At 39.7% G+C, this 72,089-nt stretch overlaps 3 protein-coding genes and 1 long non-coding RNA gene across 5 annotated transcripts in view; 3 read left to right on the top strand and 1 right to left on the bottom strand.

Moving 5' to 3' along the window:
* LOC148123440 (uncharacterized) overlaps positions 1 to 859 on the top strand; it is an 8,608-nt gene extending 7,749 nt beyond the window's left edge. The window contains exon 4 of the long non-coding RNA XR_015738591.1: positions 468 to 859. This is a non-coding gene — a long non-coding RNA (uncharacterized LOC148123440). The remainder of the gene's footprint in view (positions 1 to 467) is intronic.
* A 296-nt stretch (positions 860 to 1,155) lies between these two features.
* Positions 1,156 to 2,153, top strand: LOC148123439 (vomeronasal type-1 receptor 2-like). Its single transcript, XM_087909104.1, has one exon. The coding sequence runs from the start codon at positions 1,156 to 1,158 to the stop codon at positions 2,086 to 2,088; it is 933 nt and encodes a 310-aa protein (XP_087765230.1). The 3' UTR covers positions 2,089 to 2,153.
* A 26,428-nt stretch (positions 2,154 to 28,581) lies between these two features.
* Positions 28,582 to 29,516, top strand: LOC125395490 (vomeronasal type-1 receptor 2-like). The gene has a single exon (XM_048426920.3). It carries the CDS (start codon positions 28,620 to 28,622, stop codon positions 29,514 to 29,516), a length of 897 nt encoding a protein of 298 aa, XP_048282877.3. The 5' UTR covers positions 28,582 to 28,619.
* A 15,746-nt stretch (positions 29,517 to 45,262) lies between these two features.
* On the bottom strand, positions 45,263 to 68,459 carry C1H19orf18 (chromosome 1 C19orf18 homolog). Of its 2 annotated transcripts, none has more exons than XM_048426970.3 (6): positions 68,247 to 68,459; positions 68,054 to 68,140; positions 60,353 to 60,448; positions 51,072 to 51,174; positions 47,112 to 47,272; positions 45,263 to 45,729 (listed from the first exon to the last, which is right to left on the bottom strand). In XM_048426970.3, the coding sequence occupies exons 1-6, from the start codon at positions 68,365 to 68,367 to the stop codon at positions 45,575 to 45,577; spliced, it is 723 nt and encodes a 240-aa protein (XP_048282927.3). In that variant the 5' UTR covers positions 68,368 to 68,459; the 3' UTR covers positions 45,263 to 45,574. The 2 variants fall into 2 exon arrangements, with proteins under 2 accessions (XP_048282927.3, XP_048282928.3); XM_048426971.3 differs by having other exon boundaries at positions 51,072 to 51,171.
* Positions 68,460 to 72,089: the final 3,630 nt, after the last annotated feature.

Here is a 72,089-nt window from a genome sequence, read left to right as displayed (position 1 = left end):
CAAAATAAATTTATGAAGAAGTCTCTTTGGAAGTATGTCAGGTAGACAACTTGCATTCAATTTCTGGGCTGGGTCTTTTATCAAATTTCCTCCATGTTGTTGAAGACATTTTGTACAAAGCCATCTGTCTACTGATGAACTTTTTGTTTTAGAGTTTTCATTTTCTCTTTATGTATTCCATTTCCCATTCTTTTGAATGAATTGTTTTTTATAGTCAGGTGAAATGACTAAACACAGATATGGTATTTATCACAAAATCTGACTCATTAGATTTATTTTGTTTGAATATGGTGTCTGTTACCTTATTGGATTTTCCCACATTATTCAATAGCCTTATAGTAGTTGCCTTGTGGAGCAATATATTTTGTCTTTTTCCCTTCTCATTGTCTAATTTCATGCTATTGTACTGTGTTAAGTCTCTTGTTCTAAACAATGTATTTGATTGCCCTCTTGTCACCCCATAACAGCTCTTTACCACAGAGATCTATTAAGGAAGTGTGTGGTTTAGAATAAACTTCTGTCGTGACAAGAAGAAAGAAGAATCATCACTAGGAATGTCTTCTGAAACCAGCAACAGGAACATCTGCCTATACCAAAATCGTCTTCATTTGCATGTATTCATGGCATTATAATGAGGAGATGTAATAAAAGCTAGACAGGGACAAGACTTCTCAGAGGGGGACACCAGATTCCCTGGAATTGGAGTTCCAGGAAGCTATAAAGCATCATGTGGTTTCTGGGGACCAAGCTGGAGTCCTCTGCAGGAGCAGCAAATGCTCTTAACAGCCGAGCCTTCTCTCCAGGCCTGATGGACCACATTTTTAATATCCATTGATCTAATGATCAGCATCTAGGCTAAGACAATCTTATTGATATTGTAATAAATGTACACTATCTCTTCAGATAATAATCTTCAATGATGAGATATGTAAATACACTATAATGAAATATACATATGTGATACAGTTTTATTTATGGAGAAATCGGAAAACCTGAGGTACCTTAATGGCATCTGTCTTAAATTTTGCTATTATTCCATCAAAAGTGTGACTGATCACATTATAAATATGTATCAATGTGTGAGAATGAGAAAGTGATACAATTTAAACGTTTAAATGTAATACATATATAAATGTCCTCTTTCTGAATGTATTGATGAAGTTAAATTTGTTTGTGTTGGGTGAAGAGAATATGATTCCAGGGAATTTGCCAATGGGGATTTTGTTCTTTTCTCAGACAGCTGTGGGGATTTTAGGTAATTGGTCGATGCTTCTTTCTTATGGAAAGAGTCTGATGCCGAAAGACCAGATTTTAAGGCATCTGACTTTAGCCAATTCCTTGGTTATCATCTCAAGAGTAATTCCTCACATAATGGTACAGCTGGGCTTGCAATTTCTCCTGGATGACCTGTTATGTAAACTTACTCTCTACAGTAATCGGGTGTCCCGGGGCATTTCCCTGCACTGCACCTGCCTCTTGAGCTGTTTCCAAGCAATCACAATCAGCCCCAGCAACTCCAGGTGGATGAAGCTGAAACACTCAATCTCCAAGTACATGGTTCAATCCTGCTCACTCAGCTGGCTTGTTCATCTGCTTCTAAACACTAAAACAGCTATAGATGTGATTGGATCTGGTACTAACAAAAACTTCACCAAGAAAATCAAGTTGGGGTACTGCTCAGCATTTGTTACTGGCAATACTGTAACTGTACTATCTCTGTCCTTGCATTGTTTCAATGATGGTCTATGTTTGGGTCTCATGGTCTGGGCCAGTGTCTTCATGGTGAGAACCCTCCAAAGGCACAAGAGTCAGCTACAGCACATCCATAGTGCCAAGCATTCCCTCAGAGTTTCCCCTGAAGGCAGAGCCACAAAAACCATTTTAACCCTTGTGTGCACCTTTGTCCTCTCCTATTCAATATCCTTCATATTAGTTATCTATACTGTGATAGTTGACAACCCAAGGCTGTGGATAATCAACATATTTACATTTCTAGACACGTGTTTCCCCACGTTTTGCCCCTTCATCCTTGTCCCTAAAAACAAGTCTGCTCCCAAGAATCTTTTTCACTGCTGTAGTAGAAGGTAATTTAACATGGTGACTTGTGTGTTATGATCAACTCAAATATTCTCTTATCCACTATTAGATTTAGACTCACCCATGACTAGGTCTTATTAAGCAAGTCAGTGACAGTTGACATCGACAGTTGTTACAACTATTGTAAAGCTGTCTAAACAGGTCCATGAGATTAAGATACCCTTTTATTTTCATTACAAAAGCTATGAAATTAGGGATCACCATGTACTGAAGAGTATCTTAATCTTACAGATATCCAATCAGCTCTTGAGATATGGATTTTTCAGCAGGAATAGCCTGGACTCTTGTCCCACTGCTGCAACTTAATGAATGAACAGATTGGCAAAGAAAAATCTAAGATCTCTGTCATACTGAGAATAAGAGGTTTGTGTGACCAACGACACAGTATTTATTTGTGTTTTGACTTCACTGCTGTTTTTCATCTGACCTTATGGTCTGGGCTTTTGACTCCACTTTCAGGTTCCTCTTTGTGAAGAAAAATTAAGTGATGCCTATTTACTCTGTCCTTTGTTTCCTCAGTTGTCACTGGAAGCCAGAGACATCCTTAGCCATCCCAAACTTATCATGTACCATTGTCACCTCCTATTCAGTTGCTTCTACTCCGGTATTCTGTATGACAGGCTATGACAACCAAAGCCTATGGAGATTAACCCCAATATTCTACAAACATGTCTCCAAATGCTGTCTCATTGTACTCTTCAGTATTGATTGAAGAGCATATAGGTTGTTTCTAGGTTATGACTATTACCAATAATGCTGTTATAAACATAGTTGAACAAATATCCTCGGAGTATGACTTAGCATCCAATGGGTATACGACTAAGAATGGCATTTCTGGATCTTGAGGTAGATTGATTCCCAGTTTTCTGAGAAACCAACATACTGATTTCCAGAGTGGTTGTTCATGTCTGCATTCTCACTAGTAATAGAAATGTCGCCCTTACCCTGCATGCTCTTCAGCATAAGCTATCATTGATGTTTTGATCTTAGTCATTCTGACAGGTGTAAAATGGAATGTCAGAGTAATTTTGATTTGCATTTCTTTGATGGTTAAGGATATTCAACAATTCTTTAAGATTCTTTTGGCCATTTGTGAGTCTTCTGTTAGAAATTCTCTGTTTAGTTCTGTACCTCATTTTTCTTATTTATTTATTTATTTATTTAAAATTTCCACCTCCACCTCTTTTCCCATTTCCCTCCCACTGCTCCCACACCCCCTCCCTCTCTCTCTCCAGACCTAAGAACAGTCAGGGTTCCCTGCCCTGTGGGAAGTCCAGGGTCCTCCCCCTCCATCCAGGTCTAGGAAGGTGTGCATCCAAACAGACTAGGCTCCCACAAAGCCAGTCCTTGCAGTAGAATCAAAATCCAGTGCCATTGTTCTTGGCTTCTCAGTCAGCCTTCATTGTCAGCCTCATTCAGAGAGTCCGGTTTGATCATATGATTCTTCAGTCCCAGTCCAGCTGGCCTTGGTGAGCTCTCATTAGATCAGTCCCACCGTTTCAGTGGGTAGATGCACCCCTCGTGGTCCTGACTTCCTTGTTCTTGTTCTCTCTCCTTCTGCTCTTCGTCTGGGCCTTGGGAGCTCAGTCCCATGCTGCAGTGTAGGTCTCTGTCTCTATCTCCATCCATCGCAAGATGAAGGTTCTATGGCGATATGCAGGATATTCCTCCGTTTGGCTATGGGATAAGGGCAGTTCAGGCACCCTCTCCTCTGCTGCCAAAGGAACAAGCTGGGGACATCTTTGGACACCTGGGAATCCCTCTAGGGTCAAGTCTCTTGTAAACCCTAAAATGGTTCCCTTAATTAAGATATCTACTTCCCTGTTCCCATATCCACCCTTCCTCCATCTCAACCATCCCATTCCGGCAAGCTCTCCCCAATCTTCCCCTTCTCCCTTCTCTCTCCCCATCTACCCTTACCACCACCACACCCCAACCACCGTGCTCCAACTTTGGTCTGGCAATCTTGTCTACTTCCAATATCCAGGAGGCTAACTTTATGTTTTTCTTTGGGTTCACCTTATTATTTAGCTTCTCTCGGATACCTTCTTATTTAGCTTCTCTCGGATCATGAATTATAGGCTCAATGTCCATTATTTATTGCTAGAATCCACTTATGAGTGAGTGCATACCATATTCATCTTTTTGGGTCTGGATAATCTCACTCAGTAAAGTGTTTTTTATTTTCATCCATTGCATGCAAAATTCAAGATGTCATTGTTTTTTTTACCACTAAGTAAAACTCTAAAGTGTATACGTGCCAGATCTTCTTTATTCATTCTTCCATTGAGGGGCATCTAGGTTGTTTCCAGGTTCTGGCTATTACAAATAGTGCTGCTATGAACATAGTTGAACAAATGCTTTTTTTATTTTTTAAAATTTTTTATTTAAATTATATGTATATATGTTTTGGGAGTATAGGTTTTGCCACATTAATGTAGTTCAATACCTGCAGACACAAAAGATAAAGTAAGATACCCTCAAATTGTACTTGCAGAAAGCCACATGATATGAGTGGCTTTGGTCTTTATCAAGTACAGTAGTAAATATAAATTAATACTATACCCAGACCTCAAGAATATATTGATAACACATAAATACTATCTAGATAGCTACTTTAGCCTTTCTTTAGAAAATCAAAAGATCAACAGGAATGAATATTTTATACCATCAATACTATAATAACTAACATAAATGACATAAAATGTATTCCAAGTTTATTTTAATTCAGAGAAGATAAAATCAAATAAGATTGAGTAAATGCATGATTATTGAATGTTGGCTTAATTTTCCTGAGAAATTACCTGAAATAAGAGATATGTGTGAGGTAAGTAATCTCATTACATGATTTCATCATGAATCAGAACTAAAACTCCACTTTGAAAGATAAAAAGGATGAAAAATGACAAAAGTACTTTTGTATTAAATTTATTCTGAGAGATAATTTCATTGGATTTTATTATTATACTTGTGTCTGCCTATGCCATAGTTCTGTCTATGTCTCAAATATTAACAGGGAATGATAACAATGATAGCAGAAGATGATAGTTAACACTGAGACTCACACTAGACAATGGGAACAAATATAGAGAACCACAAAAAGATATTATGCAGGGAGTGAGATGAGAAATCTTGGAATACTCAGTCCTATACAAGATGTCTCCATGAAATTCCTTCCTCAGGGATGAGGAAACTTTGCAGGAGAGGAAGTGTAAAAAAAAAAGTCAATGAGGTTGGAGGACATCACAAACACAAGGTCTTCTAGACTCAACAGAAACAATGGACATACAAATTCACAAAAATTATTGCACCATGTGCAGGGATTACACAGATCTAAATTAGACAGAATCCCAGTGCTGAGTGGATAAGACATCCAACTCCTTCTGTAACCCAATAGCTATCTCCAATTGATAACCCCTCACAAAGAAAACACTAGTTTTCTATAGTGGAGTCTCACTAGCTGTACAAACCACATTTAACAGCAGGCCCCACACACAGCAGTACATGACCAACTCTAACGGTATTCTGGGAGATTTCTTGTATCATAATGTTTGTCTGGGCATGTGTTTTATTTTATTGATCTTTTGCTTGGTTATTATAGTTTCTGATTTTGTGTTTTTGCTGTGTCTGTGTTTCTTAAGATTTTCCTTTCTTTTTCCAAAAAAAATATAGTGATATTTATTTATTTATTGCCTGCTTGTTTTTTAAGTAGCATGAGAAAGAAGGCATGGAGTTGATGAGTGGAGAGGAGAGGAAGATCTGGAAGGACATGTGTGAGGGAAATGTGTGATCAGAATGAATCCTATGAAAAATGCTTTCAATTTAAAAAGTTGAAAAATGTTTTCAGTTATTCTTGAAAAATCTACAATACTTTTGACCATGTTCATTCCACTCCTCCAACTCCTACATTATCAGCTACTACCCCCATAAAGACAAAATTCTGTTTTAAAATTAGTCATACCTGTTCATGTTGAACAACTACTTGTGGGTATGTGATCTCAAATAGAATGGGATGCATATATTAAGTATCACTCCAGTGAAAAGAAATGAGTCACCTTCTCTCTGCAGTTATCAGTTACTAAAAATGACTGGTTTAGGCACAGAACTTCATGCCCATGTCTCTTTCTCTATGCTGGGATTATTTTCTTCCTTGAGTTTGTGCAAGTCTTAGGCAAACTGTCACATATGTTGTGGAGTTACATGTGATTTTGCTCTGTTGTGTAGGTAAAATACTCTTTCCTTGGAGTTATCTACCATCTCTGCCTCTTACAATCTTTAGCCCTCTGTTCCCAATAGATCCTTGAACCTTGACCAAAAAAAGGTTATATAAAATCATCCCATTTAAGGTTAAGTGCACAAAAGGGGCTTTTACTTTCTGCGCATTGTCTAGTTGTGAGTCTCAGTGTTAACAAATGCTTTTGTAGTATGATAGGGCATCTCTTGCGTATATTCCCAAGAGTGGAATTGCTGGGTCCTGAGGTAGGTTGACTCCCAGTTTCCTGAGAAACCGCCGCATTGATTTCCAAAGTGGTTGCACAAGCTTGCATTCCCACCAAAAATGAATGGGTGCTCCCCTTTGTTGACTGTATTCTCTACTTTATAGAAGCTTCTCAGTTTCAGAAGGTCCCATTTATTTATTGTTTCTTCAGCGGCTGTGCTACTGGTGTTATATTTAGAAAGTGGTCTGCTGTGCCCATGCATTGTAAGCTACTTTCCACTATAAAAATGGCAATCCCACCAAAAGCATTCTACAGATTCAATGCAATCCTCACCAAAATCCTAACACAATTCTTCATAGGCCTTGAAAGAACAATATTCAACTTCATATGGAAAAATAAAAAACCCAGGGTAGCCAAAACAATTCTGTACAATAAAGATGCTTTTGGAAGCATCACCATATCTGTTATCAAGCTTTATTACAGAGCTACAGTTATGAAAACAGCTTATTATTGAAATAAAAACAGACAGGTTGACTAATGGAATTGAATCGAATACATTGATATCAATCCACACACCTATGAATACCTGGTTTTGACTAATAAACTAAAAATATACAATGGAAAAAAGAAAACATCTTTAACAAATGGTACTGGCATAACTGGATGTCAACATGTAGAAGAATGCAAACATATCCATATCTATCCTCATGAATAAAACTCAAGTCCTAATGGATTAACTATCTCAATATAAATCTGACAAACTGAACCTAATGTTTTTTGGAGTTTTTGTTGTTTTTCCATATAAAGTTGAGAATTGTTCTTTCAAAGTCTGTGAAGAATTGGGTTGACATTTTGGTGGGGATTGCTTTGAATATATAGAATGCTTTTTAGCAAGATTCACATTTTTACTATGTTGATCCTACTTATAGAAGAGCATTGTAGATCTTTTCATTTTCTTATAGCTTCTTAAAAGTCTTTCTTGAAAGAATTGTTCTTATCAAACAGGTCTTTGGTTTCTTTGGTTGGACTTACCTCAAGATATTTTATGTTATTTTTGGCTAATATAAAGGTTGATATTTATATTAATTTTTTTATCATTTGTATATAGGAGAGCTACAGATATTTTAATTAATCTTGTAATCAGCCACATTACCAAAGGTGTTTATCAGCTGTTGGAATTTCCGGGAAGAATTTTTGGGGTCACTTATATATACTATCATATGATCTAAAAATAGTGAAAGTGTGACTTCTTTCTTTCTAATTTGTGTTCATTTGATCTTCTTTTGTTGTATTATTGCTCTACGTAGAACATAAAGAACTATGTTGAATAGATATGGAAAGAGTGGACAGCCTTGCCTTGTTCCTGACTTTAGTGGGATCACTTGAGTTTCTTCTTTTCTTGTTTGATATTGGATGTTGGCTTGTTGTATATGATCTTTATTATGCTAAACAAAGTTTTTAACAATGACTCAAGGTTAGGTTAGGATGGGTTTTTTGATGAAGTTGAGGTACAACATCTTGGGGAACAATTTAAAATTTAGAAAGCGCACTTTTAATAGTTCAGCAAGGGTCTCATTGAGTTCAGGAAGCAAAAACGATGGCAATCTGGCTATTGCTGGCTGATGTCACTTTCTTGGTGATGTGTAGATGATCAAAGGTGATGGTTAATTCCTTGTATTTATTTCTGCCCCCAGCTTCCTCACACAATTTAACAAAAAAACTGTTGATGAATGTTTATGCTCTCTGAGGACTTAAAGTAGAAATGACTGATTGTTTTTCATTTCTAAAACAACTTAGAAATGAAAGCTAAGATTTTTTTATTTCTTTATAAGAATACTTTTTGAGATAAATAATAAAATGACAAGTCATTTTTTGCAATAAAAGAATGCAACCTACTAGTGAAAGAATTGGCTGAGAAAAATACCTTGCTTATTTACACTTAGTTAATCTATAACAAATTGCTTGTGCATGAATATATGTGTCTTCTTGGGGATAATTCATTTTTTACCCATAATACATAAAATGTTTAATCATGTACAGAAATGAGAAACACGTTGCTTTCACCTGTATTCATTGCAATTATTCACTTGAAAGATAGAGTATAACCACTACTACATTGTGTGTGTAGCAGTCGCCACCTTGGGTGTCACTTCTGAGAAGTTAACATGAGTTTCAACATATTGCCATTTGTAAAGTACTTAAAAGATTTTGCTGGAATAAACAAGCAGTAAAAGAAAAAGTAAAGATAGAGAGATGGTTGAGAGACCCTAAATGTGTGTGTGTGTGTGTGTGTGTGTGTGTGTTTCCCCTTTTCACCAGCCCCAGAGAATTAAGCATCCTCTCTCTGCTACCCAGATCCAGAGAGTCTGTTGAGTGATTAGTCTGCAAATTTTGTGGCTTTGACACTGTGACCCTGAATTCTATGCCTTTACTTTTTGTACCCAAGCCACCGATATTTCAAGCTGAATATTATCATTGTAACTCTCTCCTTATATAAGATTATAAGCATTTTTCTTTTATCAAACAAATTAATTTTGTATATGGACATTTGTATGTCCTGCATCTGTCTCTGTGTCTATCTGGTGTCCCAGTATCTGGAGACCCTGCCTTCCCCAAGACTGCAATATTGTCTGCGAGGTCCTTGGACCAGGAACAGTTCCTGCGCCTGCATGGAGGAGATCCACCCAGAGAGTCAGTCACAGCAAAGATTGGATCAAGATGCCACGATTCTCCTGCCTGCATTTGAAGGAAAAGGTGGGCAGGTGCCAATGCAAAAATTCCTCCCAAAACCTGAAAGGTAACATGATATCACCAGAGTTGAGGGATCACGCAACAAGAACTTGAACACCCTATTCCAGAAGAAGTAGAAGAAACCGACTTTAAGCGGATCATTATGGAAATAATAGAGGACCTTAAACGGTGTGAAAAACTGCTTTAAAGAAACGGAGAAGACAAACAAAAAGGTAGAAGAAATGAATATATCTCTCAAAAATACCCAAGAAAACTAAGAAAAAGCAATCAAACAGGTAATGGAAACAGTTCAAGACTTGAAAAAGGAAATGGAGGTAATGAAGAAAACACAAACTGAGGGAAAGTTGGATATAAAAAATCTGGGTAAAAGAACAGGAACTACAGAGACAAGTAAAATGAACAGAATACAAGAGATAGAAGAAAGAATCTCAGATGCTGAAGATACTGTAGAGGAAATAAACTCATTGAGATTAAAGAAAATAACAAAAACAAAAAAAAATCTTAACACAAAGCATCCAGGAAATTTGGGACACCATGAAAAGACCAAACCAAAGAATAATAGGCATAAAAGAAGGGGAAGAATTATAGCTCAAAGGCCCAGAAAATATATTCAACAAAATTAAAGAAGAAAACTTTCCAAACCTAAAGAAGGATATTCCTTTGAAGGTAAAAGAAGCATAGAGCGCACCAAACAGACTGGATTAAAAAAAAAACACATCCCCAAACATCCCCTCATTATATAATAATCAAAATACAAAACATACAGAATAAATAAAGAATATTAAGAGCTGCAAAGGAAAAAGATCAAGTGACATATAAAGGTAAACCTTTCAGAATTACACCTGACTTTTCAATGGAAACCATGAAAGCCAGAAGGTCTTGGATAGATGTGCTATAGACACCAAGAGACCATGGATGTAGCCCTGAATACTATACCCAGCAAAGCTTGCATTCACCATGAATGAAGATAACAAGATATTCCAAAACAAAAACAGATTTAAACAATATGTAGCCACAAACCCAGCCTTACAGATAATGCTAGAAGGAAAACCACAAACCAAAGAAGCCAACAACACCCATAATAACACAGGCATCTGACAACCCTCTACCAGCACAACTCAAAGAAGAGGGGCACACAAACACTACCACCAAAAAAAAATGATAACTGGAGTTAACAACCACTGGTCATTAATATCACTTAATATCAATGGACTCAATTCACCTATAAAAAGGCACATGTTAAAAGAATGGATAAGAAAGCAGAATCCAACATTCTGCTGTTTACAAGAAACACACCTCAATGACAAAGACAGACACCTACTCAGAGTAAAGGGTTTGTAAAAGGTTTTCCATCAAATGAACCAAAGAAACAAGTGGGTATGGCTATACTAATATCTAAGAAAATTGATTTCAAACTAAAATCAATCAGAAGAGATGGAGAAGGACACTTGATACTGATAACAGGAACAATTCATTAGGAGGAAGTCTCAATCCTGAATATCTATGCCACTAACATAGAAGCACCCACATATGTAAAAGAAACATTACTAGAACTCAAAGCATACATCAATCCCCACACTCTAATAGCAGGAGATTTTGACACACCTCTCTCACCAATGAACAGGTCAACCAGACAGAAACTTTACAGAGTAATAGAGAACTAACAGATGTAATGAACCAAATGGACTTAACAGACATATATAAAACTTTCCACTCAAACAGAAAAGAATATGCCTTCTACTCAGCATCTCAAGGAACCTTCCCAAAAATTGATCACATATTCAGTAACAAAGCAAACATCTACAGATACAAAAAAACCTGTGTACTACGAGATCACCATGGAATAAAGTTAGAATTCAAAACAACAATTCTACCACAGAAAGCCTATAAACTCATGGAAACTGAACAGTCAACTACTGAACCATTCCTGGGTCAAGAAAGAAATAAGAAAGAAATTAAAGTCTTCCTTGATTTCAACAAAAATAAAGACACAACATACCCAAACCTGTGGGACACTATGAAAGCAGTGATAAGAGGAAAATTCATAGCACTAAATGCTCACATAAAGGAAACAGAGAAATTTCACATTAGAGACTTAACAGCACGCCTAAAAGCTCTAGAAAAAAAAGAAGCAGACTCACCCAGGAGGAGTAGAATACTGGAAATAATCAAACTGAGGGCTGAAATCAACAAAATAGAAACACAGAAAACAATCCAAAGAATTAATGAAACAAAAAGCTGGTTATTGGAGAAAATCAACACAATTGACAAACCCCGATTCAAACTAATCAAACAGCAGAGAGAGAACACACAAATTCACAAAATCAGAAATGAAAAGAGGGACATAACCACAGACACAGAGGAAAATCAGAAAATCATCAGATCTTACTACAAAAGCTTATAAGCCACAAAATTGTAAAATGTGAAGGAAATGGACAATTCTTTTGTTAGATAGGTACTATATACCAAAATTAAATCAAGACAAGGTGAACAATTTAAATAGACCTGTAAGTCGTGAAGAATTAGAAGCTGTCAACAAAAACCTCCCAACCAAAGAAAGCCCAGTACCACATGGTTTTAATGCAGAATTCTACCAGAACGTCCAAAAGGAGTTAATACCTATACTTCTAAATGTGTTTCATAAAATATAAACAAAAGGGTCATTACCAAACTCCTTTTATGAAGCTATAGTTACCCTGATACAAAAACCACACAAAGACTCAACCAAGAAAGAGAATTACAGACCAATCTCACTCATGAACATCAACACAAAAATTTTCAATAAAATACTGGCAAACCAAATCCAAGAACACATCAAAAAAATTATCCATTTTGACCAAGAAGCCTTCATCCAAGAGATTCAGGGCTGGTTAAACATGTGAAAATCTGTCTATGTAATCCATCATATAAATAAACTGAAAGACAAAAACCATATGATCATTTCATTAGATGCTGTAAAAGCATTTGAGAAAATTCAGTACCCCTTTATGATAAAGGTCTTGGAGAGACTAGGGATACAAGCTTCATACCTAAATATAATAAAAGCAATATACAACAAGCAAACAGCTAACATCAAATTAAATGGAGAGAAACTGAAAGCCATTCCACTAAAATCAGGAACAAGACAAGACTGTCCACTCTCTCCATATCTCTTCAGTAGAGTGCTTGAAGTTGTAGCAATAGCAATAAGACAGCATAAAGAGATCAAAGTGATTCGAATTGGAAAGGAAGAAGTCAAATTTTCGTTATTTGCAGATGATATGATAGTGTGCATAAGTGACCCCAAAGACTCTACCAGAGAACTCCAACAGCTTATCAACACCTTTAGTACTATGGAAGGATACAAGATCAACTCCAAAAAAATCAGTTGCCCTCCTATACACAAAGAACATAGAAGAAGAGAGGGGAATCAGAGAAACATCACCTTTCACGATAGCCACAAATAGCATAAAGTATCTTGGGGTAACTCTAACCAAGGAAGTGAAAGATCTATTTGACAAGAACTTTAAGGCTTTGAAGAAAGAAATTGAAGAGGATACCAGAAAGTGGAAGGATCTCCCATGCTTGTGGATTGGTAGGGTCAACATAGGAAAAATGGCAATTCTACCAAAAGCAATCTATAGATTCAATGCAATCCCCATCAAAATCCCAACAAAATTATTCACAGACCTAGAGAGACCAATAATCAACTTTATGGAAAAATAAAAAACCCAGCATAGCCCAAACAATCCTATACAATAAAAGTACTTCCAGAGGCATTACCATCTCTGACTTCAAGCTCTATTACACAGCTACAGTAATGAAAACAGCCTGGTATTGGCATAAAAACAGAGATGCTGTCCAATGGAATCAAATTAAAGACTCGGATATTAATCCACAAACCTATGAACACATGATTTTCGACAAAGGAGCTAAAATTACACAATGAAAAAAAGAAAACATCTTTAACAAATGGTGCTGGCATGACTGGATGTCAACCTGTAGAGAATGAAAAGAGATACATATCTATCACCAAGCCCAAAACTCAAGTCCAAATGGGTTTAAGACCTCAGTATAAATCTGACCACACTGAACCTGATAGAAGAGAAAGTGGGAAGTAGTCTAAAACACGTGGGTACATGAGACCACTTCCTGAGTAGAACCCTAGTAGCACAGACAGTAAGAGTAACAATGAATAAATGGGACCTGCTGAAACTAAAGGTTTCTGTAAAGCAAAGGCCACTGTCATAAAGACAAAAGGCATCCTACTGAATGGGAGATCTTCACCAACCCTGCATCAGACAAAGGTCTGATCACCAAAATATATAAAGAACTCAAGAAACTAGACATTAAAACTCTAATTAACACAATTAAATATAGGGTACTGAACTGAACAGAGAATTCTCAACAGAAGAATTTCAAATGGCCAAAAGACACTTAAAGTCATGTTCAACCTCCTTAGCAATCAGGGAAACGTAAATCAAAAGAATGTAGAGATACCATCTTAAACCTGCCAGAATGTCTAAATCAAAAACACCAATGATAACCTATGCTGGAGAGGATGTGGAGTAAGAGGAACACTCATCCATTGTTGGGGGGAATACAAACTTGTGAACCCACTTTGGAAATCAGTATGGCAGTTTCTCAGGAACCTGAGAGTCAACCTACCTCAGGATCCAGCAATTCCATTCTTGGGAATAAACCCAAGAGATGCCCAATCATACTCCCATAGCATTTGTTCAACTATGTTTATAGCAGCACTATTTGTAATAACCAGAACCTGTAAACAACCTAGGTGCCCCTCAATAGAAGAATGGATAATGAAAGTGTGGAATACATACATACACATTAGAGTTCTATTCAGCAGTAAGAAACAATGACATCTTTAATTTTGCATGCAAATGGATGGAAATAGATAGGACTTTACTGAATGAGATAACCTAGATCCAAAAAGATCAATATGGTATGTACTCACTCATAAGTGGATTCTAGCCATAAAGAAAGGACATTGAGCCTATAATTCATGATCCTTGAGAAGCTGAATAAAAAGGTGAATCGAAAGGAAAACATATGTTTATCCTCCTGGATATTGGAAGTAGACAAGATCGTTGGACAAAAGTGGGGAGTATGGGGGTGGGGTGGGGGGAGGGGAGAGGGATAGAGAGAAAGGAGAAGGGATGGATTGGAGACAACTTGGGAGAATGGGACGGTTGAGACGGAGGAAGGGTGGATATTGGAGCAGGGAAGAAGATATCTTAATTGAGGGAGCCATTTTAGGGTTGACAAGAGACTTGGCTCTAGAGCATTTCTCAGGTGTCCAAGGAGATGTCCCCAGCTAGTTCCTAGGGCAGCAGAGAAGAGGGTGCCTGATCTGGCCTTCTACCATAGCCACACTGCTGATGGATGGAGATTGAGACAGAGAACCATATTGTAGCACTGGACTGAGCTCCCAAGGTTTAGATGAAGACCAGAAGGAGGGAGAACATGAGAAAGGAAGTCAGGACCGCAAAGGGTATGACCACCCACTAAAACAGTACAACTGATCTAATGGGAGCTCACCAAGGCCAGCTGTACAGGGACTGAACGAGCATGTGATCATACCAGACTCTCTGAATGTGGCTGACAATGAGGGCTGATTGAAAAACCAATGATAATAGCACTGGGTTTTGATTTTACTGCATGTAATGGCTATTTGGGAATCTTGTCTATTTGGATGCAAACCTTCCTAGACCTGGATGGAGGGGGGAGGGTCTTGGACTTTCCACAGGCAGGGCACCCTGACTTGTCTTAGGAGTAGAGAGGGAGGAGAGGGTGAGGGGGAAGAGTGAAAGGGAAATGAGAGGAGGGAAGGAGAAGGAAATTTCTAATAAATAAATAGTTTTTTTAAAAAAGAACAGAGTTAGGCCTGGATTTTGGTAGCAGCATTTTCTCAGGTAGGCTCTGTTTGCTAGAAGCAAACAGAGTCACAATTCTTTTAAGAGAAGGCTTCCTGACTCAGTAGTAGCAAAAAACAAACAAACAGCAACAAAAAAAACACACACAGTTTTGAAATGGTGGTTTCCTGGTTTGTGTTGCCAGCATGACCTCTGTTCTTTTAGGAAGCTGAGCATTTAAATGGGGTTTGTGAGCAGAGTGCTGCTAAAAGTTGCTTAATGGCAACACAAAACTACTGCATCATGACCCTGGATCGGGGGCACAGAGAATGACTTTCAGAGGCAGTAAGCATGCCTCTGCCATTTCATACTGGGTGGATCCAACAGGCAGTGCCTCAGAGCTGGTCCTATCCATGACCACTAGCCATTAATAAATAAGGTGCTTCTGGTCAGAAAATACTTACAATATATACTGAAGACAGAATCATTTTTTAAAAAAGACCTCTAAATGGGTTACAGTGTTGGATAAATGTACGTAGGCTTGAAAAAGAGAAGAAAAGGATTATAGAGTGTTATGAAAAGAAGAAAATCATTAAAGAAAATAAAATGAAGTCTTTAGAGACAGAGTACAGTCAATAATATATTAAAGGAGTAAAAGAAAATAAGCCACGAAATGATGGGATATATACAGAGAGTCTGGATTATGTATACTATTGTGTTATCTTTAAATTATTTAACTGTGAAGGAGCTAAGTACAGACAAATGTTTGGTTGTATGGGCTGCTAAGCTAAACCAACATATATATTTATTAAAAATTATTTTGACTTCAAAATTTTTGTCTAACAGAGGAAATCCAGAGAATCATTAGATATTACTAGAAAAGCCTGTATGCCACAAAATTGGAAAATGTAAAAGAAGTGGACTTTTTTATTTATTTTTTCTCAAAGTTTATTAAAATACAAAAGTCTCCATTTCCGTCCCTCCTCCCAACACCCTCCCACTCCCCCCACTCCCTCCCCTCCTCCCTCTCCATCCCCAAGAGCAGTCAGGGTCTCCCTCCCTGTGGGTAGTTCAAACTCCTCCCCCCTCCCTCCATGTCCAGGAAGGTGAGTATCCAAACAGACCGGATCCCAAAAATCCAGTATATGCAGAGGAAACAAGTCCCAGTGTCCTTGTCAAAGGCTTTTCAGAAAGACTCCGGGCCAGCCACATTCAGAGAATCCGGCCTCATTCAGAGAATCTGGCTGGATCACGTGCTTGCTCAGTCCCAGTCAACTGGCCTTGGTGAACTCTCATTAGATCAGATCCCTTGTATCAGTGGATGATCGCACCCCTCGCGGTCCTGATTTCCTTTTTCATGTTCTTCCTCCTTCTGCTCCTCATTTGGACCTTTGTGGACTCAGTCCGGTGCTCCAATATGGGTCTCCGTCTGTATTGCCATCCATTGTCGGATGAAGGTTCCCTCTGATCTTGCCTTCCTTACTCATGTTCTCTTTCCTTCTGCTTCTCATTTGGACCTAGGGAATTAAGTCCAGTGTTCCAATGTGGGTCTCCGTCTCCATCTCCATCCATCGCCAGAAGAAGGATCTATGGTGATAAGCTAAATATTCATCAGTATGGTTATGGGCCAAGGCCAGTTCAGGCACCCTCTCCTCTGTCCAGAGAACAATCTGGGGATCTCTCCTTGGACCTGGGATCCCATTTATAATCAAGTCTCTAGTAAACCCTAAACTGACTCCCTTAGTTGAGATATATTCTTCCTGATCCCATATCTATCCTTCCTCCCTCCCCCCTCCCAGTCCCCCGAGCATTCCCCATTCCTCCCCTGCTCCCTTCTCTCTAACCCTCTCCCCTTCCAATAATCCTCCTACAACGCTTTACTGAGTGAGGTAACCCAGACCCAAAAAGAGGAATATGGTATGTACTCACTCATAAGTGGATTCTAGCCATAGTTAAAGGTCTTTGAGTCTATAATTTGGGATCCTATAGAAGCTAAATAAGAAGGTGAACCTGAAGAAAATCATATAGTTATCCACCTGGATAATGGAACTAGGCACGATTGCCAGGCAAACTTGGGTGCATGAGGGGTGGGGGAGTGGAAGTAAGGGAAGATGGTTAGGGAGAGGGGACAGGGGGAGGATTGGGGATGGCTTGGGGGAATGGGAGGGGGGAGGGAGGAAGGATGGTTGGGGGAGCAGGAGGTTTATATCTCAGTTAAGGGAGCCATTTTAGGGTTTGCAAGAGACTTGATTCTGGAGGGGTTCCCAGTAAAAATTAAATAAAAAAAATAAAAATAAATAAAAAAGTAAAAAAATAATTAAAAAAATAATTAAAAAAAGAAAAGAAAACGCTTTACTGAGTAAGGTAAGCCACACCCAAAAAGAGGAATATGGTATGTTTTCACTCATAAATGGATTCTAGCCATAATTAAAGGTCTTTGAGCCTATTATTCGTGATCCTAGAGAAGCTGGATAGGAGGGTGAACCTGAAGAAAATTCAGGTAGTTTTCCTCCTGGAGATTGGAAATAGACAAGAGTCCCAGGTAACCTCGGGTGCATGGGGGGGTAGGAGGGTTGTTGGACTTTTTTTAGATAAGTAACATATACCAAAGTTGATCCAAAAATAGGTGAACAATCTAAATAGACCTGTTAGTCGCAAAGAATTAAAAATTGTTATCAAAAATCTCCCTACCAAAAAAAAGCCCAGGACCAGATGTTTTCAATGCAGAATTCTACCAGAACTTCCAGGAAGAACTAATACCTATACTCCTTAATGTATTCCACAATATAGAAACAGAAGAGTCATTGCCAAACTCCTTTTATGAAGCTTCAGTTACTCTGATACCAAAACCACACAAAGACACAACCAAGAAAGAGAACAGGCCAATCTCACTCATGAACATCGATGGGAAAATTCTCGATAAAATACTGGCAAACCGAATCCAAGAACACATTAGAAAAACTATCCATTATGATCAAGTAGGCTTCATTCTAGAGATGCAGGGCTGGTTCAACATACGCAAATCTATCAATGTAATCCATCATATAAATAAACTGAAAGAAAAAAACCATATGATCATTTCATTGGGTGCTGAAAAAGCATTTGACAAAATTCAACATCCCTTTATGATAAAGGTGTTGGAGCGATTGGGGATACAAGGATCATACCTAAATATAATAAAAGCTATTTACAGCAAGCCGACAGCTAACATCGAATTAAATGGAGAGAAACTCAAAGCCATTCCACTAAAATCAGGAACACGACAAGGCTATCCACTCTCTCCATACCTCTTCAATATAGTGCTTGAAGTTCTAGCAATAGCAATAAGACAACATAAGGGAATCAAAGGGATTCGAATTGAAAAGGATGAAGTTAAACTTTCGTTGTTTGCAGATGATATGATAGTGTACATAAGCGACCCCAAAAACTCTACCAAAGAACTCCTACAGCTGATAAACACCTTTAGTAATGTGTCAGGATACAAGATCAACTCCAAAAAATCGGTTGCCCTCCTATACACAGAGGATAAAGAAGCAGAGAGGGAAATCAGAGAAACATCACCATCAAAATCCCACCAAACTTCTTCACAGACCTTGAGAGAACAATAATCAACTTTATATGGCAAAACAAAAAACCCAGGATAGCCAAAACAATCTTATACAATAAAGGAACTTCTGGAGGCATTACCATCCCTGACTTCAAACTCTATTACAGAACTACAGTATTGAAAACAGCTTGGTATTGGCATAAGAACAGAGAAGTCGACCTATGAAATCGAATAGAAGACCCAGATATTAACTCACAAACCTATGAACACCTGATTTTTGACAAGGGAACTAAAGGTATACAATGGAAGAAGGAAAGCATCTTTAACAAATGGTGCTGTCATAACTGGATGTCAACCTGTAGAAGAATGAAGGTAGATCCATATCTATCACCAAGCCCAAAACTCAAGTCCAAATAGATTAAAGACATAAACATTGATCTGACCACTTTGAACCTGATAGAAGAGAAGGTGGGAAGTAGTCTACAAGACATAGGCACAGGAGACCACTTCCTAAGTAGAACCCCAGTAGCACAGACAATAAGAGAATCGATGAATAAATGGGACCTCCTGAAACTGAGAAGTTTCTGTAAAGCAAAGGACACTGTCAGTAAGACAAAAAGACTACCTTCTGACTGGGAGAAGATCTTTACCAACCCTTCATCAGACAGAGGTCTGATCTCCAAAATATACAAAGAACTCAAAAAACTAGACACTCAAAACTCTAATTAACCCAATTAAAAAATGGGGTACTGTTACTTTTACATATGGGATTGAATAAAAAAAAATGGGGTACTGATCTGAACAGATATTCACAACAGATGAACTTCGAACGGCCAAAAGACACTTAAGGTCATGCTCAACCTCCTTAGCGATCAGGGAAATGTAAATCAAAACCACTTTGAGATACCATCTTACACCTAGCTAAACTCAAAAACACCAATGATAGCCTATGCTGGAGAGGATGTGGAGTGAGGGGAACACTCATCTATTGTTGGTTGGAATGCAAACTTGTGCAGCCACTGTGGAAATCAGTGTGGCAGTTTCTCAGGAAACTGGGAGTAATCCTCCCGCAGGACCAGCAATTCCACTCTTGGGAATATACCCAAGAGATGCCCTATCATACTCCAAAAGCATTTGTTCAACTATGTTCATAGCTGCACTATTTGTAATAGCCAGAGCCTGGAAACAACCTAGGTGCCCCTCAATAGAAGAATTATTAAAGAAGGTGTGGAACATATACACATTAGAGTTTTACTCAGCGGTAAAAAATAATGACATCTTGAATTTTGCATGCAAATTGATGGAAATAGAAAACACTTTACTGAGTGAGGTAACCCAGACCCAAAAAGAGGAATATGGTATGAACTCACTCATAAGTGGATTCTAGCCATAATTAAAGGTCTTTGAGCCTATAATTCGTGATTCTAGAGAAGCTAAATAAGTAGGTGAACGTGAAGAAAATCATATAGTTATCCTCCTGGATATTGGAAGTAGACAAGATTACCAGGCAAACTTGGGTGCGGGGGGGGGGGAGGGGTGGAAGTAAGGGGAGAGGGCTAAAGATAAGCGAGGGGTGGAGGATTGGGGATAGCTTGGGGGAATGGGATGGGGGAGGGAGGAAGGATGATTATGGGAGCAGAGGGCTATATATCTCAACTAAGGGAGCCATTTTCGAGTTTGCAAGAGACTTGATTCTGGAGGGGTTCCCAGGCCCAAGGAGAGGTCCCCACATTGTTCCCTGAGCAGCAGAGAAGAGGGTGCCTGAACTGGCCTTGGTCCATAACCATACTGATGAATATTTTGCTTATCACCATAGAACCTTCATCTAGAGATGGATGGAGATAGAGACAGAGACTCACATTGGAACACTGGACTTAACTCCCTAGGTCCAAATGAGAAGCAAATGGAGGGAGAATGTGAGCAAGGAAGGCAGGATCAGAGGGAACCCTTATCCGGTGATGGATGGAGATAGAGACAGAGACCCACATTGGAGCACTGGACTGAGCCCCCAAGGTCCAAACCGGATTCTCTGAATGTGGCTGACATGGGGCTGACTGAGGCATTGGGTCTTGTTTCGTCTGCATACACTAGCTTTTTGGGATCCTAGACTGTTTAAATGCTCACCATCCTAGACATGGAGAGAGGGGGGAGGAACTTGAACTTCCCACAAGGCAGGAAACCCTGACTGCTCTTAGGACTGGAGAGGGAAGAGGAGAGGGAGTGGGGAAAATGGGAGGGTATTGGGAAGAGGGGAGAAAGTGGAAATTTTTATAAATAATTAAATAAGTAAAAAAAATTGTCTAAGGAGAAGTTGCTTTGTAAAAGAAGTTCTGCTTTTGTTTCCACAGAGAATAAGAACCTGTGGATTCCTTCCAGACTAGTGTGGTTCGATAGACCACGATCCACTGAAAGGTCACCATGAACCCCTAAAATTACTTCACCCAACGAAAAGCAGTAAGTAGTTTGGAGAACACTATGCTCAATTTCCCTAAAAGATTGTTTATAAATGTTTGTTTCCATTTAAGAGAGGATATGCTATAGCAAAGAATACATTGCATTGATATGGATATTTGGTTATTGATACAAATTTAAGGTCAATCTTGATATACATATATATATATATATGTTTAAGGTATTGTAATTGTGCAACTCATTTAAAAGTGTAATATATAATTAAGAAATATAGGCTAATAGATAATCATCTATAATAGTCAAGCTTGTAGACATGTTAGGTTTTCTAGATATATAGAGATTATATTTCAGTTAGATAGGTATTCCTTAAATCTTTCTGAGACCTTCAGAATGTGGCATATAAAATGTTTTAAGAACTTAGGATTTTTCATGACAAGGAGACACATCTGCTCTTGGCAGCTCTGGTAACTTCAAGAGGAAGATGAACATTGAAGAGGCTCCTTATGGTTGGAGTTGATGAGCCATTTGAGCACGAAACTGCAAAAAATCCAGTATACTTAAAACAATCCTTAGCAATAAGATGTCTGTTAGAGGTCCCACCATTCTCAATTACAAGTCACAATACAATATTATAGCTATGAAAGAAAGAATGACATTACCAAAAAAAACCCTGGAAATGTTGATTATTAATGCAATGGAATTAGAGAACCAGACAGAAGTCTACACAGTATGACCACATGAATTTTGATAAAGAATCCAGAAATACACTGGAAAAAAGATGGCACCTTCAACATGTGGTTCTGGTCAAACTGAATGTCTATACAAAAAGGAATAAAAATAGATCCATACCTATCACCCACTGTAAAAGTCAGTTCTAAATGGATTAAAGACCATAAGATAAAGCAAGACACATTGAACCTGATAGAAGAGAAAGTGAGGAATAGCCTAGAACACAGTGGTGCAAAGGAAGACTTTCTGAACACAGCAGTGTTAGCACAGGCATTAAAATCAACAATTAATAAATGAGACCTAATGAATCTGAAAAGGACACCATCATTCAGACAAAGCGGCAGCCTGAAGAATGGGCAAAGGTTTTTTACCAACTCCACATATGAAAGAAGGCTAATATCAAAATATAGAGAGAGAACATAAGAAACTAGATGTCAAAACACAAATACCCAATTAAAATATGGGGCACACATCTAAACAGAAAATTCTCAGTAAAAGAAATTCAAATGGCTAAGAAACATTCAACATCTTTTGCTATTAGAAAATGAAAAATCAAAGCTAATTTGAAATTTCATCCTACGCATGAAAAAAAGCTAAGATCAATAACAAGGGACAGCTCATGCTGACGATGATGTGGAATAGGGAAACATTTCTCCATTTTTGATGGGAGTGAAAATATGTACATTCACTATGGAAATCAATTGGAGAGTTCCTCAGAAGCATGAAAATTTATGTACCTCAAAAACCAGTTATTTCACACTTGTGTATATACCCAAAGGACACTCCATCCAGCACAAGGACACTTTCTCAACTATGTTTGTTGAGACTTTATTCATAATAGACAGAAATTAGAAAAAAAAATAGAAGTCCCTCAACTGAAAAATAGAAAAAGAATATGTGGTACATCTATACAATGGAGTATTACACAGGAATTATAAACAGTAATGAAATTTGCAGGCAAATGGATGGAACTAGAAAAAAAGAGTGATCTGGAATGAGGCAATGAGACACAGAAAAACAATTATGGCGTGCATTAACTTATAGTGGATATTAGCCATTAAGTCAATTATAGCCAAGCTACAATCTGTAGACTCATAGAGGTTAGGTAAAGAGGAGATTCTTAATGGGGGAAAGGAGATACATGGATCTCTCTGCAAGTGGGAGATAGAATAGATTTTTCAGGCAGAGTGGGAAAGGGTGGAACAAAAGTAAGAGGTACCAGACTGGAGGCAGCATTAAATGTAGGCAGAGAGTGTGGATAGAGACTGCTGGAATGAGGAGTATTTGGGGAGTGGTGGAAACCTAGTGCAGTGAAACTTTCTAGAATCTATGAAGGTGATCCTAATAAGGACGCCTATTAATAGATGATAAGGAGTCTCAACAGGCCATCTCTCGCAGCAAGGGAGGCTTCAGGTGGCAAAACTGAGATAAATTCAGCTGAGTTGCTGACAAAAGTGGTTCCATCTAAATACCCAAATAACCCAAGCTGTTGTTAAGATAAAAAGTTGTAGTTCTTGGTCTAGTACAGCCCTCACAGAACCCATCCCTTACCTGAACTGACTGGATTGTCATTAACCAGTTATGGTGTAAGCTAGGTGTCCAGTGTGACGTGCAATTGCTGGAGTCTGGAGGAAGCTTAGTGCAGCCTGGAAAGTCCCTGAAACTCTCCTGTGCAGCCTCTGGATTCACCTTCAGTAATTATTACATGAACTGGGTTCGCCAGGCTCCAGGGAAGGGGCTGGAGTGGGTCACACAGATTAATAAAGATGGTAGTACACCTGGTATACTGATGCTGTGAAGGGCCGGTTCACAATCTCCAGAGACAATGCCAAGAACAGTCTGTATCTGGACTTGAACAGTCTGAAGTCTGAAGACACAGCCATGTATTACTGTGCAAGAAGCACAGTGAGTGAAAGTTACTGTGAGCTCAGACAAAAATACCAATGTGGGGAACACAAGACCATCAAGGGGCACAGAGAGCACTTAGAGATCTTAGTCACAGAAGCTATTGCTTAGAGAAGCATGGAAGAATTGACTACTCCGTGTCTGCACTGCCTCTCTATATCACACTTGGGAATTTTCTCTACAGCTATAGTGTGCAGTAATCCTTGAATGTCCAAATTATTATTTAAATTTCTGGTTCCAAAAAAAAAAGTTGTAGTTCTTCAAACACTGACAGTGGGGCCCCATTGCCAAGGACAACACCCACACAACTCATTGAACATGGAGAGGCATTCTGGTGCCTACATGGAGTTTTCAGCCCTACATTATAGTCTCTTTTGGTGAGGAGGTACTCTGCAGGAAACCAAAACAGAACCATGGATGCCAAATAAGCCAATAAATCTTTGACTTGCAATCCGTGATGCCTGCAAAATAAGCTAGGGAAAAGGTGGCACAGACCTTCTGGGAATAGCCAATCAATGTCAGATTTGACCAAAGGCCCACTTCATCAGAAGGAACTCATACCGGACCCTGCATGAGAAACCAAGAACCAAAGACTTGATAGATCAGAGTCCTAAGATAAAACCAAACACTATGGGTCTTAAAAACTCAATAAAATGATTATTCATAATATTCTGTTACGTTCATAGATTAGTGCCTTATCCAGTCATCATCACAGAGGCTGCCTTCGTTAGTAGATGGAAAAGATGGAGAAACTCACACTCAAACATTATGTTGAGAGAGAGTCTAAATGGAGGTCTCCATCAAATCCCTCCCCGTTCAGAGTTCAAGGAACCCTGTGGAAGAGGAGACAAGAATATTGTAAGATACAGAGATGATGGATGACTCCAGGAGAACAAGACCCTCTGAATCAGCTAAGTAAGAGACATTGGAACTTAGAGACTAAAGCAACAAACACAGTGTCTGCTGGGTGTACACCCTCTGTGTTTATGTTGTAACTATTACCATAGTACTTTTGTGAGACTCCTGAATATGTAAATGAGTGGGTGTGATTCTTGTACCTTCTTCTCTTGGAGCTCTTTTAGTTATCTACTACTTTGGTTGTCTTACTTTGATAGGATGATTTTCATTTTATCTTTTATATTTTATCTAGTTATGTTTTTTTTTGTCTTAGAATCCTGTTCTTTTCTAATGAAAGACAGAAAATTTATCTGTAAATGATGCAACTGGGAGGTTTAGAGAAAGGGGAACTATAATCAGAATATATTGTATGAGAAAAGAATCTATTTTTTTAAAAAAATACTTTAAAAAGTGAGATACAAAAGACCTGTGAAATCTCCAATTTTACTGCCCTTGAATGCTAGTTGCTAACTTTGGAAATCTCCCAAGATAATAGGTGTTAAAGAAAAGTTGCCATGTCTATCTGAACTTAGACAGAACCATATAACAGCCTTGTGCCCCATCCATTCCATACCCCAGCATGGGACTTGTGTGGCTCTCTTTGTAAAGCCCTGTGTACTCTAAGGACTCACAGAAAAGTTTTTCCCAACTCTTTAATTGCTTCTGTGGATTTGCTGTCTTAATCTGGGTTGTTTTCATTTACAGCTAAGTGGAGCATAGTTGTTGAGAAGGTATTCTTATTCCCCCATGTAGATGCTGCAATGTATCTAGAACTGAAAGTTACAGGTCCTGTGGGGAAGAAGACCAAGGAATTATAAACCTGCAAGTGGAGGACCTGAGTGTCATCTCATCAAGACAGACTCAGTCGCTCACTACAATACTCTTCTGCAATGTCACAGAAAACACTGTAAGTACATTTTCCCTTTTTACCAAGTTGCAAGTGACCAGAGTATCTATAGTTAAAAGGGAATCAGGGAAAGTCACGATTGCTAAGTATTATTGCTAAGTTAGATCCTCAAAATGTTTTCACATGAAATGGGAACTATTTCCTGCTGGCAAAGGAGGGACTGTTCTCTGCCTTTCCCACTCTGTGCAAACTGATGTCTCCAAGGGGCCCCTTCCTATCTTGTGATAGCAACACCACTCACTTCTATATAAAATATAAATATACATGCAAATGAAAACGTCCAGATAGAAAGATATACACATACATATATGATGGATAAATGGATAGAGGATGGATGGATCTGTGCGTGGGTGAATGGATGATGGGTAGATACTTGATAGGTAAAGAGAGATACATATATACATGATAGATATATAGATGTATGATAGATAGATGATAGATAGATAGATAGATAGATAGATAGATAGATAGATAGATAGATGATAGGTAGAGAAATTTATAGATATATACATGATGCTTGCATTCTACATCTTCTATAGATAAATATGTAGATTCTTGGTGAATAGATAGATAGATAGATAGATGATAGATGTGTAGATAGATACACAGATACATAAATAGAAACAAACATACACATATACAATAGATAGAAAGACAGACACACACACACAGACATGTAGATATTGAAATAGATAATATAATTTTTATGTTTGTGGTATATGTTCATATGTATGCATGCTGGTCAGAAGAGTAGTTGGATGTTCTTCTGTATCCGTCTCTGCCTGGTTTCTTTAAACAAGATCTCTGTCTGAATCAAGAGTTTGTGGTTTTTTCCTAAGCCGGTGGGCAACAATCTAGCAATGTCATGCTAGCTCTGTGATGTGAACTCTGGTTCTCCTGACTCATGTGATAAACATTTTTATTCATTGTCCCATCTACCCTGCCCCCATATCATCCATATTGAATTGTGCCCTTTTTCTTCTCTTCTTCTGTTAAAGGGTATGAACACTTCTTTTAAAATTTATTTTTATTACTTCTCATTATATGTATACAAGGAGAGAAATGTGCACAGGTGTGCAGGGGAGTCAGAAGAGACCATAGCAACTTGAATTTTCTAGTATCTTGAGTTTCTGGTAGTTGTGAGTCTCGCAGTGCAGGTGCTACACTTTAAGATCAGCAAGTGCTCTTAACTACTGACCCTGTCTCCTGCCCCCAAAGCTACTCATCTTAAAATCCCAAGAGTGTATGTCAATACTGCCTGACTAAAATCCTTTAGGTAACCCTAAGGGATATCCTTTCATGAGTAAAGAAATTGCACTAAAACAAAAGATTTTGTGTGACTGGATGTACAGTGTGCATATTGAACAGCATGCCTCACACACACTGCAGACTGAAAGAGAAATTCTGTGTAAAGTAACACAGTAACCGGGAATTCTTCCAGTTAGTTTTAAAAAAACTTTGAGACAAGAAATACCCTTGGCATCAGTTTAAGGGATCCAGAGAAAACACTGTTTCTATTGTCCTCAGCTCCTCATAGTGAAAACTGTGTAAACTAGACTTGATAGGAAACTGATAAAAGGCAAAGCTAACTTTTGACTGGTGTGTATCTGGTGTCATCTGAAACTCAGGGGACTTGTAGGACATAAATTCAAGGTTCATGTAAAATGGTGATAGAGAGTCCAGTCACTGCTAGAATCCCAAAAAGAGCATCCTGGGCTGGACCGTGCTCAAGTGATGAGCACTGCAAGTGGAACAGGGCAGGAAGGCATTCTGGGAACTGTTGCTTCTGAGTTCTTCCCTCTGTATCTGAATACACTATAATTGCTGACACAGCTACTTCAACTACCTCGATGCCCTAGCTGAAAGACACTTTTCTGGTTTGGCAAAATAAATTTATGAAGAAGTCTCCTTGGAAGTATGTCAGGTAGACAACTCGCATTTAATTTCTGCACTGTGTCCTCTATCAAACATCCTCGATGTTGTTGAAGACATTTTGTACGAAACCATCTGTCTATTAATGAACTATTTGTTTTAGTGTTTTCCTTTTCTCTTTATATATTCTGTTTTCCATTCTTTTGAATGAATTGTTTATTATAGAAAGGTGAAATGACTAAACACAGATATGGTATTTATCATAAAATCTGACTCATTAGAATTGTTTTGTTTGAATATGGTGTCTATTACCTTATTTGATTTTCCCACATTATTCAATAGCCTTACAGTCGTTGCCCTGTGGAGCAATATATTTTGTCTTTTTCCCTTCTCATTGTCTAATTTCATGCTAGTGTACTGTGTTAAGTCTCTTGTTCTAAACAATGTATTTGATTGCCCTCTTGTCACCTCATAACAGCTCTTTACCACAGAGTTCTTTTAAGGAAGTGTGTGGTTTAGAATAAACTTCTGTGGTTTCAAGAAGAAAGAAGAAGAATCATCACTAGGTATGTCTTCTGAAACCAGGAGCAACAGGAGCATCTTCCTGTACTAAAATCGTCTTCATTTGCATGTATTCATGGCATTATGATGAGGAGATGTATTGAAAGCAAGGCTGAGACAAGACTTCTCAGAGGAGGGCACCAGATTCCCTGGAATTGAAGTTCCAGGCAGCTATAAATCATCATGTGGTTTCTGGGGACCAAGCTGGAGTCCTCTGCAGAAGCAGCAAATGCTCTTAACAGCCGAGCCTCTCCAGGCCTGACGTATCACATTTTTCATATCCATGGATCTAATGATCAGCATCTAGGCTAACACAATTTCATTTATATTGTAATAAACATACAAGTATCTCTTCAGATAATATTCTTCAAATCTGAGACATGTAAAGACACCAATAATGAACTATACATATATGACACAGTTTTATTTATGGAGAAGTTGGAAAACCTGAGGCACCTTAAGGGTATCTGTCATAAAGTTTGCTATTACTCCATCAAATGTGTGACTGATCTCATTATAAATATGTATCAATGCATGAAAGAGAGAGATAGTGACACAATTTGAACTCTTTAATTTAATACATATTTAAATGTCCTCTTTCTGAATGTACTGATGAAGTTAAATTTGTTTATCTTGGGTGAGAAGAGAATATGGTTCCAGGGAATTTACCAATAGGGATTTTGTTCTTTTCTCAGACAGCTGTGGGGATCTTAGGCAATTGGTCAATACTTCTTTCTTATGGAAAGAGTCTGATGCCGAAAGACCAGATTTTAAGGCATCTGACTTTAGCCAATTCCTTGGTTATCATCTCAAGAGTAATTCCTCACATAATGGTACAGCTGGGCTTGCAATTTCTCCTGGATGACCTGTTATGTAAACTTACTCTCTACAGTAACCGGGTGTCCCGGGGCATTTCCCTGCACTGCACCTGTCTCTTGAGCTGTTTCCAAGCAATCACAATCAGCCCCAGCAATTCAGGGTGGATGAAGCTGAAACACTCTGTCTCCAAGTACATGGTTCAATCCTGCTCACTCAGCTGGCTTGTTCATCTGCTTCTAAATACCAAAACAGCTATAGATGTGATTGGATCTGGTACTAACAAAAACTTCACCAAAAAATTCAAGTTGGGGTACTGCTCAGCATTTGTTTCTGGCAATACTGTAACTGTACTATCTCGGTTCTTGCTTTGTTTCACTGACAGTCTGTGTTTGGGTCTCATGGTCTGGGCCAGTGTCTTCATGATGAGAACCCTCCACAGGCACAAGAGTCAGCTACAGCACATCCATAGTGCCAAGCATTCCCTCAGAGTTTCCCCTGAAGACAGAGCAACAAAAACCATCTTGATCCTTGTGTGCACCTTTGTCCTCTCCTACTCAATGTCCTTCATATTAGTTATCTATAGGGTGATAGTTGACAATCCAAGGCTGTGGATAATCAACATATTTACATTTCTAGACTCGTGCTTCCCCACGTTTTGTCCCTTCATCCTTGTCTCTAATAACAAATCCGCTCCCAAGAATTATTTCCCCTGCTGTAGAGGTAGGTAATTTAACGTGGTGACTTGTGTGTTATGATCAACTCAAATATTCTTTTATCCATTATTAGATTTGGACTCACCCATGACTAGGTCTTATTAAGCAAGTCAGTGACGGTTGACATCAACAGTTGTTACAACTACTGTAAAGCTGTCTAAACAGTTCCATGAGATTAAGATACCTTTTTATTTTCATTACAAAAGCTATGATATTAGGGATGACCATGTCCTGAAGAGTATCTTAATCTTACAGATATCCAATCAGATGTTGAGACACGAATTTTTCTGCAGGAATAGCCTGGACTCTTGACCCACTGCTGCAGCTTAATGAGAGAACAGATGGGCAAAGAAAAATCTAAGATCTCTGTCATACTGAGAATAACAGGTTTGTGTGACCAACGACACTGTATTTATTCATGTTTTTGCTTAACTGCTGTTCTGCATCTGATCTTATGGTCTGGGCTTTTGACTCCACTTTCAGGCTCCTCTGTGGGAAAAAAATTAAGTCATGCCTATTGACTGTGTTCCCTGTTTCACAATTGTCACTGGAAGCCAGAAACATCCCTAGCCACCCCAAACTTACCATGTACCATTGTCATCTCATATTCAGATGTTTCTATGCTGGTATTCTCTATGACAGGTTATTACTACCCAAGCCTATGGAGATTAACCCAGACATTCTACAAATGTTTATCCATAGACTGTCTCATTGTACTCTTTAGAACTGATTGAAGAGCATCTACATTGTTTCCAGGTTATGCCTATTACCAATAATGCTGTTATAAACATAGTTGAACAAATGTTCTTGGAATATGATTTAGCATCCTTTGGGTATATGACCCAGTGGTATTTCTGGATCTTGAGATAGAGTGATTCCCAATTTTCTGAGAAACCAACATACTGATTTCCAGAGTGGTTGTACATGTCTGCATTCCCACCAGCATTGGAGGAATGTTGCTCTTATTCTGCATGCTCTTCGGTATAAGCTATCATTGGTGTTTTGTCATTCTGACAGGTGTAAAATGGAATGTCAGAGTCATTTTGATTTGCATTTCTTTGATGGCTAAGGATATTCAACAATTCATTAAGAATCTTTTGGCCATTTGAGATTCTTCTGTTAGAAATTCTCTGTTTAGTTCTGTACTCCATTTTTTTCCATTAGATTATTTGATACTTTGATGCCTAATTTCTTGAGTTCTTTATATATTTTAGAGATCGGTCTTCTGTATGATGTGGGGTTGGTGAAGATATTTTCTCATTCACTAGGCTGCCTTTTTGTTTTGTTGACTGTATCTCTTCTTTATAGAAGCTTCTCAGTTTCAGAAGGTCCCATTTATTTATTGTTTCTCTCAATGTCTGTGCTACTGTTGTTATATTTAGAAAGTGGTCTATTCTACTCATGTAAGCTGCTTTCCACTATAAAAATGGCAATCCCACCAACAGCATTCTACAGATTCATGCAATCCCCACCAAAATCCCAACACAATTCTTCACAGGTCTCGAAAGAACAATGTTCAACTTCATATGGGAAAAAAATGGGTAGCCAAACAATTCTGTACAATAAAGAAGCTTTTGGGAGCATCACCATACCTGGCATCAAGCTCTATTACAGAGCCTACAGTAATGAAAACAGCTTGATACTGAAATAAAAACAAACAGGTTGATTAATGGAATTGAATCAAATATGTTGATATTAATCCTCACACCTATGAATGCCTGTTTTTGACAAAGAAGCTAAAATTATGCAATGTGTAAAAGAAAGCATCTTTAACAATTGGTACTGGCATAACTGGATATCAACATGTAGAAGAATGTAAATAGATCAATATCTATCCCCATGCATAAAACTCAAGTCCTAATGGATTGAAGATCTCAATATAAATCTGACAACACTGAACCCAATGTTTTGTTTTGTTTTGTTTTGTTATTTTTCCACTGAAGTTGAGAATTGTTCTTTCAAGGTCTGTGAAGAATTGGTTGAGATTTTGGTGGGGATTTCTTTGAATATATAGATTGCTTTTAGTAAGATTAGCATTTTTACTATGTTGATTATACCTATGGAAGAGCATTGTAGATCTTTTCTTTTTCTGACAGCTTCTTCAATGTCTTTCTTGAAAGACTTGATGTTCTTATCAAACAGGTCTTTCATTTCTTTGATTGGACTTACCTCAAGATATTTTATGTTATTTCTATGATTTTTTTATCAGCGCACTTATCATTTGTATATAGAAGAGCTACAGATATTTTAATTAATCTTATGATCTGCCACATTACCAAAAGTGTTTGTCAGCTGTAGGAATTCCCTGGAGTCACTTATATATACTATTATACTGTCCAAAAATAGTGAAAGTGTGACTTCTTCCTTTCCAATTTGTATCCACTTGATCTCCTATTGTTGTCTTATTGCTCTATCTAGAACATTAAGAACTATGCTGAATAGATATGGAGAGAGTGGACAGCCTTCTCTTGTTCCTGACTTTAGTTGGATCACTTGAGTTTCTCTCTTTTTAGTTTGATGTTGGATGTTGGCTTGCTGTATATGACCTTTATTGTGTTAAACAGTTTTTCACAATGACTCAAGGTTAGGATAAGATGTTTTTGCTAATGAAGTTGAGGTACAACATCTTGGGGAACAATTTAAGTTTAGAAAAATGCACTTTTAATAGTTGAGCAAGGGTCTCATTGAGTTCAGGAAGCAAAAACAATGGTAACCTGGCTACTGTTGGCTGATGTACCTTTGTTGGTGATGGTTGGATGATTAAAGGTGATGGCTAATTCCTTGTATTTATTTCTTCTTCCAGCTTCCTCGCACAATTTAACAAAAAACTGTTGATGAATGTTTATGCACCCTGAGGATTTAAGTAGAAATGACTGATTGCTTTTCATATATAAAAGTTAAAATCTTTTATGTCTTTGTAAGATTACTTTTTGAGATAAATAATAAAATAATAAATCATTTCTTGTAACAAAAAATGCAACCTACCAGTAAAAGAACTGGCTAAGAAAAATATCTTGCTTGCTTACACTTAGTTAATCTATAACACATTGCTTGTTCATGAATGTATGTGTCTTCTTGGGGATAATTCGATTTTTAACCATAATACATAAAATGTTTAATCATGTAACAGAAATGAGAAACACATTGCTTTCATCTGTATTCATTGCAATGATTCACTTGAAAGATAGAGTATAACCACATTGCCATTTGTATAGTACTTAAAAGATTTTGCTGGGATAAACAAGCAGTAAAGGAAAAAGTAAAGATAGAGAGATGGTTGAGAGACCCTAAAAATATGTGTGTTTCCCCTTTTCACCAGCCCCAGAGAATTACGCGACCACTCTCTGAAACCCAGATCCAGAGAGTCTATTGAGTGATTAGTCTGCAAATTTTGTGGCTCCCTTCAGGTTCTAAGCTGCTGCAGACTGGTCCTTTCAACAGCAGCATATACATGAGAAAAGGACACATAACCTTAAGAAGAAAACACCTATTTCTCTTCTTCTGATATGAAGGAAATAAGAATTTAAACAAGGCCCAAGTTCATTTAAATCCTTAATAAAAATTTTAACCAATATAAATTGAATCGTTTCCTACCATGATTTTATGTTTTCTACAATTCACATCAACTCACATATAAGACTATTGAATTACATTTTCTTTCTTCCACTTATCCTTTTTAATAATTTATGTGCTTCTGAGAAAAAATTACAGCCTGTCTTTGTCTCTTAATAGTTGGGCTATATGAAAGAATGGTATTGGTTATTGATTAATCAGTTCTATAATTTCACAAATATTAGAAGTCTTCATTAGGTGAGTATCATTTGGAGAAGAATTTTGTAGAAATGTGAGGGCTTTCTGCCATAGTGTTACAAAATAATAAATCTACCATTCTCTTATGCCAAAAGAGAAGGATTACTGTAACTTAGGTCACACTGGACAAGATAGTTAATTTAAAACTAGCCTCGGCCAACTTGTGAGACCCAAGCAACTCAAAACACTAAAATAGATAGATAGATAGACAGATAGATAGATAGATAGATAGATAGATAGATAGATAGATAGAGAGAGAGACAGACAGACAGACAGACAGACAGACAGATAGACAGATACTACCACCAGTGAGAACAACAGCAAAAATCTGTGAGGACTAAGAATCAAGCATTGGGTTCACCTTCTTATTTAGCTTCTCTAGGATCACGAATTATAGGCTCAATGTCCTTTATTTATGGCTAGAATCAACTTACGAGTGAGTACAGAGGCCCACATTGGAGCACTGGACTGAGCTCTCAAGGTCCAAATGAGGAGCAGAAGGAGGGAGAACATGAGCAAGGAAGTGAGGACCATGAGGGGTGCGTCCACCCACTGAGACAGTGGGACTGATCTAATGGGAGCTCACCAAGGTCAGCTGGACTGGGAGTGATGGAGCATGTGATTAAACTGGACACTCTGAATGTGTCTGGCAATGAAGGCTGACTGAGAAGCCAAGGACAATGGCACTGGGTTTTGACACTACTACATGGACTGACATTGTGGGAGCCTGGTTTGTTTGGATGGTCACCTTTATATACCTGGGTGGATGGGGGAGGTCCTTGGACTTCCCACAGGGCAGAAAACCCTGAATGCTCTTAGGACTAGAAAAGGAGAGGGAGGTGGGGAGGGGGAGGGAAAAGGGAGGTGGTGAGGAGGTGGAAATTTTTACTAGAGAGGGAGGGGGAGGTGGGAAGGGGAGGGAATAGGGAGGCGGGGCGGTGGTGGAAATTTTTAATAAATAAATAAATAATAAATAAATAAAAAATAAAAAAAGAATGAAGCATTGTTATAGTTTTTTTAAAAAATGTACTGAAATTTGCATTGTCCTTGATTAGCCTCCAGAACATGACAAGTAAACAAGCTGGTATTGACCTAGAAGCTTCATTCCTATTGCCTAACTTTCAAAGTACAGGGGAGTTTTGTTTACTCTAATGGAGCAGGAAAGTAATCATTAATCGTACACAACTACTACACTTTGCAGAGTAATCATGACTGACTCAGACATGCCCATTGATGCAGTGATACAACATCATAGAATAGCCAACCGCTTTCTGATTGGATCCACAAACTGAAATCCATGCCTGGCATCATTATTTGGCCAAGAACCCACGATAAGACAGGGTATAGGCACTAATAGAAAACCTATTAACTCCACCAAATGATCAGAGTCTTAAATTAACTCCAGACTTGCTATATGTGGGTTCCACCCGAATCTGCGCTTCCCTCCTCCGGGCACGGATTGCGTGCCTTCCGTACCTCGCCACGAGCTTGGGACAAGAGTCTAGGGGTTAAACAGAGACACACAGAGATAGAGAGATCTGAGTCATTTGCCAAAGGGTAAATGCCAAGTTTATTTAGTTTCCGCCACGTTAAATACCCTTTTCTCCAGAAACTCCCCAGCAAACTCCCTCCCAGCCAGGTGTGAGAAAACAGCGCTACCAGCCTGGCACCCCTGAGGAATTTCTCCTCAGGTAGGGAATGCTAGCAGGAGCGTGGTGACAGACAGTTAGGATAGGTTTAGGCGCTGTGGGAACCCTTCTTTGCAGGTGGGAAATTATCATATCAAAGATAAAACGAGGCTCAGGGCTAAATCAACCTGGGCTAGTGAAACAGGCACAGGAGCTGGCAGGAAGCCTGGCTGGTAGGCGAAAACAGTCCTAGCATTTTGCATTTTGTGCCTCTGGGAGCAGGGGAAAAGCCTGGGATCCAACAGCTATATAAATAGATTAGTGCATCTCTCAATCCTCATCAGAGAAGCTTCTGTTTGCAATAGGAGATGATTGGCTCAGAGACCATAACGGTCCAGGTGCAGAGAATAAGAGACTGCACAATCATGCTTGTCCCTAAACAGGATGTCTCTATCACTTCCCCTCCTCAGATGATGCAACACAGCAGGGTAGCTGCACATGAGAGCTCAGAGAGCTTGTGACAGCATGCTCAACATCAGTACAAGTCCAAGTCAGACAAAATCCCATCATATAAAAAGGAGGTAGGCTATTGGTAAGTTTTAGCTCTTGAGATAAGAAGAGACACAGTTTTCTCCATGGTCTTAGACTAGGCCCTGGTAGTCAGACCACATTCCTGGAAGATAATGCATGCAAGAATATTTGGGCAGCACCCATTGGTCTTGATAGCTTGTATTAAAACACAGAGTTGGGTGGGTAGGGAAGGAAGAACGTCTTTCGGAAGAATTGGAGGAGGGGTGAATATGATTAAAAGAACTTGCACCAATATCTCAAAGGTGTAGGCAGTGGTGGCCCAGGCTTTTAACCCCAGCACTTAGAAGGAAGAGGCAGGCTGATCTCTGTGAGTTCGAGGCCAGCCTGGTCTACAAGAGCTAGGTCCAGGACAGGCGTCAAAGCTACAGAGAAATTTCGTTTCAAAATTTGGTTTAAAAACCAAAAATCAAAAACAAAAAAACAAACAAAAACAAAATCTCTCAGAGAAGTAGTATAAATTCTTGAAAGTAGAACTTAATATTTGCTTAAACCATGACACTTTCTTGAGCTATCCTGAGGAAAGACAGATATTTCGTTTCATTGTTTTGCTCATTTTCACTGAAAACTTTGTCTTAGGTTTGTGGATATCTCAGTTCACTTTTCAGACATGAGATACACACTCTACATGTGGTGTGGAAAGACATATTGCCTCTACTTCTCCACATAATTTTATCCAATAGTCAAAAAATGAGTTCCATCTAGTTCTGAAGTATATCTGTGGATATGTTCATTTTCATTCCTAAGGGCATGGTCATGGTCCAGGGTTTCAATAGCTACTACATGACAGTCTCACACCGAGTCATAATTTCATAAAACCTGACTCACAAGTATTGACACACTGCTTTCCTAGTTTTCCTTCAATAGGAGGGAACACAGCTTTGACACTGTGACCCTGAATTCTATGCCTTTACTCTGTGTACCCAAGCCAATGATATTTCAAGTTGAATATTATTATTGTAACTCCTTATATAAGATTATAAGCATTTTTCTTTTATCAAACAAATTAATTTTGTATTTGGACATTTGTGTATGTGCATCTGTCTGTCTGTCTGTCTGTCTGTCTGACTGTCTGTGTGTGTGTGTGTGTGTGTGTGTGTGTGTGTGTGTGTGTGTGTTTGTGTAGCAGACGCCACCTTGGGTGTCATTTCTGAGAAATTAACTTCAGTTTCAACATATACTCTCTCACTGGGTCCCTTAACTCAATGACTAGGCTGGAAGTTCAGCCATAGATTAGCAGCCTTTCTCCAACACACCAGCTATCTCTCCAGTCCTAATATACTGAACAAAGTTAACTAACTCAAATTCGTAAATCATGAGTGAAGACTCAGCAGCTAAGGGCATTTGTCGTTTTTTACAGAGGACCAGTTTTCAGTTCCTAGTACCCTCATGCAGTGGCCTACAATTCCTGTACTTCAGTTCTAGGGTATCCGCTATCCTCTTCAGGCCTCCCAAAAAACTTATATAGTGTGTGCCACACCCCAAAGACATATGTGAGTGAGTGCATATGTGTCCGTATCTGTGTGTCTGAGTGTCCGTGTATGTGTACACATGAATAAAAATAAATCTTTTTTGTTTTTATTTGTGATTTTAGACATGTTTTATCTGTGTAACTCTAGCTATTCTTATTGTGTAGACCAGTGTGTCCTGAACTTGAAGATTCATCTTTCTCATGAGTACTTGTATTAAAAGTTTGTACCACCACGCCAAGCCAAAAAATAAATCTTAAAATAGAGAATCTCTTTATTTTATTTAATCATCTTTTTCAAATATTCAGACAATTGCCAGTCTGGTCTCTGTGTTTCTGTGTCTGCCTACTGTGCTATGTCGTGGGGGTTGAACTGGATGACATTTTCACCTGTCATATTGCACTTAACACAATTTCCTCAGATTAATATATATATCTTAACTTATGTTAGAATTTCCTCCATCTGTGAATATAAAAAATAACCTTTGTACATATAAGTTACATTCTGTGCATCCAGTTCTTGGATGATGGTTATTTTGTACCGTATAATCCACAATGATCCTCTAGACTTCTGTTGTTGTATGCCTTCATGTATATCCATATAGTGTGTATGTGTGTATCTGTGTGTGAAAGTGTGTGTGGTGTGTGTATGTGTGTATCTGTGTGTATATCTGAGCTGGTGTTGTAGGCATTTGCGAGCCGCAACATGTATTTAGGAAACAAACTCAGGAAAAGCACTTAAGATGACTCTTAAGTGCTGAGCAGTCTCTTCAGCCAGCTCTATAATCATTATTAATTTGTTTCTTTTCTCTCTTTCTTTTGCTTATTTTTCTAAAAAGTCTTCAAACTTGTTTTAGCTTTTCAAAGAACCAATTCATTTTTTCGTTTCTACTGTCCCTACAGTCTCTAAGCTCTTAATTCCAATTTTAGATTTTATTTTTTATTTCCTTAAGTTGGCTTTGGCTCTCCATACCATCAAAATTATCTTAAGCTATGATGTTATTTCTTTCATTTCATTAAGTTTTCAATTTTTATTTTATTTGTAACTAGTGATAAGTATGGATGTAATTGCATTTTCCTGCCTGCAAACATCCAGTTTGACCAGAACCATTAATTAAAGATGCTCTCTTTTTGTCTAGTGTATATTTCTGGCTTCTTTATAAAAAAAAAAAAGTCAACTGTCTTTAGGTGTGAGGATTAATGTCCGACCCTAGAACGCCATTTCATTAAACATCATGTTTGTTTTTAGGTCAATACCACATTTATTTGTTTGTTTGTTTTTATAATTACAATTTCATAGTACAACTAGAAAAATGCTGGGATTTTTGTTGTTGTTGTTGTTGTTTACTTGACTTTTTAATGTTTCCATGTGAAGTTGCTAATTGTCCCTCTAAAATTTGTGAAAATGTAATTTTTCTTTCTTCATTGCTTTATGTTTGGGGTTTATTTTCTTTGTTTTTCAAGGCAGTATTTCTGTGTAGCTTTGGAGCTTGTCCTGGAGTTAGCTCTTGTAGACCAGGCTGGCCTTGAACTCACAGTCTCTGCCTACTGAGTGCTGGGATTAAAGGTAAGTGCTAATACTGCCCAGCAGGGGAAAAAATGTGTTGTTATTTGAAGGACTCTAACAGGCCCAGGTTTGGCTAACAAGACACTGTCAGGTCTTGCCCTTCCACCTTCTTTATATACCAAAAGTATCAATTCCTTTTAGATTTTCCAATTTCTGCAGTACAGGTTTTAAAGTATGTTGTTATGATTCTCTGGTTTTCCTCAATGCCTACCATGATTTTCACACTTTCAGTTTTGACTGTGTTAATTTAGATATTCTCTCTGCCATTCAGTTAAATTGGATCATGTCAATCTTACTGATTTTTTTCAAAGAACCAACTCTTTGTTTCCATGGGTTTTTTTTTTCATTGTTCACTTTGTTTCTATTTTGTTAAATTTCAGCGTTCAGTTGGTTATTTTGTATCGTCTATTCCTCTTGTGTGTGCTTACTTTTTTTGTCAATCTCCAGCTTTCGGGTATACTATTAAGTTAGTATTATGAGGTCACTCTCATTTCTTTATGTAGGCCATCCATGCTGTAAGCTTTTTTAAATTAATTTATTTATTTTTTGATTAAAAATTTCCACCTCCTCCCTCATGCCACCTCCTTCCCCTCCCCCCACCCCTCCTCCCCCTAATTCTCCAGGCCAAAGAGCAGTCAGGGTTCCCTACCCTATGGGAAGTCCAAGGACCTCCCTGTTCCCCCCAGGTCCAGAAAGGTGAGCATCCAAACAGACAAGGCTGCCACAAAGCCCATCCATGCAATAGAATCAAAGCCCAGCGCCACTGTCCTTAGCTTCTCAATCATCGTCCACCGTCAGCCATATTCAGAGAGTCCAGTTTGATCACATGCTCCATCAGTCCCTTTCCAACTGGCCTTGGTGATCTCCTATTAGATCTGTCCCACCGTCTCAGTGGGTAAACACACCCCTCGCGGTCCTGACTTCCTTATTCATGTTCTCCCTCCTTCTGCTCCTCACTAAGACCTTGGAAGTTCAGTCCAGTGCTCCAATATGGTTCTCTGTCTCTATCTCCATCCATCACCAGATGAAGGTTGTATGGTAATATGCAAGATATTCATCATGCATATGTGGCTATAGGACAAGGCCAGTTCAGACACCCTTTCCTCTGCTGCTCAAGGTACAAGCTGGGGACATCTCCTTGGACACCTGGAAACCCCTCTAGAGTCAAATCTCTTGCCAACCCGAAAATGGTTCCCTTAATTAAGATATGTACTTCCGTGCTCCCACATCCACCCCCCCTTCATTTTAACCCTCCCATTTCCTCACGCTCTCCCCATCCTCCCCTTCTCCCTTCTCTGCCCCCATCTCTCCTTATCCCCACCTCACCCCCACCCCGGTGCTCCCAACCACCGCCCGGTAATTTTGTCCACTTCCAATATCCAGGAGGATAACTATATGTTTTTCTTCAGGTTCACTTTCTTATTTAGCTTCTAAGGATCACGAATTATAGGCTCAATGTTCTTTATTTATGGCTAGAATCCACTTATGAATGAGTACATACCATATTCCTCTTTTTGGGTCTGGGTTATCTCACTCATTAAAGCGTTTTCTATTTCTATCCATTTGCATGCAAAATTCAAGATGTCATTGTTTTTTACTGCTGAGTAGAACTCTAAAATGTATATGTTCCACACCTTCTTTAACCATTCTTCTATTGAGGGGCACCTAGGCTGTTTCCAGGTTCTGGCTATTACAAATAGTGCTGCTGTGAACACAGTTGAACAAATGCTTTTGTAGTATGATTGGGCATCTCTTGGGTTTATTCCCAAGAGTGGAATTGCTGGGTCCTAAGACAGGTTAACTCCCAGTTTACTGAGAAGCCACCACACTGATTTCAAAAGTGGTTGCACAAGTTTGCATTCCCACCAACAATGGATGAGTGTTCCCCTTACTCCACATCTTCTCTAGCATAGGTTATCATTGGTGTTTTAGATTTTAGCCATTCTCAGAGTTGTTTTGATTTGCATTTCCCTGATTGCTAAGGAGGTTGAGCATGACTTTAAGTGTTTTTTGGCCATTCGATCTTCTTCTGTTGAGAATTCTCTGTTCAGTTCAGAGCCCCATTTTTTAATTTGGTTAATTAGCTTATTAAAGTCTAGTTTCTTGAGTTCTTTATATATTTTGGAGATCAAACCTTTGTCTGATGTGGGGTTGGTGAAGATCTTCTCCCAGTCAGTAGGTTGGTTTTTTTGTCTTAATGACAGTGTCCTTTGCTTTACAGAAGCTTCTCAGTTTTAGCAGGTCCCATTTATTTATTTTTGCTCTTATTGTCTGTGTTATTAGGATTCTACGTAGGAAGAGGTCTCCTGTGCCCATGTGTTGTAGACTACTTCCCACTTTCTCTTCTATCATATTTAGTGTGGTCAGATTAATGTTGATGTCTTTAATCCATTTGGACTTGAGTTTTGTGCTTGGTGATAGATATGGATCTACTTTCATTCTTCTCCAGATTGACATCCAGTTATGCCAGCACCATTTGTTAAAGATGCTTTCTTTTTTCCATTGTATAATTTTAGCTCCTTTGTACAATCAGGTGTTCATAGGTTTCTGGATTAATATTAGGGTCTTCGATTTGATTCGATTGGTCAGCATCTCTTTTTTTATGACAATACCAGGCTGCTTTCATTACTGTAGCTCTGTAATAGAGCTTGAAGTCAGGAATGGTAATGCCTCCGGAAGTACTTTTATTGTATAGGATTGCTTTGACTATCCTGGATTTTTTTTTGTTTTTCCATAACTATAAGAAGCCATCCCTTTGGTAACAGGGAGGGCAGAGGAATTCCAGACTGCAGAGGGCCCATAGGTTGAATAACCTTGTTGATAGCTCTAAGATCTGTCACTATTCTCCATTTACCAGATTTTTTCTTAACAACAAATACAGGAGATTCCAAGGGCTGGTAGATTCTTCTATATGTCCAGCATCTAATTGCTCTTGTACTAGCTCTTCTAAAGCCTGTAACTTTTCCTCAGCTAAAGGCCACTGTTTAGTCCATATTGGTTTCTCAGTCAACCATTGTAGAGGCATGGCTGTTGGTACCTGTGAAGGGCCATCAATTGTGTTGTGTTCTTGTATAGCTCTAATGGCTGGTTTCCGCCATCTGTAATATCTTGTAATATTGTCTTCAGAAATATAGGATCTGGAAGCAGCAGGAATGTTAATTTGGGTATTCCATTGCTGTAATAGGTCACGGCCCCATAAATTCACTGCAATATTGGCTACATATGGCCTTAGTTTTCCTATTTGTCCGTCTGGACCTATACAATTGACCCATCTCGTGCTTTGTCTTATTCGAGATAGGGTTCCAATTCCTAAGAACTGAATATCTACCTCCTGAAGAGGCCAATGCAGATGCCAAGATTCTGGAGTAATGATACTTACATCCGCACCTGTGTCCAGTAAGCCAGTAATAAATTTGCCATTTACACACACTCTTAGCTGTGGTCTTTGTTCATTTGTAGAAGTCTGCCAGAATATCCGTTTACTTTGTCCTCTTAGATTTCTTGATTCATTCACCATATTTAACTCATCCTTCAGGCCGTTATTGCTTTTAACAGCAGGCATGGGGCATTCTAATTTCCCTGAAGAGGCATGTTCTCTGCAGTGATCGGAAATGACTGGACCATATTTGCCATGGGGGCCTTCGAGAGGCCACCTATTGAGTTTCCTGATGGCAATGGGTTGCCCTGTTTATCTCTTGTAGACCTACACTCATTCGTCCAATACCTGCCCTTTCCACATCTCCTACATAAACCTGAAGGCTGAGTCCTCCTATTCCTGTTATTCCTAGAAGAGGCATTATTCCTGGAATTCCATTGTCTGCAGTCCCTTTTCATGTGTCCCATTTTGCCACAATGAAAGCATTTTGTAATCTGATGTCTCCTTTTACCTTTGGAAATTGCTTCTTGCACCCATGTTTCATTGCCATAATCAAATGTATCAACATTCATTGTATGTAAAACCCATTCATCCAAAGGTGCTGATCTGATCTTTAAAGGCCCCAGGATCCTTTTGCATTCTACATTGGCATTCTCATAAGCCAAAGACTCAATTACTATATTTCTTGCTTCTGGATCAGGTATCCCTATTTGTACAGCCTTAGTTAGTCTTTGTAAAAAGTTACTAAAGGGTTCTCTCTGACCCTGTTTGACCCTGATATACGATTCTACTCTTTGACCTGAGTCTTGAACCCTGTCCCAGGCCCTTAGAGCTGCTGTAGCACATATGGATAAAATGTTTTCATCATAAAGAGCTTGTTCCTGAGGATCAGAGTAAAGTCCTTCCCCTAGAATTTGATCTAGAGAAACCTCAATTCCTTTTGCTGATTCTTGTTGTTGTAAAGTCTGGCCTCTTGTTTGAATAGGCATTTGAAATGCCATAAAGGTCCATTCTCTAGAACAGCTGAAGTTAATTGATTCCAATCTTGACGAGTGGCCCTGCTGCTCAGAGCCCAGGATTTTAACATCTCCCTAACAAAGGATGAATGTAGTCCATAATTCACAATTGCTTGTTTAAATTCTTTCAGATCATTCATACGTATAGGCTCCCATGTATGTTCTTTAATGACCTTAGGGTTTTTGGAGCCGGTTATCTTTTCTGATGTTATTACTGGAAAGTCTCTATGTAGAGTGAGAGTTTTTTTAGGTCAATGTTGCCTTTCTACCTTTTGCTCCTGTTCATCAGAGTCTATGATTTCCTCAATCTTATTAAATCTGCTCACCATTGCCTTCTGTAAGTCCTGAATCTCCTGTCCAGTATTATGCTCCAAAGCCTTCATTAACTATTCTAAGGCATGGAGCTTGTCCGTCAGAGACACCATTTCCTCCTTGGACACAATCACCTTCATTGATAATTCTAAGGCATGGAGCTTGTCCGTTAGAGATACCATATACTCCTTGGACATAATCCTCATGGCATGTACTGTGCCTTCTTGCATGGAAATCCTATCAATTAATCTACCATACCCTTTTGATAAAGTCCGATTTTCACATTCAATGGTTATAATCCTCTCAGCTAATGTTTCAGCACTTACAGTCATGGACTGGAGGTTATGAGTCATTTTGAGTGTCCCCTCCTCCAGAGCATTGAAGCTCCCTTCTAAAGAAGCAATATCAGACTGTACCTTCTTGATATTTTGGTCAGTCGACCGAGTCATATCAGACAAAGATCTAGTCTCCTCCTTGAGAACTCCAAACTCTGTTTTGAGGAAGTTGGTGTCAGTCTGAATTGTCCTTCAGGTTTTAATCTCTGCCCTCAGCATTGTAGATTCCTTATAAAATAGACAAACACCAGAAAAGCAACAGATCCCAGGAATAACCAAGTAAGAGGAATATCAGAGACATCCTTCAGAATATCCTCCATAGCGCAATTAAAAAAAAAAAACACTGAACTTTTGGATAGTAATATTTTCTGACATTTTCAATCAAAAGAAATTGTACTTGTATGTATGTATGTATGTATTTATGTATGTATGTATGTTCAACCAAAAAGAAAAATCTTACCTGTAATGACTGTTGCCTGCCAGCAGGAGGCGGGGGCGCACCTGAATCCACGTGGCAATGGCACCGACCAGGAAAGATTCTGAAATATATATACACTCAAATCCAAAGGTTACTTTCAGGCTAGCAGCGCAAGCCAAACTCAGCCAGGGCTGCAGGGAATACACTGCCTGAGTGGGGGTAGAGTTGCCACTTGCCCGAGTTCCGCGGTATTTGCAGAAGCTGGAAAGTCCCCGGCCCGATTCTATTGAACGGAGCTGGGATCCAGTGCAGGCTTTACTGTAAAGGCTGTGGGGCCGCCAAGGTGTTGTGTGCGCTCAGGCTGCTAGGCCCGCGCCACGAGGTGGGAAAAAGGGCCCACGTCCGGGCGCCAAATAATGGTGAATCAATCCCACACCAGTTATGTTTTAAAGGGGTATTTATTTTGGGGGATAAAACTTACATATACCATAAACCGTCAGGAAGGGAGCCTAGTTGCTGGAGCTGGAGCCAGGAGCAGGAGCCGGAACCAAGCACCAGAACCAAGAGAGCCGAGTCGAGTTTGTCACCCTTCTTTTAAAGAGAAATATACCACGCCCCAGTGGGCTGGTATTTCAGCGACTATTGGCTGAAGCAGCGGAAGGTACTCCCGCAGCAATAAACATGTACAAATTTTGTATGGGCATATATACCTAGGAGTAGATAAGTTGGTTCATGTAGTAACTCAGTGTTTATGGGAACGACTAAACTGAATTCCAAAGCAATTTCATTCAGGATGGCAATGAATGGGAACCAACACAAAACTGCTGGATTGTGTTTAACAATTTATTTAAAATGTACTAGCTGAATTATGCAATGTACTAATAAATGTATTTAAACACTTAGATTTCTTGGTGATATTTTGTTTTGTTACTTGATTCTCCAGCATGAACTTTGTACATGACAATATTGTGCTGAAAAGTCAAAAGATTAGACCTATGTGAGACTTCCCTCTTCTGTCTTCCCACAGCTCTCAGCTACTCAGTTTACTGCATATGTTAACTGACAATATACTTCCTCCCTCATCAGAGCTGAGAATCCACAGAGACGGCCCTGTCTTAATCTAATACTATATTTGTTAGGATGTACTAGAGTCTTCATGTGTAAAATTGAAATAAATGACTGGATATGATAGAAACATCACTTAGAAAGGTTTTTTTAATAAAAAATGTTGTGTTATCACAGTCAGGGGGACTCCCCCAAAGGAATAAGCTTTATTTCTGACTGGAGTGAAAGAATAAAATCCTTACAATTTGTCTTCATCATTAGTGAACTTGGGATGTTTCCTATATCCTACTTAAGTTATAATTATTCATGGACTATCACAGCTAAGAAGCATACGAATTTATTTTCTGATATATACTTCTCACATTTACTTCTCTAGTATGTTCTTCTACAAAGTTCTCTGGACGTAAGTCCTGTTCATGTTCTCAGTCATCTGTTACCCATGCAACTTTGTCTCCATATTGTCTAGCAGACACCACAGTTCCTCCTCTCTTCACAGATTCTCACTGCTCTCGCCCTTTTCCATTGTGTCGTGCCTCTCCACTTCTTCAGTATAACTGGAACTCTCCCATGTATTTTTCTGCAGAAGATTTTGCTCTCCCTTCACTTTCTTCTTCAAAATTTTTTCCCTTCTTTTTGTCCTAATAACTGAAATATAGAAATTATATTAATGAGGTTGGAGTAATTGGAAGACAGAAATGAAGATAAAGGGGTGAGGGGAATCCAGAAAAAAATAAAGATATTTTTCAGAGAAAAATAAATGATCTATTAAGGAAAGTAAAAATATTTTGATTTTATTTGGGGTTTTGGTTTGGGGGTTTTGCTGTTGTTGCTGTTGTTTTGGAAACAAGATCTTGCTATGCATTGCAAGCTGGCCTTGAATTCACCACCCAGCTACCACTTCCCAAGTGCTGGGATTCCAGGTGTGAGCCACCACCCTCAGCTGGAATTTGAATTTTAAAATGATTACATTCTGTGTTCCAGCCTTCAAATACCCAATAATAACTCAATGTAATAAAAAGACAATGGAAAATATTTTCTTTGGGTTACAAAGGCTGTCAACCTCAGTAGGCATCAATTGCCACTTCTGCCTTTAGTCTGTCTCTTTTGGTCTGGACACCTACTAAAGCAGTGGACCTGGCTAAGAACAAGGTCAAGGATGTTGTTGTGTTTGGACCAGACACTGAAATTTACACGTTGAACCTGAAAACTTTCACAAAATCAAGCATGTGAAGTATTTATGACATCCTTGTTATTCCTTATGCTCTAGTCCCTTTAAGGGATAACCACGCCCACTCCCAGCCACTCCTGACCTCCCTTGTCGCCATCTTAACTCTTTCTCTTCTGTTCCCCTTCTCTTGGCGTGTGCACACGTGTCTCTGTCTCTCTCTCTCTATGTCTGTCTCCATGTCTCTCTCTCTCTCTCTCTTCTTTAAGTAATAAATATTTAGCTTCATATTTAGCCTTACGTCTATTTATTATGTCCTGTACACCTTTTATCTGCCAACTCCACCCGCCAGCTCTGCCACTCGCTGCGTGGAACCTGCACCTGTTTTGGCGGAAGCCTCTGCCTGGACTAGCCTGCCTCTGTCACCCACCAACATATTATCCTTTTAAAGAACAAAAATCCTCTCGTTACAAAGACATGGAGATAAGGCCCTTCCACTGGGAGAAATGATGCCTGTTGTATGGACCTGGAACCCATTTCTACACCAGGCTGAGGCAAATGGGGTGTCTGCTTGTAGATATTCTAAATGCAGGAATGATGCACCAGTAATAAGCATGTTCAAGGGAAAGTTTCGTGCAAAATAAAGTGTTTTTCCTGAACTCTGTCTTGGATACTTGGAATTGGCTTACAATGAAAATCAAGCAACTAGACAAGTCCATTGAGCCCTGGAGTTTGGTGAAAATGGTTCATTTTCATACAAATATTCATCTTTCTTAACTCAGACTCTATTTGATCCCAGTTATATTTTCTTATGAAAAATCAAGCCACCATTCCCAGCCTTGGATCTAACAGGACAAAGCACCTGAACTGATGAACTTCTCCAGCTCCTCATTCTCTGGATGTGGTTTAGAAGACTCATCTTGACCTTCAGCTTCTGAGATGACCTTCTCATCTAAAAGAGGAACCTCGATATTCTCATACAACATTGCAAGCTGCTGTTTTTCCTCAGCTTTTACCAGCCAACTGGAGAAGGATAGAAATGAATGTGAGGGCAGATTTGTTTGTTTTTTTTTACAGTGAATCATTTTGTTTTATAGAGAGGGCTTTCAAGTTTTATTTATATGCATGTGTGTAGCAGGGGAGGGAGATGGTGTCATGTGCCTGTAAAGACCAGGGAAGAGAACCTCACATCCTCTGGATCTGAAGGTACAAGTAGTTACGGGCCTCCCAACCTGGATGCTGGAAACTACACTCTAGTCTTCTGCAAGAGCCTGGAGTGTTCTTAACCCTGAGCAATCACTCCAGCCAAGATCATAGAATTCTTTTACTCAAGAGGAATTGTTTGTTCATGTTGGGAGATGGAGAACAAAGACAAAAAATATATGTTTATATGAGACTTCAAATTTCTGATTTGGCCCAGCTGAATCATGTTAACAAATACTCTGGTAGTCCCAAATCTTACAACTAAAGCAGGAATGTGACATACTGGTTAAGTGACATACTTAAACTAGATATAAAATTCAAGGAATGTACAACAGAAATCATTATCAATGCAATATGATGCAAAATAAAATTAAAGTCAAGAAAGACACAATAAACAAAATGTTAAGATTTTAATAAATAAATACTATTGATAGTTCATTTTAAATTGCCTCTGATACCCAGACTTGGCCCAGCATAGATCCTGTACTTAATTGGAGTTAATGAGACAGATTGATCAGCAAAGAGTTTGTCACACAAGGCTGAGGACCTGAGTTCACTCCCCGGTACCCACATAAAAAGTCATGTGTGATGGTACACACTTGTAACCCAACACTGGACAGGTGGGCAGGCATATTATTACCACAGCTCACTGGCCACCCATCTAACCTAGTGAGCTCTAGATCCCAAGAAATCTCAAGAAACAAGATGGATGGCACCTGAGAAATGACACCCAAATACACTTTGGCCTACAGCCACACACAGCAACACACCCACTCACACACAGAGAAAGATGTTGCTGTTTTGTAAACTGGGATTATTCTGCTATTGACATTTTATAGCACTACATAAAGATGTAATTGAATGAGAAAGCCTTGTTATAGCCACTGCAGCAAGCAGCAGAACTTGGAAGCTTCAGTCATGTGGTTTTGGCTTAAGAGTCAAGGACAGATTAAAGAGGTTGTGGAATCTCCTTCCATGGCTAAAGAAAGCCACTGAGCCTAGGCATGTATGAGGGATATCCCTGCATGAAGGCCTAGAGAGGCCTTTGTGTGAAGCTGTGAAGGAGAAGCCTGGATTGCCTTGGAGACCCTAAAAGTTGGAGATAACAGAACCATGGATACCTTTCTTGAAAGGCTGCTAGTGGGGAACGGAACCAGTCAAAGTGAGATAAGTATGTTGCAGTCAACAAAGCTGAATGGAATTGGAGATCTGAAGACTATTTTGACATCAGACACAGAGATGCAGAGTTTGGAATTTGCCAAGCTGGTTGTCAGTCTTGTTTTGGTCCAGTCTTTCCTCACTATGCTCCCTTTCCTCCCTCTTGGAACAACAATATATATCCTGTGCCACTCATTGTGGGAAGCTGGTGATCTGCTTTTGGATTTTGATTTTGATTTTACAGGAGATTACAGTTTTAAGAGACTGGAAAGAAACTTTCAACCTTGAACTTTTAAACAATGTTAAGACTTTGATAGATTTGAGGGACTTTTGAAGTTAAACTGAATGCAGTTTTGTATTATGATATGGCCACAAGCCTATGGGGGCAAGGAGTGGAATGTGGTGGTTTGAATGGAGAAATGCCCCCATAGGGAGTGGCACTATAATGAGATGTGGACTTATTGGAGTAAGTGTGACTTTGTTGGAGAAAGTATGTCATTGGGGCGGGCTTTAAGGTTTCAAGTGCTCAAGCCAGACCCAGTGTCACTCTCTCTTCCTGCTGCCTACCAGTGTCCAGATTTTGAATGCTCAGCTGTATCTCCAGGACCATGTCTACATATGTGCTTCCATACTTCCAGCCATGATAATAATGGACTACACCTCTAAACTGTAAGCCAATCCCAATTAAATACTTTTCTTTATAAGAGTTTCCATGGCCATGGTACCTCTTTACAACAATCGAAATCCTAAGACAATCCTGATTAGTAAATTTTTAAACACCCCCTTAAAGTTTACAGTTGAAGTGGGGCCTTCCTCTTGCCACTGTCAGTCCAGTTCTGTAAGCAGATCTGTAGATAGCTGTTTCTGTTTGATGTGGAAATGGATGACAGTGTTTCAATTTCTCCTGACAAACTTAACTGCTTAGCTCTATGAGACTCGTGTAACAAAAAACTTCTTTGATGATTAACTTAATTGAATTCTAAAGAGCAGTGATATAGGAAAAGCAATTGTATCATTCTAGATACAGGTTGCAAAATGGCAAAAAAAAACTTCTCACAAAATAATTCATTAACTGTATTAAAGACATTGATTCAGACAGTGGTGTTGGAGAATTGTCTGTATTCTGTCAATCATGTTTCAAATAAATGCTGATTGGCTAGGCAGGAGGTGTAGGCAGGAAAACCAGACAGGAAGTGCAAATAATGCAAGGAGAGCAGGAGAATTCTGGGGAGGAGGAAGCTGATTCTTCCACTCCTTCCCAGAACACCAAGGAAGCAGGATGTGACCTGCCAGCTGAGAAAGGTACTGAGCCATGTGGCTAAAATAGATCAGAAAAATGGGTCAATCAAGATGTGAGAGTTAGCTAATAAGTAACCTGACCTAAGGAGCCAATCAGCTTTCTAACTTACAGAGATCTCTGTGTGATTTTCATTGGGGCTTGCCAGTTATGGGGTACCAGGCGGGACAGAAAACACAAACAAGCAGCCCCCATTCATGTTACAAGACAGAGTGACACATTGGTCCCAGATGAAAATTTTTACTGAATTCAAAAGTGCACAGGAAAGAAGATAACTGTTTTAACTCAATATTTTCAAATGTTGATATGAATACAAAAAGTCTATAATAAGCCTAATTGAGAAACAATCTGTGTTCTATACTCCAAATTCAAGCCAAAGGCAGAATAACAGTAAGTTCTAGGCTAGCATTTGCTAAATTGTGAGACCCTGTCTCAAAAAAAAAAGAAAAAAAACTTCTCGAAATTTTTTTTTTAATAAATGTCTTCATTTGCTATACTCAGGGGGCCATCAACTTTAATGGGGGTTTGTACTTTCTTTGGCTAGTTCTGTAGAATCCTAGGCTTAATCAGAACCACAGAATGTGGTCCAAATAGCTTTGACTTAAAAGTTTCAAAACAATGATGCATTTGAAAAAGCCCCACCCAATGTGATTAAAGTATGTTTATGAAATTCTCAAAGAACAAGTAAAATCATTTTAAATATTTTTAAAGATAAAAGTTTTATCCCAATATCTAAATTCTAAAACTTAGTCAGCAAAATGATTGTCATCCAAGCCTGAGGTCCTGAGTTAAATCCCAGGGACCCACATAAAAAGTCAAGTGTGTAACCCCAACACTGGGGAGATTCTGATATTTCAGTTTCTCCTCTTCTTCCTCTTTCTCCTCCTCCTTCTCCTCCTCCTCCTTTTTTTCTTCATCCTTCTTTTTCTCCTCCTCCACATCTTCCTCCTCCTTCTCTTCCTCCTCTTCCTACTACTTTGCTAGCATAGCCAACAATCCAAATTTTGGAATGCACTGACCTGGAAGCGTAATGTGGCTATAGTAATTTAGTAATTAGAAGAAATGTCATCATCATCATCACCATCCTCTGACACTAAATAACTTTCTTGTGTATTTCCTGCCCTATTAGTTAAGATCAGGAGAGGTTATTTGGCATATACTTACTGTATCATAAAGGAGATCATGAGTCCACATATCAGGGCAATGACAAAGGCTATACTAGAAATTGAAATTACATGAACAAGACCAGGTCTACGTGGAATTGCTGCTAAAAATAGAAAGAAAAGAAGTTTGTTACAAAAAAAGGCAGTACTTTTAGAAATGACATCCCTAATTTTGAAAAATACTAAGGTTAGAGACATCCCACTTAGGGTTGAGTGCCCCAAAGACTCTCAGTCTCTGTACATTGTCCAATTGTGGGTCTCCATGTTAGTTCCAATCTATTAGTAGAAGCTTCTCTGATAAGGGTTAAATGATGCTCTGATCTATGGGTATAGCACTAAATCATCTTATTGTTGCTTCTTTAACTGGATAGTAGTAGTAGGTTTTCCAGTAGGTCCCATGACCTATCAAGTATCTGATCCTTGGCCATATTAGCAGTGTCAAGTATGGGCTTTATTTCAAGGAGTGGGACTTTAATCCAATCAAAAAGTAATTAGTTACTCTAGGTGTAAGGGCCAGTCAAAGAAACACACCCTGACCCTGAAACCAGAGTCAAAAGCTTAAAAGGAGCCAGTGAAAGAAACACACTTTGGCCTTGAAATTAGAGCCAAAGAAACACAATCTGCCCCTGAACAACTTAGTACAAAAACCATTAATCCCTGAGCAGGAAAACCAACCAATGCTTAAACATGAAATCCATAAAAACATGAAATCTGACCAAGTCCTACCCTGAAACTCTTCACCCTGGAAAAACTCTGCTCCTTAGAAGCTATATATAAGTCCTGTACCTGCTCAGTTCACTGCCTTTTTCCACCATGGCGGAGGCAGTCATCCTCCTGGATTCTCCCTTCCAATTAATCTCTTGAATGATGTTTGAGTGAGACCTTCTTTCCCCAGAGTGGAATGGAGTAGAGAAGTAACAACTTTGCTGAAGCAGAATTGCAACACTTTAGAAACTCTCCCCTGTCAGAGCAGAGTTGTTACATTGGGGAAACCTTTCTCTGAAGCAGAGCTGTAAACAGCTACATTTAAGGTGATTTTGTGGTATTCCTTGGCTCCTGACTGCCAGGATCCCCTTCCATCTGAATTACAATGTTTACAGTTACTCCCATAACATTGGTGCCACTATCGCACCAGTACATCTTGAAGGTAGGTCAGTTATAAGTAGTACTGTAGTTATTGTGATTGGATGATATTGCTGATTATGCAGAAGATGAGGCAGAAATATTGTAAAAGTCAGAGGTGGTGGATGACCCATAGACAAAAGCCTCTTCCACACACAATGGAGCTGATATACATGTGAACTCACAGAGACTGTGACAGCACTCACAAGACCTGCCGAAAGTTAAACCAGATAAAATCTCAGGGAATGAGAAGAGGAAGTGGACACACAGTCCCACTCCTATCCAAGAACTTATTTGCAATCAATACCTGCTGGGAGGTGGGGAAATCAGTTCTCTCCAATGAAGTGTCACTATGTGTATCAACCACACTACAAGGCAGGCCCCATGCCCAGGAGAAGCAGGACAACACAAAACAGATTCCATGGGGTTTTTATGTGTGTTTTGCTTTGTTGGGTATTTTTGTCTTATCTGATTTTGTTTTGTTGTTGATTATAGTTTTAATTTTTAGTTTGGGGGGATTTGGGGGTTTTTTGAGAGAGATACAAAGAGACAGAGAAAGAGAAAACATGATGTTGGCTAAGTGGGGAGATGGGAAGAATATGTGAGGAATTGGGGGAAGAATATTATCAAAATATATTGTACAATCTTTCTAGTTAAAAATTGATTTCTTAACAAATCCTAAGATTAGCTCTCTGTATCACATTTGCAGTCAAAGATGTGATCTCTCTCTCTCTCTCTCTCTCTCTCTCTCTCTCTCTCTCTCTCTCTCTCTCTCTCTCTCTTCCTGTCCTGAATGTCAACTATCATGCCACCCCTGCCATTACAGACTCTCCTCTGGAACCTTAAGCAAAAGTAAACTCTTCCTCCTATAAATTGATTGTGGTCATGGTATTGTAACACAGCAACAGCAAAGTAATATACTTGATAAAGGAAGCAAGAGGACTCTTCAAGGCACTAATACTTCCTACAACACTCCCATTGAGGAGATGCTCCTCAATATTGCTGACCTCATTTGAGGATCTGTCCTGCTGAAAGACCCAGATAAATCCAGACCCCTCTAGTAGAAAAAAATAGAGCCAAAAATCTAGTAGAAAAAATAGAGCAAAAAAATCTAAGCAGGGAGAGAAGAATCAAAAGTCTAGATTAGCTTGTTCAGTGACTCTGTTTTGGGAACTAGCTGAAGATAAAGTTAGATTAAAATCTTGAGAATAATCTTGAGAAACAGAAAGTTACTCCCTTGTGATTATCACTGGTATTTTTGGAATTTTTCAATGATCACTAGTATTTTCTGAATTTTCCAATGACACCCTCCCTAACCCCTTTGGATTATTGGGTTATGGTTTCTTCCCTTAAATACCCCTACTCCCAACTACTTGGGGTCAAACTCTCTACCCCTGAGTGGGAAATGAGTTTCGGCCCCAGAGCACTGGTTCCTGTCCTGTCAATAAACCTCATGTGATTGCAGCAAGGACAGTCTCTCGTGAGTTCCTGGGGGGTCGTGTTATCCTAAGACTTGACTGAGAGTTTCCTTGCTCTGGAGGTCCTTCATTTAGGAGCTCGTCTGGTATTGGCAACCACCCTCATCTCTCAAGACCCACTTGGAAGTGAGATATTGTCTATGTGTCTGTGTCTTTGTGTTTCCGTGCTGGCTGAATTCAGGTTCAGGTTCTGTACTTTTGAATTTACAGTCCTGTCTGTGTCTGTGGTTCCATGTCAGCTGAATTCAGGTTCAGGTTCTGTACTTTTGGTTTTTCAGTCATGTCTGTGTCTTTGTGTTTCTGTGCCAGCTGAATTCAGGTTCTGTACAGGTTCTATATTTTCAGTTTTGGTTTTGCAGTCGCTCACATCTCAAGAGGAGAGGGAGGGAGTGATCAGTAGATGTGCTAGGAGATCACTGACTGCCACCATGGGAGATGTCCCAGAAGGTTAGAAGGGACCCAGGGACACCTGGGAGATTCCCATCTGGGTACTGGTGAGGACACAGAAGTTCTCCTGGATTGGAGCAACTATATACCCTCTCGGCCATTTGTATTTCTGGAATGGTTTTGTCTGTCTCGGTGGAGACGGACATTTGTTTCTTTGTGTGTCTTGTGTGTCTTCGGTCTTTTGTTTGGTCTTATTGTGACTTTGACAATAGGGACAGACTGTGACGTTGACTCTGGATCAGTGGTTTTGTCTATCTAAGTTTTGTTAAGCTTTGGCTGTGTGTCTTCAGTCTTGGTTTTGTCTAACGCAAAGGTAGCAGGTTCAGTTCTTTGGTGAGATATGCAGGTGGTATTTCTCAGTTCTGTAGTATGACACATGAGTGGCTTGGTCAGTTCTCTGTAGAGATATGCGTGGATAGCGGTCTCATTTCTATAGTGGGGCAGGTCACACCCATGAAGCAGCTTGAAGCTGTGTCTTGGTTTGTTTGGCGCCATTGTCCTGTATGTCTGTGTAATGTGTGTTATGCTTTTGTCCTGACTTAAACTGATGCTGATGTACTCAAATCATGATTTCTTTGACTTTTATATTGTGACCACTTACAAGACTTTAGAGATAGGGCCATAAGCATAGGGGTATATTTCATAATAATAAAAAAAAAGAGTCAGCCTCAGCCCCAAGCAGTGGCTGCAGGGCAGCATGCTTGTATGGATGGCTGGGCTATTTAGCCTTTCTGTTACAAAGTATGGAGGCTGCTAGACACAGTTGTAGAAGGTGGATGCACCCCAATAGGATTTTGAACACTAAAAATCTGAGGGTAATCACTACGACCTAAAGATGTTAACAATCTTTTTCCCCAGTGCTGCTTACCACCCTGCCCACTCCCATCCCCCTCCCGTGCTGATAGATGAGTTCCTTCTGCCTGTCCTGGGAGTTGCACACCTCAAACCTCTGGTAAAAGCTGACCAAGGCTTGGCTCTGCAGGTGAAAAACTCTTTCAGATCCTGTGGGTTATAAGTATCTGTCATCATTTATAGGTGCTGGTTACAAATTATTGTTGGTTAATGTTAAAAAAAAACCAAACCTATTGTTGTTCTCAAATGTTTCACACTGGTACAGGATTTTATGTGCTGTTCTTGTTTAAAATGTAGCCATATATCCCCACTGAGAAAAATCACAAAAAAAGACTTTGGTAAGAGTTTTTATGTTGTCTAAAAAGAAAGAGAAATTTTTGGTATGTTGTCTAAAAAGCAAGAGAGATTTTGGTTAAAAATGTGTAAATAGAAATGGGCCTTATCTAGTTTCCCCTGTGTACATTTTCAAGGTCAAACTTAAAGCAGGTAGGGAGTGGCAGACAGTCTATCTCCTCAGGTCTCTCATGGCAGGTCTTCGAGGGGCCACAAGACGACCCACTAATTTGGCCAAGGTAGGAGAGTTTCTTCAGGGGCTGGGTGAACCACCATTTGTGTTCCTTGAACGTTTAAAGGAGGCTTACAGGCATTATACTCTGTTTGACCCAACCTCTGAGGGTCAGCAGGCAGTGGTAGCTATGGCATTCATAGGATAGTCAGCATCAGATATTAAGAAAAGTTACAGTGGTTAGAGGGGTTGCAGGATTATACTTTGCAGGTTTTGGTTAAGGAGGAAGAGAAAGTGTTTCAAAAGGGAGAGAGTGAGGAAGAGAAGAGAAAGACAGACAGACACACACACACACACACACAGAGAGAGAGAGAGAGAGAGAGAGAGAGAGAGAGGCGGGAGGCAGAAGAAAGAAAGGACTGGAGGGATCGTAAACAAGAGAAAAATTTGACTAGAATTTTGGCTGTAGTGGTAGGAGAGAAAGGGAAGACAGGACCTAGACAGGTAGAACCTGGGCAACAGAAGACCAAAGATGAGTGAAGATGGACAGAGGCATCCCTTGGACAAAGACAATGTGTTTATTGCAAAGAAAAAGGACATTGGGCAAAAGAATGCCCAAAGAAGAAAGGAAGGGCCTCTACAGTACTGGCCCTAGAAGAAGATAATTAGAGGGGACGACGCTCGGACCCCCACCCTGGAACCTAGGGTAACCCTGACTATAGAGGGGACCCCTGTAGATTTTCTAGTAGACACAGGGGCTGAGCACGTTGTGCTAAAAGAACCATTGGGGAAGCTAAAAGAATACAAAGACTATAGTAATTGGAACAACTGGACAGAAACAATATCCTTGGACCACCTTACGAATTTTAGATTTGGGGAGAAGACAAGTGACTCATTCCTTCCTGGTTATTTCTGAGTGTCCCATGCCTCTATTAGAAAGAGAATTGTTAACAAAGTTGAAGGCCCAGATCAGGTTTACTCAAACCTGGCCGGGGGTGATCAAAGCCTTTTGTTGACCAAGCGAATAACCTTCACTCCCCCTGCTGTCCTCAATCCCACTACCCTATTGCCTGAGACTGATGACTACTCACCTACCCATCACTGCACTGACATTTTGGCAGAAGAAGCTGGTACCCGAAATGATCTGAAGGATCAGCCTTGGCCTGGGAGTTCACTGGAATACAGATGGCAGCAATTTCATGGTTGAAGGTAAGCGGAAGGTGTGGCAGCAGTGGTAGATAGAAAGCAAGTAATCTGGGTCAGTAATCTCCCCGAAGGGATGTCAGCCCAGAAAGCTGAACTTGTGGCTTTGATACAAGCTCTACGGATGGCAGAGGGAAGTCTATCAACATCTACACTGACAGAAGGTATGCTTTTACCACTGCCCATATACACGGAGCAGTATATAGACAAAGAAGACTATTAACATCTGCAGGAAAAGACATAAAAAATAAAAAAAAAATTTGATCCTCCTTGAGACCATACATTTGCCAAAGAATGCAGCCATCATACATTGTCCAGGACACCAAAAAGCTCGAGATGTTGTGGCTAAAGGAAATCAGACGGCAAACCTAACTGCTAAACAGGTGACCCAAGGAGTAATGATCCTGGCAGTCAAATATCCTAAAGATTATTATGATATCAGTGAAACCAACTTTAGATACACCCCTGAGGACTATCAAGTTATGGGAAAATTAGGACTGGGAAAGAAAACCCCATATGGGGCAGTAGAGACAAAAAAAAAAGGAAAACTAGTCCTCCCACAAAAAGAAGAGCACAAATATGTTACCAACTTACATTACATTACATGACCCAATTGGGGGCCAAGAAACTAAAAGATGTGGTTAGTCCTCCAGCTAATATGTTATAGGACTCTCTGACTTGGCAGAAGAAGTAGACAAAAGCTGCAAGGCCTGTGCTATGACTAATGCAGGACACTCCATATATACTCCTGGGAAGAAGCTCAGGGACGACCAGCCTGGGACCTACTGGGTGGTAGATTTTACAGAAATTAAGCCAGCCAGATATGGTAACAAGTACTTTTTAGTTTTTATAGATACTTTTCCAGGCTGGGTAGAAGCTTTTCCTACCAGGACTGAGACAGCCAATGTGGTGGCTAAGAAGATCATAAAAAAAAAATCTTCCCAAGGTTTGGGATACCCAAAGTAATTGGGTCTGACAATGGACCTGCCTTTGTTACCCAGGTAAGTCAGGGACTGGCCACCCAACTGGGGATCTATTGGAAATTACATTGTGCTTACCGACCCCAGAGTCAGGTCAGGTAGAAAGAATGAATAGAATCCTAAGAGAGACCCTGAAAAAATTGGCCCTAGAGACCAGCGGGAATGACTGGACAGACCTCCTTCCTATTGCCCTGTTCTGGGTTCGGAACACCCCAGGGCGATTTAAACTCATTCCTTATGAGATCCTATGTGGGGGATCACCACTGCTCACTGAGTCAGGTGGAGTGTATAATCCTGATGCTATTCTCGACCTTTATTTGCCAACCTAAAGGCCCTTGAAGTGGTGAGACACCAGATCTGGGAACAACTAAAAGAGGTATGCATCTCTGCTTGAATCCACACCTCCCATGTGAAGCGAGCTCCTGAACTACCCAAATTGCAGTATCTGGGGCTTTTAATAACAACACCAGTCAGGATGCTTGTGTTTGGAGAACTAATCATAGGTTGACTCTTACTGAGGTTATATAATGAAACTCTTAAGAGCCCTAAGACTCCTGACACCAGGTACTTGGTTCCCAGTTTAGATAAATGGTGGGCTTGTTGTACAGGCCTGACACCTTGCATGTCAACATCAGGTTTTCATGACACCAAAGATTACTGTGTGCTTGCACAACTGGTACCTAGGGTCTTTTATCATCCAGTTAACACACTTGAAGATGAGTTTGACAAGCACCTAACTCACTTTCAACGAGAACCTATTTGGTGCAGGAGAATTGTCTGTATTTTGTCAATCATGTATTTTAATAAAGCGCTGATCGGCCAGGCAGGAAGTATAGGTGGGTCAACCAGACAGGAAGTAGAGGTGGGGCGATGAGAACAGGAATATTCTGGGAAGCAGGAAGCTCCCTCTGCCATTCCTGCGCAGACCACCTAAGAGGCAGCATGTAACCTGCCCAGCTGAGAAAGGTACTGAGCTGTGTGGCTAACGTAGATAAGGATAATGGGGTAACAGAAGTTATAAGAACTAATAAGTAGCCTGACCTAATGGGCCAATCAGTTTATAACTTATAGAAATCTCTGTGTGATTGATTTTTATTGGGGCTTGCTGGTTGTGGGGTACTGGGTGGGACAGATACCCCAACAAGCCGGCCCCTCATGTTACACCTATTTCTCTGACATAGTGGTAATCCTGGGCCTCGGGGTTGCTGCCAGTGTTGGGACAGGTACCACTGCCCTAATACAGGCCCCTCAGTACTTTAATGAATTAAAACTAATTACCTTCATTAGAGAAAGAATAAGTGCTGTTCATATTTTGATGTTACACCACCGATATAGAGCTTTACAAGGTCAAGAAGATATTATTAGAACTAGGTACTAGAAGAAGTGGGGAGATGAAACACCTGGACAAATCCAGACTCCTTTAGCAGGAAAAATGGAGCCAAAAATCTAAGCAGGAAGAGAAGAATCAAAAATCTAGATTAGCCTGTTCAGTGACTCTGTTTCAGGAACTAGCTGAAGATAAAGTTAGGTTACAATCTTGAGGATAATCTTGAGAAACAGGGAAGTACCCCCTTATGATTATCACTGGTATTTTTGGAATTTTCAATGATGCCCTCCCTACCCCCTTTGGATTACTGAGTTGTGGTTTCTTCTCTTAAATACTCTTTCTCCCAGCTACTCTGGGTCAAACTTTCTACCCCTGCATGGGAAATAAGTTTTAGCCCCAGTGTTCTGATTCCTGTCCTGTCAATAAGCCTCGTGTGATTGCAGCAAGGACAGTCTCTTGTGAGTTCTTGGGGGGTCGTGTGTGAGAGACTTGAGTGAGAGTCTTCACACTCTGGAGATTTTGCACTGCCACATAGCCCTAGCTTGTGTTCAATCTGGAATCCCAAGAAACAACTGAAGAAAGGAGAAAAAAGACCCAAAGAATGGATATTTTTCTTCCTTCTTCTTCTCCTCCTCCTCTTCCTTCATATTCTTACTATTCTTCATATTCTTTAGATAAACATCAATTTTCAAAGGAGAAAAAAATATTGTCAGACATTCTAACACATCTTTCATCTCAGCACTAAGTAGGGAGAGAGAAGTGGATCTCTGTGAGTTCAGAGCCAGCTCAGGCTACAGAGTAAGGAGATCCTGTCTCAAAAGCAAATGTTAACATAGGACTGCATAGTCCAGATTACAGAAACAGTTTTGAGGCTGGAGCAATGTCTCAGCAGGTAAAAACACCAACCAGCAAACCTATTAGCCCAAGTTTGACCCCCTACGGAGTGGAAGGAGAGAGTCAAGTCTTGAAATATGTCCTCTGATGTCCATCTAACCATAGGCATCATATACACAGAAACACAGATACACATTTTAATTTATTAATAATGCAATAATTTTAATTTTTTCAATTTTACTCCCCCAAACCCAAGACTTTCTTCTTGTGGTCACCTCCTATTCAAGTCCTCATTCTCACACTATGGATGTCACTATAACACCTTTCACCTATAGATTTGCTGGACCACAGCACCTGTAACCTGTAGATAAGTTAACTCCTTGCCCATAGATACACTAACCCTTGATAGTAACTCTTGTCACTGGACACCTCCACCTTGGCTTATGATGAAGATACTGCCCTAATGGCCTAGAGATGCTAAGTTGCTGTAGTAAAAGGAAACCACAGGTCAATTCATGGTGTAATCCCAGATACCTGCATTCCAAGAGTTGGATCTAAGGACTGCAGAAGGTGCCACGAAGACATGAGTTGTCTCTGAAGGCTCAGGTGTATCACTATTCTGTGATGTTTCTGAAATTTAAAAGTAAAGAATGATTTTTGTACAGAGAGGCAGGACTAACACAGAGTTGAGAAACAAGAGGAAAGAGCTTGAATGCTGAGTTTAGGAAACTCTTATGTGAATTTTGCTACAAATAGGGAGTGAGAAATGAGTCAGTTTGGTGACCGCATAAGCCCCACCTCCTGCAGCCCCAATAAGTTAGTCTTGATCACCTGATATGCCATTAAATATGTGTGTTTAAAGAGATATTTAATTGGTGCTTTGGGAAGTGGAACAAATAAGGGGCCTAGTGACCCCAAGTTCATCCTTGGAGTAGTAATATGAGCATTATGTTTAAATTGAGGCAATTAAGCAGTCCTAGTTGAGGTGATCCTCCCAGAATTTTCTTGGCTCCAGTCTCAGAAAGTGGATGATGCAGGTTAGATTGACATATGCCCCTTAGAAATTATCATGTGTAAGAATCTGACCCAAAGTAAAAAAGAATAACACAATGGAGGTAGAGGTACCAGGCTTTCATCCTGCCTTCCCCTCCACCCTTAAAATAAATCCCAGCCAGGTGTGGTGGCAGAAGTCTTTAATTCCAACACTAGGGAGGCAGAAGCAGGTATAACTCTGTGAGTTCAAGGTCAACCTTATCTGTATAGTGGGTTCCAGATCAACCAAGACTGCATAGTGAGATCAGGTTTCAGAAAAAGAATTACTAATTTTTTTAAGTAAACACTATTCATACTTCAGCATTCTGGGTAAAAAGGTTAAAGCAATTGTTAGAATAAGAGCTTCAGTGGTATCCCACGGAAGCCTCTCTCCCTTTGTTATCAGCTAGGAGCCCCTCTTCTTTCCTCTGCTTCACAAAGAATTTAATACAATACCCTGGGTACTTTTCAGAGAAAGAATCATGTTTTATTTGGTGGATGGAAGTTTTTAGAACTGCACCACACTCTGTGTGACCATAACAACTCACTGTGGTGGTCTAGATGTGAATGGTCCTCCATAGGCTCATATATTTGAATGCTTGGTCCCTAATTCATGGAGTATTTAGGATGGATTTGAAGGTGTGGCCTTGTTGGAGTAGGTATGTCACTGGGAGTAGACTTTGAGATTCCAAAAGCCCACACCGGGCCCAGTCTCCCTCTCTCTCTGTCTGCAGTTTGCAGATTGGATGGGAGCTCTAGCACCAAGCCTGTCTTCCTGCAGTCACACTCCCAGCCACGATGATAATGATGATGACAATGGGCTAATCCTCTGAAAACTATAAGCAAACCCCCCAATTAAATGTTTTTCTAAGTTGCCTTGGTCATTGTGTATTTTCCCCCAGTAATAGGACAGTAACTAAAATACTCACCTAATAAACCTCTTACCCTGAGGGGCAGTTTGTCTCAGATCCCACCTTCCTCTTGATCCTAACTCCTCACTTCTCCCACCTCAAAATCTATTGACATTGCGTCTATACTTGAAAAACAAATTTTTATTTCATATACTTATTTGTGTGTATGTTTGTGAGGTTTTGTGTTTAGTGCAATGCATGTGGAAGTCAGAGGTAAGTTCAAGGAAGGCCATTCTTTCCTTCCACCATGTGGTCCAGGAAACCAAACTCAGAGTTGGACTCAGCAGCTCGCATCTTATCCTGCAGAACTATCTCACAAACCCCATTTCTATATTTGTAAAAATCACTCTCTGGAGACGTTACAGTCATCTCCAGCTTTCAAACAAGAGTTTGGCAATACTGCCAGGCCTGGTAGCACAATTCAGGAGATTGAGGCAAAAGGGTTGCAAGTCAAGGTGAGCATTGGGCCATGGAGTTATGTTCAAGACCAGCTTGGACAACTTAGTGAGTGAGGCCCTATAGAGGCAGGATAAAAAGACAGGAAAAGTATACAACATGAAGGGGAAAAGGGGCCTTTGCTCTGGAGTCTGAGTAAAGCCCATGGTCGGTTGAGGGCTAAGCACTCTAGTATAATTAATGCTCTTTGTAAAGGTCACCAACCAAACATCAACATTCTATTCATATATACATATTTCACATTAAAATAACAATGACCTAGACTTACACCCTGGATATGTATAACCTTTGGAAGAACCCTCGTTCCTTCTCTAGACACTGGGAAACTTGGTTTGCAGTAAAGATTTCCTGCCTTCCTGTATCCTTGTGGCCTTGGCTCTTACCTTTGCAATGGTGCTCCTGTTGGCTCTCCCTCAGAAATAACCCAGTGATAAGATAGCAATTTCTAATGCTACCAAAACCCTACATATGACTTTTCCGAGCACCTCTCTTTCTCCTAAACCTATAATAAAATACCTTTAACAAAATTTCCACTTTTGCATAAATTGACTATCCCTGAAATGCTCATGGATATGTTCAGCACCAAAGATACAAATATTTGGGTGACCTGAGTCCCTAAAACTCTAGGGGAGCTCCACAGGCTGCTGAGGGACAGCAGGGAACAGTGTCTCCTTCTCCTGTGCCCAAGTCTATGATACTATCTTCAAATATCAATGAAAGGGCTGAGGATAGAGCTCAGTGGTAAAGTACATGGTTCAGCATGCATGAGGCCTCAAGCCCAAACCCTGGCAGCACACATAAGCACAGTTCTGAAACATTCTGCCCACTTTCAACCTCAGAGTCGAAAGACGCAATCACTGTGACCTTTCAACGCATTTCTCTCATTAGGAGTGAGTCATACATCTTCCGATATAAACAAGAGTCAAAGAGTTCCAGGAGAACATTGGGGGCTCCCAGCAATTCCGTTAGACGACTACTTCTTTCTTCTAGCTATAAAACCTACAGCTGAGAGATGAAGCTCATGGCTAAGCAAACCACTAGCACTAACTAAAAAGAACAGGTTAGTGTCAAAGTCGAGATGAGAACACAAGCCTTCTCACGCCAGACCCTAACCCAAGCTTTGTGCTTTGCGGGTGGTATAAACAAGCAAGTGACAGTCATATTGGTGTGTGTTTGGGACTGATGGATGTATTCATTGTATTATTGTTCTATATGTTGATACTTTGACAGTTGAGGACCCTCCTGACCCTACACACTACCAGACTAAGAACAGTTAACTCCTAAAGATGGTAGAGTTTACCTCTCACATGCAATCAGATCAGCCCAAGCCCAGTGAGCAACCACCCATCTCCAATGACCCCTTTGCTAACCGTTAGTCTGCAGACTGCTGTCCAGTTGCTCTCATCACTCCAGGGCCCAGCATTGAACAAACTAGGAACAGCCCTTTGGTCAACTGAAATTACTCAAACTACTCAACTGTAAAGCCCCTTATCCAGCCTAAGTTCGTTTGTGAAAATAAAAATAAAGGCTTTTGACCACATGCCCTCACTCCCTCTTCCTCCTGATCCACCTTCCATACTCCATTAGGTGGCCCTCCTGCTTAGCATTTGTGTGTAACAAAAACTTTTCTTTCATCAACCTGAACAAGAATTCCTGGAAAGAAGACATGACCTCAAAGGCAGTTGATAACTTTCATGATGTGACCCTTCAGTAGCCATTATTGTCCTCCTCTGGTGTGATCTGATATCTTTCTGACCATTAGGTAGATCTTTGGAATGTACACACAGATGGACCCTTAGTGTCCACCAACCAAAAGGCAAAGAATGCATCAGAGAGCATTTGAGGCCTGTAGCTAAGATTGATTCGCTTTGCTGTAAGTCATCGACTTGATATTTCCACCAACATATTTGAAAAGTGTCTTGATTATTTCTGTTCTATGACTTTAAAAAGTTCATGAGACTATTATTACACTGGAACATGAAATTTGAGTTAACCTGAGTCTGTGTTCCCAGGCTATGGATACTCATAATTCATTCCAGAATGGTCTATCTTTTATCCCCTTTGAGGTGAGTGTTATGTTTTTGTATTGTCTCCTTTCCATGTCTGTACTCCCTACATAGCTGATTCAACCAAATCTCAGGTACACTGGGAAACAACAGAGATTAATCCAAGTGTAGATCTCATCTCTCTTCTAAGAAGCTTTGTTTCTGCAGCAGATGAAGACCATTGCAGAGATCCACAACTGGTCAAGCAACAATTGGGTGTTCAACCCAAACTGGTACCTATACAATGCAACAACTACACATAAGACTCAGAGAATAGTTCAGAAGATAGAACAAAAAATAGAGTGAGCCAAAGAACCAGGATGCTGCTGGGAGGTAGTGTCTTCTAGACATACCAAGGAAGCTGCATCCATGAAGTTTCAACAATCTGGTTGCCTAAACAATGCAATGCCAGTTGTCATTACCAACCTAGAATGGAGACACTTCACAAATCCCAGCCCATAGATGAAAAGCTGCAGGCAATCAATGATTGTGGAGACAGGCAGAATCTTAATTGTCCAGGAACCAATCCCTTATTGGTTATCCAATCTCAAGTGGTCAGCCTTAGACAAATGTGCATATGAACAGAACTTAATGGACTCCATAGGGTGTTTGTGTGTATGTGTGTGAGCGTGTTAACAATAATAATTTTAAAAGTAATGAATTTTATAGGGAGTGATAGGGGACATGGAAGGAATTGGAGAATAAGGTGGATGGAAATTATGTAAATACAGTATTCATGTATGAAATTCTCAAAAAATAAAAATTATAAATTTAAAAATACAAAACAAGAATGCTGAATAAGGAATCGGTTCCTGGAAGACATGTCTTTAACAGATGTAAAAAGACCCAAAGGGAACTTCTAAGGTGGGAAGAGTAGCAAAGCAGGAAGGTGGCCTTTTGTCTAAAGAGGACTAGGTGGCAAGGGCCCTTAGGAAAGCTCCAAGCAGAAAAACCGGAAGCAAAGAAGCCTCCAGAAAGTCAATACTGGGGTTGTGAGAGCTCGTTGCATATTCTGTGTCACCCAAAAGGAGCTGACTTTCTTATTCAGCCTGAGCTCTGCTAATCCCTTGTGAGCACCATCACAAATCCAACTATTCTTTGAGTTGATCTTGCATCCTGCCACGAAAAAATATAAATGTTAATAAATCTATCCCAGTATCTAGCAGACATATAAGCCAGTTTGCCACATCATGGTATGCTACTTGTATCCACTTCTTTATTTTGTGACTGTGGGATTTCAAAAACATAAGACCTTAGGTTTGCGGTCAGGGGAACTGAGAAACTCCCTCCCAGGATAAGGGCATGAAAAGACAGAGCTGAAAGCTGCTGGCCTTTATCACAAAGACAGAGAGCCAGACCAACGAAGCCATCAATAATGGCCTTTCCTCAGATACAGATGAGATGTGACAATATCGTCAACAGACCTTTCCCTTGAATAGGAGTGAAATTTTATTCTCCTCCCATGAGGACGCATACACGACATCAAAGATCACCTTGGCTGGGTGTTACTGTTTTAAATTACTTCTTATCTTTTTGTTGTAGGTGTTGTTGTTCATTTTTGTTTTTTTATAGAGTGCCACGAGAATACCTAAAGGACCCAGAACTAAAGAGAGATCTGCCTGTGCCTCCCGAAGTGCTAGGTCTTAAAGTGTGAACTCAACAAGAAACTCTTTTCCAGCTGCTTAGCTTTCAAAGTTCTGGAAGGTGCCATGTATACTGATGGAGGAGGAAAGACACCAAACCTGGACCCTGCCCACTGGTATGACAGTGACGAGATGGGGGTGTACCATATGCATGCCTGGTGTCCAAGAAGTCCAAAAGAGGTCCCCTGGAACTAATGTTACAGATAGTTATGAGCCATCATGTGGATGCTAGGAATCAAACCTGGGTCCTCTAAAGAGCAACCAGCTCTCTTAACCACTGAGTCATCTCTCCAGACCTTCCCTTATGTTTGTACCCAGATATTTGTGCTTCTTCCAACCTGGGGGAAATAAATTTCTTGCTGCAGTAGGCAATGGTTAAAGCACAGATGCATTACTGTTCAAACTGATAGTAATAAATGCATGTGGGTGCTCAGCTATAGATGGTATACCTGTTATTAACCCCACACACACACCTTAAGGATTGGAGAACTCTGGGGAAGAAGAGAAGAAAGCTAGGAGATGGAAGGCATGTTGTGAAATGTCCTCTGGACATGACATGGCTGATGCACACAGAAGCTTACAACAGCTGTGATTATCTACACACAGTCAAGTCCATTAAAACTTCCAGCATGGAGGAAGAAGGGCTTCCAAGGCTCCAACTCAACTGAGAATTTATTGGAAATTGATATTTGTTAGGATGTAGATAGTCACTTTTCTTTATGTTTGTGGTCCATGGTAGATTCCCAGTGCCTTGATGGATAACACAAGGATTGGAAAAATTAATTAAAATTATAAAAGGAAAGGCAGACCCAAGGCTTGAAGGCATGTGTAAGGAGGGGACTGTACAGAGGAGTAGCAACAGAGAGAGACGTGGGTATGATCATGATACATTGTATACATGTATGAACCTTTTAGAAAATAAATACAAATTTAAATTTAAAAAGATAAATGTTTTTGTTCTTTCCTTTTCCAGAGCTGAGGACCAAACCCAGGGCCATGATTTTTGTTCTTAAATTAAAAGGCATAGCCTAGGAGACAAATGGTAAATGTTTGTAATTCTAGAACTTGGGAGGCTGACATGGGAGGGTTATGAGTCACAGGCCAGCCAGGACTGTGGAGTAAATACTTATCTTTAAAACTAAGTCCAGAAAGCCCAGATGATTATAAATAATGTAAGACATTTGCAAAACATCTATATCTGGACCTGTGAGTTCAATCAACCACCGAAACATGTACAGCAAATTACACCTAAAGTCGTTCACAGAACCAGGATAGACTCAAGGTTGCTATGCACACTAATTAAAGCAAAAGGCAGTGGAAGAAGCAGTAGCCTTTAATGAGCAGGACAAAGCACACTGAGACACAGAATATTTATTTTCCTATCAAATATTTGTCTAATTCTTCTCTGGACTTTACTACTAGCAAATACTCAGGCATATGCACTCATACAACACACATATATATCACACACACTTATACCACATGCACACACCATACATACACTTGTGTACAAATATATACCACACATGCACATGCACACACCCATACACTGCACATATCACACACACACAATGCACTACATATACATACCACACCACACACACACCCACATGCACACCCACATACATCACATATGCACTTACATACACTGTACTTACCATACACACATAATACACCACATATACATACCACACCACACACATACACCAACATGAACATGCATACACTGCACATTCCACACATGCATAATATACCACATATATGCATCACACCACACATATACAGTTACACCACACATGCACACACATACACCATACACACAAACAATACACTACATAAACACAGCACACATACAAATACACCACACACACACATATATACTGCACATACCACAAACATACACAATATACCCATATATACACCACACACATACACCACACATGCACATACACACACACACATATATCACACATACCATACACACACAATACACCAAATATACACACCATACCACAGACACAGCCCATATATGCACATGCACACACACACACCCCACAGACCACACATACACACACAATACACCACCTATACACGCACCACACACACCCAGCTCCGATCCTCCCCTCAATAAGCAATACGGTGACTTACTTGCAGTTCCTGGGGTTGCCTGAAGTACTGAAATGATGCCTCTGGGTTGTTCCACAGGAGCTTTTGATGTTTGTAACTGTCTACTCCCTTGAAAAGAAAACTTGTAGCAGTGAAATGTAATTAACTTCTCTTTATTTCCCTGGAAACAAGTCTTTAGTTCCCCTGAAATAAGAAAGGCCATTGCTGAAGCTACCTGGTGAGTCCACTGCTTTGTCAGCAGGATAAACCTCATCTGTGTAAGGTAAGCAGACATGAAGTAGGCATTCCAATAGAAACCAAAATAAAAACACAGAACTCTGAACCTTGACCATCATTCTAAAACTATCAGTTCTTTTTCATACACTAGAAAGAAATACTTATCTAACAGCCCAGCAACTGGAGCAGCAAGACACTGCCACCCATAGAATGTTTGGGTTCTGATTTAGAGCCCCCAGTGTGAGGTCAGTTTACTGTGCTGCCCTGGAATTCCTTCCCAGAACCAGAGAAGCCAAGGAGACTGACTTAATGAGCCTGGTATCCTATAGCAAGGCAGACAGGAATGGGACTGGGTTCCTGCCTTCTGGGAGAATGCAGATTAGGGAGGAGGTGGGCAAGAATCTTGACTCAGTGTGACAAGTCAGAAGTGAGAGATCCTAGCTGCAGTGCCATGCATGTGCAGTCCCAGCTCTGAGGGGGTAGAGGTGGAAGGATCAACAGTTTGAGGTCATCCTTAGCTATATAACAAGTTAGAAAATTCAAGGCCAGCTTGGGCTACAGAACCCTTGTCTCAAAACAAACAAAGCACAATAAGACCTAGAAGGCTACATAGAAAGCAGCAGACTATATTATAGTCCAGGCTCAGTTTTTGAAAAAAATAAAACTCTATATTCTAAACCTTATCTTTCTTAATTTATTCTTTCACAAATTCTTACACTTACAAATAAATATATATTTATAAATATACCATATGTAAATATTAAAATAAATAATGTGTTTTGATCATAATTCAGCCAACCATCATTTTTATTTATTTTAAATTGTTTTTATTGAGCTATATATTTTTCTCTGCTCCCCTCCTTTTCTCTCCTCTCCCATTCTACCCTCTCCCATGGTCCGCATGCTCCCAATTTACTCAGGAGATCTTGCCTTTTTCTACTTCTCATGTATATTAGATCCATGTATGTCTCTCTTAGGGTACTCTTGTTGTCTAGGTTCTCTGGGATAGTGAATTGTAGACTGTTTTTTCTTTGCTTTATGTCTAAAAGCCACTTATGAGTGAGTACATATCTTTGTCTTTCCGGGTCTAGGTTACCTCACTCAATATAACGTTTTCTAGCTCCATCCATTTGCCCACAATTTCAAGATGTCATTAATTATTTCTGCTGTATAATATTTCATTGTATAACTATACCACATTTTCCTTACCCATTCTTCAGTCAAGGGGTATTTAGGTTGTTTCCAGGTTCTGACTATGACAAACAATGCTGTTATGAACATAATTGAGCACATGTCCTTGTGGCACAATTGAACATCCTTTGGATGTATACCCAAAAGTGGTATTACTGGGTCTTGAGAAAGACTGTTTCCTAATTTTCTGAGAAACCACCACACTGCTATCCAAAGGGGCTGCACCAGCTTGCACTACCACCAGCAATGCAGAAGTGTTCCCTTTTCCCCACAACCTTTCCAGCATAAGTTATCATCAGTGTTCTTTGATCTTGGCCATTCTTACAGGTGTAAAATGGAATCTCAGAGTTGTTCTGATTTGCATTTCTCAGAAGACTAAGGATGTTGAACTTTTTCTTAAGTGTCTTTCCGTCATTTTAGATTCCTCTGTTGAGAATTCTCTGTTTAGGTCTGTATCCCATTTTTTATTGGATTATTTGTTCTTTTTTTTTTTTTACTTTTAGAAAGTAATTTTATTAAATTATAAAAGTTTCCAGTTCCGCCCCTCCTCCCAACACCCTCCCACTCCCCCCACTCCCTCTCCTCCTCTCTCTACGTCCCTAAGGGCAGTCAGGGCTTCCTGCCCTGTGGGAAGTTCAAGTTCCTCCCCCCTCCCTCCAGGTCCAGGAAGGTGAGTATCCAAACAGACTGGATCCCCAAAATCCAGTATATGCAGAGGAAACAAGTCCCAGTGTCATTGTCAATGGCTTTTCAGAAAGACTCCGGGCCAGACACATTCAGAGAATCTGGTTGGATCACGTCCTCGTTCAGTCCCAGTCCAACTGGCCTTGGTAAACTCTCATTAGATCCGTCCCCTTGTATCAGTGGGTGATAACTTCCCTCTCAGTCCTTATTTCCTTTTACTTTTTCTTCGTCCTTCTGCTCCTCATTTGGACCTTGGGGGGCTCAGTCCGGTGCTCCAATGTGGGTCTCCGTCTGTATCGCCCTCCATCGCCAGATGAAGGATCTATGGTGATAAGCAAAATATTCATCAGTATGGTTATGGGCCAAGGCCGGTTCAGGCACCCTCTCCTCTGTCCAGAGAACAATCTGGGGATATGATAGTGTACATAAGCGACCCCAAAAACTCTACCAAAGAACTCCTACAGTTGATAAACACCTTTAGTAATGTGGCAGGATACAAGATCAACTCCAAAAAATCGGTTGCCCTCCTATACACAAAGGACAAAAAAGCAGAGAGGGAAATCAGAGAAACATCACCTTTCATGATAGCCACAAATAGCATAAAATATCTTGGGGTAACTCTAACCAAGGAAGTGAAAGACCTATATGACAAGAACTTTAAGTCCTTGAAGAAAGAAATTGAGGAGGATACCAGAAAATGGAAAGACCTCCCCTGCTCTTGGATTGGGAGAATCAACATAGTAAAAATGGCAATTCTACCAAAAGCAATCTATAGATTCAATGCAATTCCCATCAAAATCCCACCAAACTTCTTCACAGACCTTGAGAGAACAATAATCAAGTTTATATGGAAAAACAAAAAACCCAGGATAGCCAAAACAATCTTATACAATAAAGGAACTTCTGGAAGCATTACCATCCCTGACTTCAAACTCTATTACAGAGCAACAGTGTTGAAAACAGCTTGGTATTGGCATAACAACAGAGAAGTCGACCTATGGAATCGAATAGAAGTCCCGGGTATTAACCCACAAACTTATGAACACCTGATTTTTGACAAGGGAGCTAAAGGTATACAATGGAAGAAGGATAGCATCTTTAACAAATGTTGCTGGCATAACTGGATGTCAACCTGTAGAAAAATGAACATAGATCCATATCTATCACCATGCACAAAACTCAGGTCCAAATGGATTAAAGACATCAACATTAATCTGACCACTTTGAACCTGATAGAAGAGAAAGAGGGAAGTAGTCTGCAAGATATAGGCACAGGAGACCACTTCCTAAGCAGAACCCCAGGAGTGCAGACAATAAGAGAATCAATGAATAAATTGGACCTACTGAAACTGAGAAGCTTCTGTAAAGCAAAGGACACTGTCAGTAAGACAAAAAGGCTACCTTCCGACTGGGAGAAGATCTTCACCAACCCCTCATCAGACAAAGGTCTGATCTCCAAAATATAGAAACAACTCAAGAAACTAGACACTAAAACTCTAATTAACCCAATTAAAAAATGGGGTTCTGATCTGAACAGAGAACTCACAACAGATGAACTTCGAATGGCCAAAAGGCACTTAAGGTCATACTCAACCTCCTTAGCGATCAGGGAAATGCAAATCAAAACAACTATGAGATACCATCTTACACCTGTCAGAATAACCAAACTCAAAAACACCAATGATAGCCTATGCTGGAGAGGATGTGGAATGAGGGGAACACTCATCCATTGTTGGTGGGAATGCAAACTTGTGCAGCCACTGTGGAAATCAGTGTGGCGGTTTCTCAGGAAACTGGGAGTCAACCTCCCTCAGGACCCAGCAATTCTACTCTTGGGAATATACCCTAGAGATTCCCTAACATACTACAAAAGCATTTGTTCAACTATCTTCATAGCAGCACTATTTGTAATAGCCAGAACCTGGAAGCAGCCTAGGTGCCCCTCAATAGAAGAATGGTTAAAAAA

This window comes from Myodes glareolus, chromosome 1 (assembly GCF_982192425.1).
Source record: "Myodes glareolus chromosome 1, mMyoGla1.1, whole genome shotgun sequence".
NCBI classification, from domain to species: Eukaryota; Metazoa; Chordata; class Mammalia; order Rodentia; family Cricetidae; genus Myodes; species Myodes glareolus.
Note: the sequence above shows the minus strand (reverse complement) of the source record. Positions and strands in the feature narration are given on the sequence as shown.

What these genes read in the sequence shown, in the direction of transcription:
- LOC148123439 (XM_087909104.1), top strand. Translation starts at nt 1,156, where the DNA reads ATGAAGTTAAATTTGTTTGTGTTGGGTGAAGAGAATATGATTCCAGGG.
- LOC125395490 (XM_048426920.3), top strand. Translation starts at nt 28,620, where the DNA reads ATGGTTCCAGGGAATTTACCAATAGGGATTTTGTTCTTTTCTCAGACA.
- C1H19orf18 (XM_048426970.3), bottom strand. Translation starts at nt 68,367, where the DNA reads ATGATGGTCAAGGTTCAGAGTTCTGTGTTTTTATTTTGGTTTCTATTG. An exon ending in CAAAGCAGTGGACTCACCAG is followed by an intron (nt 68,141 to 68,246) that starts GTAGCTTCAGCA and finishes TTTCTTTTCAAG; the next exon opens with GGAGTAGACAGTTACAAACA. An exon ending in ATCCAACTCTTGGAATGCAG is followed by an intron (nt 51,175 to 60,352) that starts GTATCTGGGATT and finishes TTCTATTTTTAG; the next exon opens with CAGCAATTCCACGTAGACCT.